Source organism: Parasteatoda tepidariorum, chromosome 9 (genome assembly GCF_982258835.1).
Source record: "Parasteatoda tepidariorum strain Cologne lab strain chromosome 9, Ptep-v5.0, whole genome shotgun sequence".
NCBI classification, from domain to species: domain Eukaryota; kingdom Metazoa; phylum Arthropoda; class Arachnida; order Araneae; family Theridiidae; genus Parasteatoda; species Parasteatoda tepidariorum.
In genome coordinates this window covers 5626376-5685842 of record NC_141763.1, presented here as the reverse complement: position 1 = coordinate 5685842, position 59467 = coordinate 5626376, and the positions used below count along the sequence as shown (strand labels likewise).

At 29.8% G+C, this 59467-nt stretch overlaps 1 protein-coding gene across 1 annotated transcript; it reads right to left on the bottom strand.

Annotated features, from left to right (window-relative positions):
• Positions 1–5042: 5042 nt before the first annotated feature.
• net (atonal bHLH transcription factor 8-like protein net) lies at positions 5043–45595 on the bottom strand. Its single transcript, XM_016062623.4, has 2 exons — positions 44124–45595; positions 5043–5356 (listed from the first exon to the last, which is right to left on the bottom strand). Exons 1-2 carry the CDS (start codon positions 45129–45131, stop codon positions 5351–5353), a joined length of 1014 nt encoding a protein of 337 aa, XP_015918109.2. The 5' UTR covers positions 45132–45595; the 3' UTR covers positions 5043–5350.
• Positions 45596–59467: the final 13872 nt, after the last annotated feature.

The window sequence follows — 59467 nt, the reverse complement described above, 5'->3', positions numbered from 1 at the left end:
AAAAGAAATGTGTTAAAAATATTAATCAAATAAAAACTTTGTTGGCGCAACAACTGTTCGATGTTGGAAGAACCGAAAATCGTGATCTGTACCTATAAAGAGCATAAGTAAATAGAGAAATGTTTTGTTTATGTGGGGTGACCTAGGATGATTGGGACAAACAGAAGCAACCCATAATATTTATTAGTTATTACTGGTAGATGAGTCACAAAAGAACCATTGCTAGAGACACCGTGGACTGGACAGCGATACAATCTTTCTCGTCCTCCTCTCAATCATTCATCTGCAAACTCAATGTTCATTCTGACGCCAATGACCGCGGGTCTGTGTCCTCCAAAGCTCTCGTCGTGATGGCTCAGGGGATAGAGCTGTCGCCTTCCAATCAGGTGGATCCCCCGCGAAGCCTGGTCGATACGTATTCTGCATCCGGTTTGCCCCAGTGCTGACGTTAAACATCCTCAATGGTTGACGGATCATGGTTAAGAGCCCCTTCGCCGTCCGGCTACCCGAAGGAGGGTTTCGTTGTTAAAGCACATGCGGGCGAGTTCCATCAAAAAGTCCTTCACGAAGGCAAATTTCTCCCAATACTCGATCCAGGAGTTCCCTTGTCTTCTGGATTGGGTTTAAAATGACAAGGCTACGGAGATGAATATTAGCAGTCGTAAACCCAAACATTTGGGTCGGCTGTTCAACGACGGTTATAAAATGCTGCTGTGAAGAACACAACCTAGCAGCGAACAAAAACGTCTATGATCATGGGTTGCTATGCAAATCCTTGTGATGTCCTCTACTTTGCCTTTAAGTTTGTCACAATAATCCTAGAACACCCCCGGTATATTCTACTCAATGCATCTATATTAAATACACCAATAAACGAAGCAATATTTTGTTGAATTGACAACAAGTATAATAAAACTTCTCAAATAAGCTCTGAAGTACTTTTATTTCTTTAACATTATTCTTCTTTATTTCATATAACTCTTAAAAACTTGGAATTCGAATTTAGAAGTACAGTGCACAATTATTTATGCATTTTCTAAAGTTATCAACAAAAAAAATGGCAGCATAAATCATCCGCCAAAACTTAAAAATAAATGAATTAGGTGATAAGTATAGTTACTAAGGACAGGGATCGCTTGAGTATTTGAATAAGTATTCTAAACATTTACCTTTATTCATCCGAAGCTTTTTTTATTTTATTCATAATGCTCTTTAAATTAAAAAATATTTTATAACTACCTAAAATGAATTCATTACCTACTTCTAATAAAAATCGCGTGTTGAAAAATAGAATAAAACTCTAGGGCAAAATTAGGACATTTTTTGCTACTACCCATTGATCAGTTCTAGCATTTTTAACAATGGCCATTCTTTAAAACACGTGACCCCTTTTACAAATATTAAACGATTACTTAATTTCACTCTTGATTATATGAAAGGCATTTGATTTTCTCAAAATATAATAAACATAACAAGTTCCAAAATGAAGAAAAATGCAAAGAACGAGTTGTGAAATTAAATAGTTTTCAGAAAATTCGTAATTATTCCGTGTTTATCAGGAGAAGAAAATAAATCGACGGTTATAATTTTGAAATAAAAACAATTTTATACAGAAGATCAGTTATAAATGGAAAATATTTAAATGTATGTAGTTTTATGGTTCATAAAAATTCATCTAAAATATTCATTACGTTGTTTCGTAATTTTTTTTATGTTGACAGCAATATTTATAACACTACATTCATTTCGAAGTACAGATCACACAATTACTATTTAAGCAGTACAAAATTGGATTACTTATTTTTTTCTTTCGGTGGTGTTAATGTAGTTGTGCCGAATATATATTATATTTGAATTAGATTACTTATTTTTTTCTTTCGGTGGTGTTAATGTAGTTGTGCCGAATATATATTATATTTGAATTAGATTACTTATTTTTTTCTTTTGGCGGTGTTATTGTAGTTGTGCCGAATATATATTATATTTGAAAAAATAATTTATAAAAACTGGCAAGAAAATTCATAAACAATTGCATATATTTAAACATATCACAAGTTATGCAACATAATATTTGATTAATCATAGATAACTAAACATTCGATCAATAGTTCACAGAGTAATTATCTTTACTCTCTGTCAATAAAATACCAATTTTTTAAAGCTTTCCCATTTCGCCCTTTTTTACTGCAAGGTTTTCAGGAAAAGGACAGAGAGTTGGAAATCTATATTTCCTAAAAATATCATTTCAAGTTAATAAAGGAAATTTCATGCGTAGTCTATGAGTTGAATGATTGGTTACAGCCCTTTATGAAGGGTTTATATAAAATTGAAGAAAAAAGTTAATTTGTTCAAAATAATAGTATAAAAACTGAATATTCCTTAAAAAACATATATTTCATCGATCTGAAAGCTTCCTTTCTAAATTGCTATAATCAAAATAGTTTAAAAAAAATTTATCTAACAAATAAATGACATTTTGAGTTATTTATAGAAATAATTAATAATTTTTTTGCAATAATATAGATAATGAAACATATACCACAGATAACAAGGGGTTCAGAACAAGATAGATTTTCCTAATGCATTAGCCATGATTTATTTAACTCTAGATAACAATAGTTATTCTGTAATGAATTATTCTTTTCGTAGATTACAAACGCGTTCATTTATAATATCTGCGTTATTAACGTAATAGAAATAAAAGCAACTTAATGAGCTTAAAATATATAGAGAATTGATGAAAATAAAACGCTGCAGTAACATCACAAAATTATCTTACATGACAGTTCATTTTGAACATTTCATAAACAATTGAAAGCTATTATTAGTAAACAATCCGCTATTTCATAATTGCTTATGATCCTATTATAAAAAAAATTTTGCTTACACAATTTTTATTTCATAAGATACAATTTAATATTCAAATACAAATGGACACATTTTTAAATATTTTAAGGGGCCATTCGAATATTACGGGGGTAAAATTTCAGAGTGCTTTCAGGGGGAATCTCTCTTAAAGATATTCAACAGATAAATTGTATAAAATCGCAACTCTTTTTTTATGCTAAAGTTGTCATTTGAATTTAATCTTAAAATTAGATAACTACAGTAAGGAAAAAAGACCATGACTATTGTTATGCAACATTGGATTTGTGATTTTCTTGTTTCTGATGACGACAAGTCCAAAATTGCCAAAATATGCTTACGCAATATTTGAACGGTCTCTTAACGCACAAATCTACAATAAAATTCTTAAAACAATTGTCATTTAAATACGTTTTTTTTTAAATTGTCTATCATCGAAAAAGTTTACATTCACTAAAATCACATTGTTAATGAAGAAAATATAGTTTACTGCTGAAGCTATGAAGATTTAAAACCATTTCAGAAAAATAGGCAAAAATATAGCGTTTCTTAATTACCGACCCTAAATATATATTTTGTTAAATATTCGTTTCTGTAAAATTCAATCAATTCAGTTTGTAAGAAATCTTCCATCTAATTCAGTGATTCTCAACCACGACACTTTTGTGTGCCGCCAAATATTAGAAATGATACAATAACAATCTTAAAATGAAATGGAAGCGTTTAAATTGCATATGACACACAATTTTAAAAAATGCTGTAAGAGCTAATCATTAAAGTAAGCTATGTAATTAATAAACAAATTAACAAAGGTTAACTAAAAAAACAAATGTATAAAAAACAAATTAACAAAGGATAACTATCAAAAATTAAGCTAACAATTAATAATTAGCAAAAAAACTAGTTAACAAGAAATCACAAAAAAATAACAGTTAATAATTATAGAAAGCAAGCTAACAATTAATAACTAGCAAAAAAATAAATAACTGTTACTAACTAATAAAAAATGGGTCGAAAGAAATAATTAATCCCTTAATAAATGTGCTTTTGTAGTACATATTATTTTATTTCGCATTCAAAATTATTGTCACAAACTATTTAACACAATGTATTATAGGTAATTAAACAACTTTTAATCGAATTTTTTTCATTGTGTGCCGTCAAATTTCTAAATCGTTAAAAGTGTGACGTCACAAAAAGGAGGTTGAGAATCACTGATCTAATTACTTGATACAAATATTTATTGTGAAGCAAAAAGTAATTAAATAAACATATCTGCGTTTTAAAATTGAAAATATATATATATATATATCTGTTATTCGATAATATAATATCTAATAAATAGTAAATTAGTAAATCTAGTAGCATGCGTAATTTAGATAGTAAATAGACAGTAAATCTTAAAGTATACGCATTTCATAATCATAAATTGGAAAACTTTTAACTTTATTTTATAACTTTTATTTAGTTATTATCAACTTTTATGTCAGTTCAAAAATATTAATCTTTTTTGCCATCACGAAATTTTTTAACAGTGCAAATATTTATAATCTAAAGTGAAGTTTCAAAAATATAACTTTAAGAAAAAATAAATGTAAGAAAAAAACTATAATGAAGTATATTTCGTACCCATCGGAAACAAAAAATATTGTAGACAATTTAAAGTTCAAAATTCATAGTTAAATTCATAGGGTAGCATAAATTTTGTATAATATTAATATATATTAATTATAAAATATCATTATCGTCATTATAAAAATGCTAAATAGCATTTTAGATGATACGTAATACTTTGCATGAAATTTCTTTTACTTTGCATAGTCAATAGTATTTTTTCTTCATTTTTGGTAGCTATGTTTTAAGTAGGCTTATGTTTAAATTTAACTCCACGTTGTTTGTAATTAGTGTACTTGTTAAAGCTAAAGGTACGTCAGATTTTGTTTCGGATCAATATGCCTATTCTTTTGACTTCATAGATTATGAACTCTTAAGGGTTTTTCATACGAAACACCAACAATAATGGAAACACCATTTCTGAAGATTTGGCGACGATTCTTCACATGGCGACGATTCTTCATTTGGCGACCTACAAGGTTAATTTTTCGATAAATAGAAAAGCTGCTGATTTATCGTAAATAGCAGATATATTTTGATGAATATGAATAAAAAAAGAAAAATTTAAATAATTTAACCACTTCCAAAAAGCTACAAGTTCACAGTTTAAAATAAATCTTTATCGAAATTTTTGTTTAACATTTAGCGGACGGTCCACCTTTAAAGAAGCCTATTTGTAAAATTCGATGTTTTACATATAATTATCTCACAAAAGCATTATTTTAAACATTCATTCTATGAAAGGAGGGAAAATACATTTTTGTACATTGGTTTGGTTACTTGGCATCTCTCTAAACAAAGTTTTATTGCTTCAAAAATAAACTGAGTTGGCACAACTGGAAGCACTAATTACAGCTGCCTTCGATACTTCTTAATCCTAAAACAGAGAAATTACAATTAGTACATCTAACACAAGCAATTTGTAATTTAATGTATATTACAATTAGTATTTAGACATCTAACACAAGCAATTTGTAATTTAATGTATATTATAATTACTACTTAGGCATCTAACACAAGCAATTCATAATTTAATGTATATTACAATTAGTACTTAGGCATCTAACACAAGCAATTTATAATTTAATGTATATTACAATTAGAGCTTAGGCATCGAACACAAGCAATTTGTAATTTAATGTATATTACAATTAATACTTAGGCATCTAACACAAGCAATTTGAAAATTTAATGTATATTAGGTAAACCTGTGAAGTTTCACAGGTCTGACACTCAAATCTGTGTTTTCTCTGTACATATTATACACATCATATTAACTGATTCGCTTACCAAGTTTCTTGAAGAAAAAAAAAAGGAAAAAAATCAACATATTTCTTTATTTCATTAATAAATATAAGGAACTAAAACAAAATATAATACACGAGCTCTAAGTTGATATAAATACAAATAGGAAGTATATAAAAAAATCTCCCGAATTAAAACCCATTACATGTATGTTTAAATATAAAAGTGTTGCCTATATACTCGAGCAAATCATGTCATTATTAAAACAACTAAATTGCGTCGAATAATTTGATCTAATTATTACAACATACTAATATAATGCTTTATATAAGAATATTCCATATTTATATAATATATCGTCTGATTTAACCAATTTTCGAATTTATATATTATATCGTCTCATTTAACCCATTGATACACGAACGTAAACAAGTGCAAACCGCGTAATAACAATAAAGCTGTATTAGAATCGCCTGATAATTAAGATTTTACACAAAATCTTAGAGTGCGTCTAATAATTTGATCTAATTATTATAATATACTAATATAATAACTGATATAATAAATATTCCATGTTTATATAATATATCGTCTAATGTAACCAATAGTCTAATTAATATTATACTATATCGTCTCATTTAACCCATTGATACACGAACGTAAACAAGTGCAAACCGCGTAATAACAATAAAGCTGTATTAGAATCGCCTGATAATTAAGATTTTACACAAAATCTTAGAGTGCGTCTAATAATTTGATCTAATTATTATAATATACTAATATAATAACTGATATAATAAATATTCCATGTTTATATAATATATCGTCTAATGTAACCAATAGTCTAATTAATATTATACTATATCGTCTCATTTAACCCATTGATACACGAACGTAAACAAGTGCAAACCGCGTAATAACAATAAAGCTGTATTAGAATCGCCTGATAATTAAGATTTTACACAAAATCTTAGAGTGCGTCTAATAATTTGATCTAATTATTATAATATACTAATATAATAACTGATATAATAAATATTCCATGTTTATATAATATATCGTCTAATGTAACCAATAGTCTAATTAATATTATACTATATCGTCTCATTTAACCCATTGATACACGAACGTAAACAAGTGCAAACCGCGTAATAACAATAAAGCTGTATTAGAATCGCCTGATAATTAAGATTTTACACAAAATCTTAGAGTGCGTCTAATAATTTGATCTAATTATTATAATATACTAATATAATAACTGATATAATAAATATTCCATGTTTATATAATATATCGTCTAATGTAACCAATAGTCTAATTAATATTATACTATATCGTCTCATTTAACCCATTGATACACGAACGTAAACAAGTGCAAACCGCGTAATAACAATAAAGCTGTATTAGAATCGCCTGATAATTAAGATTTTACACAAAATCTTAGAGTGCGTCTAATAATTTGATCTAATTATTATAATATACTAATATAATAACTGATATAATAAATATTCCATGTTTATATAATATATCGTCTAATGTAACCAATAGTCTAATTAATATTATACTATATCGTCTCATTTAACCCATTGATACACGAACGTAAACAAGTGCAAACCGCGTAATAACAATAAAGCTGTATTAGAATCGCCTGATAATTAAGATTTTACACAAAATCTTAGAGTGCGTCTAATAATTTGATCTAATTATTATAATATACTAATATAATAACTGATATAATAAATATTCCATGTTTATATAATATATCGTCTAATGTAACCAATAGTCTAATTAATATTATACTATATCGTCTCATTTAACCCATTGATACACGAACGTAAACAAGTGCAAACCGCGTAATAACAATAAAGCTGTATTAGAATCGCCTGATAATTAAGATTTTACACAAAATCTTAGAGTGCGTCTAATAATTTGATCTAATTATTATAATATACTAATATAATAACTGATATAATAAATATTCCATATTTATATAATATATCGTCTCATGTATCCAATAGTCTAATTAATATTATATATCGTCTCATTTAACCCATTGATACACGAACTTAAACAAGTGCAAACCGCGTAATAGCAATAAAACTGTATTAGAATCGCCTGATAATTAAGATTTTACACAAAATCTTAGAGTGCGTCTAATAATTTGATCTAATTATTATAATATACTAATATAATAACTGATATAATAAATATTCCATATTTATATAATATATCGTCTCATGTATCCAATAGTCTAATTAATATTATATATCGTCTCATTTAACCCATTGATACACGAACTTAAACAAGTGCAAACCGCGTAATAGCAATAAAGCTGTATTAGAATCGCCTGATAATTAAGATTTTACACAAAATCTTAGAGTGCGTCTAATAATTTGATCTAATTATTATAATATACTAATATAATATACTAATATAATAACTGATATAATAAATATTCCATATTTATATAATATATCGTCTCATGTATCCAATAGTCTAATTAATATTATATATCGTCTCATTTAACCCATTGATACACGAACGTAAACAAGTGCAAACCGCGTAATAGCAATAAAGCTGTATTAGAATCACCTGATAATTAAGATTTTACACAGAATCTTAGAGTGCGTCTAATAATTTGATCTAATTATTATAATATACTAATATAATAACTGATATAATAAATATTCCATATTTATATAATATATCGTCTCATGTATCCAATAGTCTAATTAATATTATATATCGTCTCATTTAACCCATTGATACACGAACGTAAACAAGTGCAAACCGCGTAATAGCAATAAAGCTGTATTAGAATCACCTGATAATTAAGATTTTACACAGAATCTTAGAGTGCGTCTAATAATTTGATCTAATTATTATAATATACTAATATAATAACTGATATAATAAATATTCCATATTTATATAATATATCGTCTCATGTATCCAATAGTCTAATTAATATTATATATCGTCTCATTTAACCCATTGATACACGAACGTAAACAAGTGCAAACCGCGTAATAGCAATAAAGCTGTATTAGAATCACCTGATAATTAAGATTTTACACAGAATCTTAGAGTGCGTCTAATAATTTGATCTAATTATTATAATATACTAATATAATAACTGATATAATAAATATTCCATATTTATATAATATATCGTCTCATGTATCCAATAGTCTAATTAATATTATATATCGTCTCATTTAACCCATTGATACACGAACGTAAACAAGTGCAAACCGCGTAATAGCAATAAAACTGTATTAGAATCGCCTGATAATTAAGATTTTACACAAAATCTTAGAGTGCGTCTAACAATTTATAATCACTGTATAATTAATTCTGAATTGGGTTGTGTTGAGTGTTACCCGGCGCTGGATACCCGGCAAAATGAGGCCGGATTCCCGGAAACATCTTAGAAGAAATTACAATCACAGATTTAAGTGTTTACAGCCGCTTTCAACGCCGGCGGTCCTTTTGAAAGGAAAGCATTTATTCCATTTGTTTTCATTGCTTGATGTCTGTTTTAAAAGAGTTTGCCAGATGGTGAACACCCCCCTCCCTCCCTCTTAAGAACGTGTCACTTAACAGACATCACCTGCTCTCTTCTGCAATCTCTCTGGATGGATTTTGTTAGAACTTATTTTGCTCCCGATGTTCTATTTTAACAATCTATACCAGAAATAGAATGCTTTATTTTTCTCCCTAGTATACGCAGAGGGTGGTAAATATATTTTGACTCCTAGGTTTATAATATACAGTCGGACCTCTATTTAACGAATTCGCTAAATTATATGAAAAATTCGTTAAAATAGAAAATCACCTTTTTGAAATACTTATACAACACAAAACAGGTTTTAAATTCATGAACCCAAGATGTAATTAAAATAGCAATTCATATACCTTTATCTTGTTAACTAATATCTACTATTTATTTTTATGAATCCTAACCCTAAAAGAAATCTGCATGAAAAGCAAGAATAGAGCAAAACATTATCCAGTGTTACACTATCATGCTACATACATAACAACCATAACAAAAACTAAATTTATATATAATATTATAGTTGCGTTTATTATAAAAGCAATTTTACCACGTGCGTTCTTAAGTTTAATAAACTAGCGGCAAAATCCGTAAATTTTTTCGTTTGAAATGCAAACAAAAAGGGAAAGGGATTTTACTGCTTTCTCTAAAAGTTGCTTCGAAAATCAATTTCCCCGTAACATGCGTTAACAAGTTTGAAATGATCCGAAATATTTTTGGGAAATAGAGAAAGTGGATCTGAAAGAAAAGTTCGTTAAATAGAAAATTAACTTCGCTATTCGGAAGTTTTTTTAATTCCAAAATGTTCTTGGTTCCCCGAGAAAAAAAAATCGCAAAATAGAGAAATTCGCAAAATGGATGTTCGTTGAATAGAAGTCCCAGTGTACTTTGAGATTTAAAACAGTAAGGATATTATAGAATTTTTGGAGACATAAATAAGTAGGGTTAGTTCGGACCTTAAAGACATTTTTAACAAGGCAAGTCAATTGCCTGGTATTTGCATAAATCCTGTTATTTTAAAGACTAAGGTTATCTTTGTATCTTGCAATTATAACATATTTTCATGTTGTTTGAATTTCATTAGATTATTTTAACAGTTCTTTATATACAGTCCCTGGCCAAATTATTAGACACACTATAAGATTCCATGTAAAATATTAATCATCAGGTATTAGAATATATTAGACATACAGGTATTAGAATATAATTAAGTTTTGCTACACTCATTTCCATAAAATATTGTAAAATTAATTATTCTCAACAGATTCAGTTCATTTAACTTTTTTTAATACCAATTGTTGCCTTTTAGTTTTTGTTCATTTAATAATGACATATTAAATAGCTTTAAAGTTAATACCATTATTTAATCCATCCACGTTGAAATTTTAAATTGTTTAAAAAAATAATTTTTTTTCTTCCGAAAAAGATTTTTTTTTTCTGTTCCTTCACTTGGGATAAAAGAAACCAATTTCTTAGAGAGTTTTTTTTCCCTCCGATGTAGAAACTTGCAGTCATAATCAGCATAAATAAAGAATACGAAATATGTTTGTCGAAAATATTTCCTGCTCTGTTATATTTGAGCATAAAATGATTACAGAGCCCTAATATATATGTAACGAAATTGTAATTTAAATAATAGAAGTTTATAATCAATCATATTTTAAAAAGATAAATAAAAGTATCATTTTATTTTTGAACTCATCTCCGAAATAAAATAAAAAAAGCACATTTTACTGTTTAAAAAACAAAACTATTGTTGGAATTTTCAATGAAATAAAATTTTAAAAACATTTATCTAAAATTATAAATTCTCATAAAACTTCATAAGATTAACAATTTGCTGAATCAGAGGGTAAAAGTTTCTTTCCTGTAGAATGACCGCTAAGAATGTAAAGCAAACATTTCAGGGGCAAAACTTTCCCTTTCATAAAATGTATCAGCCTTAGGCTTAGTGCTGCCATCTGGTGACGATTTTATAATTTATTCTATTATTTTGAATACTACTTTGAGAATAGTAAGAGTTTTTCAACTCATTCCAAGAACGATGAGGTATACTTTTGATTCATTAAAAGTAAAATACGCTAAGCCACAAGCAATCTTATTCCTTTTCTATTTGCAGAATTTTAAATTCAGAGTTTAACACGTTTTTTTGACCTAAATAAAACTTTACTTTTTGATAATATGACTAAAAAAGTATTTAAAACATACCAAAATATTCAAAATATGCAGAATCTTATTCTTTTTCTAATTACAGAATTTTAAACTTAGTGTTTAAAGCATTTTTTTTGACCTAAATAAAATTTCACTTCTTGATAATATGACTAAAAAAAAGTATTCAAAATATAGCAAAATATTCAAAATTATTATTAGTCACATCCAAACAAAAAAGGAATGCTAAAACGGAGTTACTACATATTATTAATTCTGAATTTAACTTTCAGTATACATTCAGTATCAATATTTAATAAATATATTTCGTTTCACACAAATTATTAATGAAACAATTTTAAAGTAATCTTCCAACTTTGCTTTTAAGCTCAAAAGACAAAATAGTAGACTATATAACTGTAACAAAATTTTCCTAACATTTCTTAAATCTTATAACATTTTTAGAAGAATAAAGTAAATTTACAGATCAAATTTTCAACGGTAAATTGTATTTCGCCTGCTTAGAGAATTCAGATTCATGAAGTTTCAACATTCTAACAATTCATCGCACTCCACTGAGTTCCATAATTTTTTATTCTGCTTTAAATATTTAAGTAACAACCTACATTGATAATTCTTAAAATTCACAATAATTCTGGGACTATGTTACCGTGAATGACCAAGAGAATGTCGACTTTCACCGGTGAATGTCAACAATCACATAGTCGCTTTGGTGAATGTCCGATATATTTGTTATATTCGATTTGATATTAATTTACTCGTTGATATTATTATATTTATTCGATATTTTAATTTCTGCTGAGGATAGATTAGGAGCAGTGGCGGATCCAGCGGGGGGGGGGGGTCATAGGGGTCATGCCCCCCCCCTGAAATGAAAAAAAAAAAATTGAAGAAAAAAAATGAAAATAATAATTTTTTTAATAGTTTACGAAAGAAATAAAATATTTAAAAAATTATTTAAGGGGGCATATATATCTAGGTAGGTCGGAAAAATCGATTTTCGAAATCGAATCGAAAAATCTATTGTTCATTATGAGAAAATTAAATAAGAAGACTAGCATTAAATCCCCCCTTTTTTTCAAAAAAATTTTTAAAAAAGATTTTTTTTTATTAAAAAAAAGTTTATTGTGGTGGGGGGGATTCGAATCTATGACCCCCCCCCCAGGAAAAATTTCTGGATCCGCTCCTGATTAGGAGAAACATCAGTGTTCGGAGTAATGGTTAAATGCATACTGCGCAGTGGCACTGAACCTTAAAAAAACGTTGATGTAGGGCATACCGGGCAACAGGCACTGAACCTTAAAAAAACGTTGATGTAGGGCATACCGGTCAGTGGCACTTAACTAGACCTAGTTTATATTTCGGACATTTACCAAAGCGACTATGTGATTGTCAACAACCACCCGTTTCGATCAATAACATACGCATCACTAAACTGTCATCATTAGTGAATTCACTTTTTAGAAAAAGCTAGTACTGACCTCATCGAATTTATAGTTATGTGACAAAGGATTGGGAGAATTGAGATAAAATGAAATAAGAATTGGAAGAATTGAGATAAAATGAAAAAAGAATTGGAAGAATTGAGAAAAAAATGAAATAAGAATTGGAAGAAATGAGAAAAAAATGAAATAAGAATTGGAAGAATTGAGAAAGAATGAAATAAGAATTGGAAGAATTGAGATAAAATGAAATAAGAAATGGAAGAATTGAGATAAAATGAAATAAGAATTGGAAGGACTGAGATAAGTCATATTTTCGAATTGTACAGGAAAAAAATATTTCGGAACAAAAACATCCCATTTTCCATGTAGACATTAGGATGTTTCTGAGCATATTCATATTATCTATAGGAAATTACGGGTAATCGTTAATTATCCAAATGGAAACAATTCTAAGGAGCAGTTTGATAAAAATGTCACCTCTAGAAAAAATTACATCGCTTATGATTATGTTGCACAAAAACCAATTAAAATTCTTATCAAGAATGAGAAATCTTAGAATGGATTTAAATAAAAGTGTTACTAACATTTCTAATTTATGAAGATAATTTTCTCTCGCAAAAAAAATTACCTATTTCTCTCTTGCTAAAATTATAGCACTTGTTATGTAATTTTTATTTTAATTTATTAATGTTAAATAAACCTGATGTAAAAATAATCCCCTTCTAGAAAAAGATATATACTACTTAGGGCCTTATATCTTTTCGTAAATACGGATGTCAAAGCCTTGAAACCTGCCGTTTTCACTTTTTTTTGTTTGTTAACCCGTTTTTCTCTCTCTTTTGTTCATGCTTCAGACAAAGCTGCTAGTACCATTTTACTTCGTTAGTTTAAGTTTGTACCAAAGTCTTCATTTAATTTTTAAATTTGGCGCAGAGTAACAGCACCCTGTTCTTGTGGCATTAAACTGCGCAATTAACCAGATCCATCTTTTTTATGTGTTTCTAAAAAATTCCCGTACGCTTACAATAATAAAAACTGCCGATCGGCCTGTGTAGGGGGCAGGGAACTGTCCTTGCATCAGAAAGGTTCTGGGTTCGAATCCCGGGCAAGGCATGGATGTTTTTTCCTTCTCTGTACTATCTATCCTAACTGTGGGAGCGACGTCGGCCCACCTAATAGGGTGCCCCTGAAAGAGAGGCCAACAAAATCGCCCTGTATATGCCTGAATTGACGGATGTTAACACCTGTGGGCATTGGAAAAAAAAAACAATAATGGAAACCTAAATGTTTTTTGGGTACGTTGTTTGGTTTTCATTGATAAATCTAATAGAAGAATCTCTAAATACTGGTACAAGCACTGATAACCACTAATTATTAATTAATTTAAAGAAAAATTATCCCCTTTTTAAAAAAAGTTTCACAACTTATTAAGCATTGTGGTTTGAAAAATAAAATAATAAGAATATTAGAAATAAAATAAATAATTTTTAGAATAAGAAAACTTAATCATTCGCTTTTTATCTTTAAAAAAAATTTTTGAAGAAAAGAAGAAAAATAATGGAGAAAAATGAGGAAGAAGCAGTGTTATCTATTAACTGCACCTTATCTATAAACTATTCGTTATACTATGTACTTATCTATAAACTATATGCAGTGTTATCTTATACTGCACCTTAAACTATTATAGAGAGCTCTTCAAATTTATATATAATGCAAATTATTACGCGCATCCATAAATATTTACTTGCGAAGCAAGAAATATAAGTTTTCAATCAAAACTTTTTATTTTATTAATATAAGAACTTTTGGGAAGAAGCTGTTTTTTCTTTCAATTAAAACTATTAACTTCAGATTTTTTTTACGCGAGATGTTAAATTTTCAACTTAACTCGCATAAAAACTACATTTAAAAAAAAAAAAAAAAAAAAACTACATTTTTTACGTGAGTGGCTAATTTTTGCCCTTATTTTGATAGAAAGAAAAATTCAAGAAAAGCTGCCCGTTTTTTAAACTAGATACAAAATGTCCCCCTTATTTTCGGGGAAAAAAATAAGTTTTTACAATTGAAACTTTTTATTCCAAGTGAGAAGTTAAGCTTTGTATTTATCTAAGAAAAAATTTGCTTTTTTTCGTACAAAAAAAATTATACCCGAAATTTTAACGTTTTTTTCTCCAATAAACACAGCATTGTTTTTAACGGGAAATATTAAGTTTAATATTTACCTCGTCGAAAAAGAAAAACGAAATTGTCTCATCATTTCACTTATAAATCAAACTGAAAACTATTATTTTTACAATATATTTATGTTCATTGCAGAAAAGTAATTATATATTTAATTATTTATCGTAAATTATATTAATTTTACTATGATTTAAAACATTGAGTTTACTTTACAGCTTTTACGATTTTCCTTTCAGCACATGCTATTTTGTTTAAACAAAAATCTTTATTAGTTTTAAAATACAAAATTAATAAAACTATTCAGCCTCTTTTTGCCACTGAAATGATTATCTACTGGTTTAATCAAAGAAATGAAACTAATTTACAAATTCAGAAAAAGACAAAATAAGTAAGAGAACATTTAAAACAATAAATCAAAATAGAAAAGCGCTTAAAGGCAGCTAAATCCAAATTTGTTTTATTTCAATTTATAAAGTCAGAAATACAATTCCAGCAAAAAACGACGAAAATTTTAAGATATGTTTGTTGGCATGAAGGCACTTCATCAGGGGACACACTGGAGCCTTTCTGTTGTCAGTGGTGAAACCAAAAACTGACAGCTCTTGGTTTCACCACTGACAACAGAAAGGCTCCAGTGTGTCCCCTGAAGAAGTGCTGTCCTGCCAACAAACATATCTTAAAATTTTCGTCGTTTTTTGCTGGAATTGTATTATCTACTGGTAGTCATGAAAGTGTACACGAAAAGTTGTGCTTCTTGATTATATGTTAGGGAAAATCTTGCATAGTAAATCCGTAAAATGTTTCAATTTAGGGAAAGAGGGACATCTTAGTAATTGTAATTGATTTATCAAATAGGTTGAGTGTTTCCCACGGAGAGCAAAGAGAAAAATGTCCTGCTTTCGATTAAATGCATGCTTGAGCCAAAAATTGATTTAAGAACAGAATGTGGCTTTTAAAAGTGTGAGAAAAATATTTCGATTAGAATAATTAATTAGGATAACATAAAAAGATTATTAGAAGCTTTTTATGTTACATCCCCCCCCGCCAAAAATGTTTAATTACAATCCAAAAATTTTAACAAATATTTTCGATTTGCAAAAGTTTCCCTATGATAGAAGCTCAGTCGAAATGAGCTGAATCAAATTTGTAATGATAACAATATATAAAAGTATAAAGTTATGACTTATTAAAAAAAATACACATTTTATACGTGTTAAAAATAATAACATAATTAAACTGTTCGAGGAATAAAAGAATTGTAGTAGCGCTACCAGCGAACTTTAAAGTTTGATATTTTAATAGTTTTCGTGACTTCAGTTTTTTGCAGTTCCAAGTCTTTTGCTTAAAGATCACAACAAATTTAAGTATTTCGATTAGAATAATTAATTAGGATAACATATAAAGATTAATATAAGCTTTTTATGTTATATATCAAAATAGTTGAAACCAAAAAAGAAAAAAAAATTAATGAAATTATAAGATTTAAAAATATAAAAAAACGCAATCAAAGTTTTAGAGTTCAATTTTCAAAATCCACATCCAATCATCATCCTAGCAAAATCCCTTTTGAAGGAGGGGAGCATCCCGAAAGAGAGGAGGATGGAGAGAAAAGGAACGCCAAGAGCAGCAGGCAGAGGAAAGTCCCGGATCGATCATCGGTGTCCCTGCCATCTGCATCTCTCCCGGCACTCCACCCTCCCACTTCGCACCTTCCCTTCACATTACTGACAGGGGATGGGGAGGAAGAATACCATCCCCCACGCATCACTTCCCCTGAACACGTGGCCAGGCACAAGACAGAAAGAATCGGGGAGTTCTCCCGCTCCACCCGCTCTCTCCACCCACCACCCCACCCCTGATTCTCTCCTAGAAGAAAAGGGTGGCAAAGGACGGAGTTGTCCTTTATTATTACCCTCGTAATGGAATGGTTAATGGTTCAGATGGACCGACTGTCTGGTTGGTCAGCAAAAATTTAATGGAACTGCCGCTCTCCAAAAAAGCATGGTCACCATTTGCGACTTTTTTTTTTTTTATCTGACTATTCAATGGGGGAAGAAAACGAGACTATTCTCTAGGTCTTTTGAGGCCTCCCAAATAGCAAAATAAGGCTCATTTTCACTCAACAGAAACCTTTCAAAAGGTTTTTGTACGGTTTACGTGTAAACCTTCTAACCTTAAAACCTGTGACAATCTGCTCTATTCACTTTACCCTAATCCAGTGTTTCCCAAAGTGTGGTACGCGTACCCCCAGGGGTACGGGAACAATTTAATGGGGGTACACGTTCCTATGCGAAATATTTTGCAACAAACGAAATTTGCAAAATCTTTTTATTTTAAAACTAAGCTAGCCATGAAAATTTACGATTACGTATTGCTCTGTTGGCTATCTTTTGCAGAGTTAACAGTTAATAATGAGTGGTGTCAACAGCCAGTTGTGATTTTTGACTTTTGTGCAATTTTTTTACAGTAAAAAATACAGTTATTATTATATTAATGGTACAGAGTGTTACGAAAAATTTAGAAAAAGGTACACAAAAGTCATAAGTTTGGGAAACACTGCGCCCTAATGCAATACCTTGGAAAACAACTTTCTATATAAAAAACCTTAAATAGAGGTTGTCTTAGGATGAAACTAATCTTAAATCTAGGTAATTACAAAGTTTCTTTTCGCAAAGTCTCAGCTAAAATCCACCTTGTCAAGAAATTTTAATGGACAATGCAATTTGATCCCATCGATAGTGTGACATTAGCTAAAACGTCATTATGGATCTAAGTGACCATTTCTTTTTTTAAAAAAAAAAAGCTTTAAAAGAAATTTTTTTTAATCCTTTTAGGATGAAAGGTTTGAAAGAGCAATATTTTTGCTTTATTGAAAAAAGGTTTTTAGTACAAACATTTTCGTGACAATAAGATGAAAATTCCGACGACAAGGTTGCCTTTAAGGTTACATGCTTTCTGGGCTTTGAGTTTTAAAATATAAATTGGAAATGATATGGACTAAAAAAAGAGGAGACTCCATGTTTAAAAAAATATTTGCTTTCATGTTTAAAGTTTTTTCAAATAAAGATAATTAAAAAATTTAAACAAAAAACATCAAATAAATATTAATTCACATTTAAATAAAGATTAATTTATATTCAATCTAAATATTAATCAAATAAATATTAATAAGGCTCTGCGTGAAATGATATTCATTAAATTAATAAATAAAAGCATAATAAATAAAATACATAAAAACATAATAAATAAAAACATAAGTATGTACCTAATCTTTTTGATAATGAGGAATGTATTGCAAATGTCTTATCTTCTCGAATAATATTCTCGATACATGTTTCCCAAGTTTGCTTTTAAAATTATGAATGCGCATATAAATTAAAAATCTTGCAATAAAAGAAACTTTTTCTTTTCTCTTAATTTTTCAAAAATCATAAATTTGTATCAAAGAATATTCTGTCTCTCGGGGGTGGCTTCTTTCCGAAAACTTCGAAAGAAAAGGGGGAAAGAATAAATATAAAAAAAAAGAATTCTTGTGAAGGGAATGGGGTGAGTCAGCGGAATGGTCAATTCATTATAGCGTCAGCTGGTAGCGATGAACCGGGGAGCTGATCGAAGAAAGGGGGTTGTTAAATGGAACTGGTAGTTGAGAAGAATGAACTAAGTCCTCAAATGTATATTTAGATTATTTTGTTGCTTGCACTCATATCATTGAATGACTGAAAATAGTTTTTATACATTAAAATGTTTCATAGTTTGTTGTTGAACTGAACTTTTATGAATGAAATTGTCAGAAACATTACTCATTCATTTCAATTTTCTATAAGTTTGTTGTTGAGCTGAACATTGGCTAATTAAATGAACAGAAATATGGCTCTTTTATTTCTATCTTCTATGGTTTGTTTGCTGAACTAGAAACTTATAGATACTGATCAGAAATATTCCATAGTTTGTTCTATAGAATTATTCCATGGTATAATTTTCCGTAGTTTGTTGCGAAACAGAGCTGAAAAGTGAATTTTGGAATTTCGGAAAGCTTTTAGGACCAAAAAGTTGCCTATTAAGAATAAAAACAGCATCAAAATTTTTTCAAAATAGGTTAATATCTTTCATTTGCGCATCGTATTTAAAATTAATGAAAACTTAAAAAATACGCACTTTTTAATTTTTTTTTTAGACGTTGGCTAAATAATTTGAAACAAACACGCTGTAGTTGTTTTTATGCTTTTCTGATAGTTTGAATAATTAATAAATCAAATTCTGATAAATGATTGAATTTTCTACGTTCTCACAACGTTTTAGAAAAAACACACGAAGACACTTTCATTTATGTTAGATAAGAACAATCCAGAAATCACAACATGAAGATGGTTGCACATCGAATCACACTCCACCCAATCAACCATACAATTCCTACAATTAGTTCCCCCTATATACATCTTGTTCAAATTTTCAGTCGTTCATAAAATACTTTCTATTCATCCATATGCAATTTTAGAAACTTGTAATAGATGACATTTGACGTTAATACAGTTTTTCTCAGTTATTAATTTATTCATTAAATAGAGAAGAGCGAAAAATGAAATGGAATTTCCTGCTGGGTTAAGCGTTAGTCATTGTTTTAAGTTTTACTATGAGCGATTCAGTTTTTCACATATTTTAAAAACAACATCAGTGATCCTTTTTAACTTATGTGAACAAAAAAAAATAGTTTATTGGGCACTTTTCAATATCTAATTATTTTATACTCTCTGTGGCAAATCTGTTCAATAAAGAACACGACACCACGTCACCAAATTTACACTTTTATAGTGGTCTCATACCGTGCGCCTTTTTTTTTTCTTCCCCAATTCCTATTATTAGTTTCGCACTTTCCCTATATACAGGGTGATTCTAAAAAGATGGGAAAAATTTTAGGAAGTGATAGTACACACCCAGACAAACAATTTTTATCAAAGAATGCATGGTCGAAAACAAAACGCAAAGGTGCTGGCGCATTTGGAAAGTTTTTTCATGCAAACGAGAAAGCTCCATTCCTATTGCGAGTTACTGCGCTTTTCTTTTCTTTTCTCTTTTCTTTTCTCCAAGCTTTGGACATGTACCTAGGTTATTATAGACCCTTTACCATATAGCCCAAAGCTTGGCTACTGGTCCGGCTCCACTCCAGCCTAGGAACGAGCCCAGTCAGCAAGAATTTATTAAGAATTTAGATCAGTACAAAGTCACAATCGAGTTACTGCGCTACGTTATTTGTCGCCAAGCTTTCGGCCGCAGCAGGGAAAGTTCGCCTATCTTTTCTTCGCCGTTGTACCAGCATAGCCGCTGCCGGCCACGGTTTTGAACACTTATTGTAATCATGCTAAATTTGCTTTTATAACTAAACTTCATCGTTCTTTGTGTGTTTTTGCCTCATATAAGAACATAAACTTGGACGCCCTCTAGCGGTTTTGGGTTTTGTTTTCGACCATGCATTCTTTGATAAAAATTGTTTGTCTGGGTGTGCACTATCACTTCCTAAAATTTTTCCCATCTTTTTAGAATCACCCTGAATATTTATGTAACTTGTTCAAAATTACGATCGTTAAATAAAATACTTTTTATTCCTTCACTCAAGTTCAAATATATATTTTTTAAACTTGTAGTGGATGATGTTAATACAGTTTTTTTCAAATATTAATTCATTCATTAAATTTAATGAATTAATTTTAGTTTTATATGAGAAAATTTAATTTTAATTGTTTAATAAAAAGTAGCTAAAATAAAAATTTTCTTTGATGATCTAAGTAGGAATCGACTTTAAAATTTTTTTTTAATATTTCTTGTCTATGTGATTTTTACATCCTATTTACGTACAAATATTTTCAATGGAGCAGGATTCTTCAGTTTACTACATATATATATATAAACAGGGTTATCATTCATAACTGTAGAAAAAAAAAATTCCCCGTGTTTTCCCTGCACATATTATGCACACTATATTAAGAGAAAGCACTGTGCTCTTGTGTGCTATACAAGCGATGCTAGTTTTAGTTGCCGGGAAAACGTGGAGAAATAAGGACAACATGAAAGACATAATGCTATAATAAATTTAATATAGCTTAACTGTCATCTTTATATATCCCATTAGATTATTATGCTTTGATAGGTCTGCATTTTTTAAAAGACAAAAATTCCCTGTTTCTTTTTTCCCCCTGTTTCTGAAGAAAACCTCAAAATTCCCTGCATTTTCCCTGCTATTTCAGATGTAAATTCCCTGTATTTTCCAGGTTTTCCGTGTGGTGTGACAACCCTGATAAGACTCTCTTTTTATATATGTTACTAATTTAAAATCTAGTTACCAGGAATCGTTAAAAACTACTTTTTTTTTAAATCACTATACTACTTCTTAAAAAAAGTGGCACACTACACTGCAAACTACGAAAAACAAGTAGCGACTACAGTAGTCTGACTACTTTTAGTGTGCTACTTCTGCACTTGTCCTTAGGATTCCTATATTATTTAAATTAACAATTTTATGTAAAAAAAAAAAAAAAAAAAAAAAAAATAGTGCGTAGAGTCCCTCCGCGCGGAAGAAGTTAAACTTCGTAACCTGCGGACGTTAATTGTAGAAGATTCAGCAGTCGTAGAAGGATCACTAGTTCTATTCAACGACTCTTTTTCCTGCTCCGCTCGCTTCCGTGCGCCGTAATCACGGTAATATTGTGCATTTTTCCCTCGTGGACCTCTTGAACCAGTGGAAGTGCTTGTGGTTGCCTCATCGTCGCGCCATGGAAAATGTATTTGTATTAATAATGTATGTGAATGCGTCATAGTGTAATTTCAAAAGAGAAAACCTAACAATCAATTGATATTCTGAAGAGACGTACCTTGACATATCCTTAAATCCGTCGCATTGTCCGTGGGATTGTTTTCACTCATTTTTTACAATTGTTATCCACTAAATTTAAAAATAAAAAATACTATCCTATTAAATTATATGTGCATCTAATCAAACTAAAAAAATATTTACGGAAAAACAATACTTTTATGCTAGTGAGAACCAAAACAATATGGAAATGAATGAGGGAAAACTGGATCCTACCACGTGATTTCCCGGCCAATAAAAATGTAGCGTTAAACGTTTAACGCAACCTTGTTGGAAGTCGCATAAGAAGTATCACTTCAAAAATAAACAGCTGCAAAATTATGGCGAATGAAAATTAACATTTAGGGGCCTTCAACCTAGTTGCACCCAGTATACGTTATTAGCATAATGAAACATTTCATTTTATCAGGTGTTTTAGAAACAAATAACAAGAGTCATTCATTTATACTATTTCAGATCTAATTAAGAATTGAAGCAAAATGCTTATCAAACAAACTAATCTCTGTAATTAACTTTGTAATGTGTAAACATTTTTTACCAAATGAAATAAAAAACAAATAATGATCCTCCAAATAAAAACCATTCGTTTTCGCAAGTTTAATGAGATTTGAATCAAATCTTTTATCAAATAGAACAGTTTTTATTTATTATTTAACAAATCACTTTTTATGTAAACATTCAATTTTTTAATGCTTTTTAGAAACTAATAGTGATCATGCAGCTGATATTATTTTAGATTTAATAAGAACTTCTATTAAATAAAACAGTTTCCATTTATTATTTAATAAATCCTCTTTTTTTCATATAAACATTCATTTTTTTAATGTTTTTCAGAAACTAATAGTGATTACGCAGCTGATATTATTTTAGATTAAATAAGAACTTTTATCAAATAAAATAGTTTCCATTATCCATTATTCCATTAATTTTTTTTTTATATAAAGCAATCATTTTTTTAATGTTTTTCAGAAACTAATAGTGATCAATGCAGCTGATATTATTTTAGATTTATTAAGAACTTTTATCAAATAAAACAGTTTCCATTATCCATTGTTCCATTTATTTTTCTTATATAAAGCAATCTTCTTTTTTTTAAATGTTTTTTAGAAACTAATAGTGATTATGCTGCTGATATTATTTTATATTTAATAAAAACTTTTATCAAATAAAACAGTTTCCATTTTTATCAAAGCGATAAAATGTTTTAATCGCATTCGTAACATGATAAAAGATTGAAAGCTAGTTATGATATGGCATTCAAATAGAAGGAAGCTGCATCGAAAGGCCCCACATCGATATTAAAATCGATTCCTTGTTGCCTTGTACCGTTAGTGCGCGCAGGAGAAGCTGTAGCTGCAGGGGCTGAAGAACGGAAAGGTTCCCAGATGTTTTCAGAATTAGGAGAAGGGTGTGCGGGAGTGTGTTAGCGTGGGTGGATAGGGGGGAGAGGGGGGATGAAATTCTTTGGCAGGGAGTGTTCTTTCTCCCCCGTCAGATTTGGAGGCTATTTGCCAGTTTTCATGGCGTTCTTTTGTCAAAATCTCACCATTTTAGCAACGCATTTTTTTCTTTCTTTCTTTTTTCTTCACTGGAGAGAGAGAGAGAAACAACCTGTTTTATAAATTTTGATGAAAGAGTATTATTCTGGGCTAGAACACTTTTAGTGGGTGGGTTTTGTGTTTAGAATGTCTGTGTGTGACAAATGAAAGCACCCAGGGTTTTCGTAAGCTGGAATGCAATCTGTGAAAATTTTGATGAGAAATAGGAAATACATCCCGTTAAGGAATAACTGAAAAAAGAAATCGCCTGGAAAAAAAAGAATCCATTTAACAGTTGCATAAATTATATATATATATATATATATATATATATATATATATATATATATATATATATATATATATATATATATATATATATATATATATATATGGATTTTCTCAGACCCTCGAAAAGAAACAGTCTCATCGTCATCATAGTTGGCCAGACAGCCCAATGTGGGCCAATGCCTTCCTGTGAAGATTTCTCTATAATGACTTCCGATTTATCTTTGATCTCCAATTCTTTTCATTATTTACAAGAAAATCAGACTCCACCGAATCAACTCATCTAAACCACGGCCTTTACAGTTTTTTTGTTCCAGTGGGTCTAAAAACGAATTATCTTTATTATTGTAGCGTCATCACTCATTCGAACCACGTGGGCCATCCAATTCATTCGATTTATTTTTATGCATTTAATAATATCAGGTTGTTCGTAAATCTTGTACAGTGGAAAGTTAAATCTCCTTCTCCAGTTATTGTTTTCATTTATACCACCAAGTATACTCCGCAATATCTTTCTCTCATATATTGCGATACGATTTTCCTCCTGTTTAGTCAGTATACACTTTAACATCGCTGAAATACAGTCTAAACTACCTATAATGAACCATGGATATAGTTAACTTTATCTTCATTCTCTTATCGGCAGTTCGTTTGTAGAAAATTCAAATTTCTTTTTTGCAGGTACTTTAGAATCTTTTTTTTTTTTTTGCAGAATGTTTAGTCCATGCGATAAGCTTAAAAGTATACTTCTAAAATTAAAAAGGATATTCTAAAGATGTGTTTCAAAACAGCTGGAATGAAATAACACTAAAAGAGCGGAAATTCCACCCTTCTTCAAAAATGGTAGAAATCAAAACGTTTGTAACATTCCAAAACAGGTGACGAAAATTGTAAAGATAAAAAAAATGGTAGAAATCGAAACGTTAGTAACATTCCAAAAGGTGACGAAAATTGTAAAGTTAAAAAAGTCTGAAAAATGTTGTTATGGGGAGAAAATCACTTCGTTATAAGGAACATACTTTAAGGCTTTGATTAAAAATATCGTTATAAGGAGAAGTTCATTGTAAGAAAATTTCTTTTTGGGAGACTCTATTAATTTAGTTAGTTAATAGGGTTGGTTTGCTGAATTTTATGCCCACAAGATCCAAAAATGACGCTATTGCGCTCGGTTCAAAAGCTGAAAAATAATTTGGTTCAAAATTTTTAAATATTTCAGCAACCTTTCGCAATCGCTATTTCCAACAATACTATAGTAACACATTAAGCCGGGATGGCTCAGGGGATAGAGCGTTTACCTTGCAATGAGGTGAACCGGGTTCGAATCCCAGTCGATACAAATTCCGCATCCGGCTTGCATCGACCACAGTGCTGACGTGAAATATCCTCAGTGGTAGACGGATCATGGGTTAGAGTCCTTTTGCCGTCAGGCTAACCGTGGGAGGTTCTCGTGATCTTCCTCTCCATGTAACGCAAATGCGGGTTAGCTCCATCAAAAAGTCCTCCACTAAGGCAAATTTCTCTCAATACTCGATCCAGGAGTTCCCTTGTCTTCTGGATCGGGTTCAAAATGACAAGGCTACGGAGTTGAACATCAGTAGTCGTAAACACATGAAATTGGGTCGACTGTTCAACGACGGTTATAAAATAAAATAAAATATAGCAACACGTTAGGTCGGGATAGCCTGATTGATAGGGCACTGGGCCCATGTTCAAGAGTTCGTGGGTTCGATCCCCATCGGCCGAAGACTCCCAGTGTAGTAAATGGTGACTGGTGCACTGTTAAATCCATCGAGTCGCAAAGTCCTCCATGTTCCCATATCAGGTCTGTGGGTACTTATTCAGGAGATTCCTTGTCTTCTGAATTGAATTCAAAATGACAAGAGTACGGCGTTGAACATTAATAGTCGTAAATCCATAATACTGGGTTGGCTGTTCAACAACGGATATAAAATAAAATAAAATATAGTAACACATTAGAAAATATTTTTTCTTCTTCAAAGAATTAGGAATGGATTGGTCTTACTGAAGCGGGGTATCTTCTCCTAAGATAGAAATTAAAGATGGAAAAAATAAAAACACCAGCTTAAAAATCCTGATAGAAGGTTAAAACGTCACATCTGGAGGGCTTTATACTCAACAAGAAGAACAATCCGTCTGTGGTTGAGGGCGTAAAGAAAACAAACTATTTCTGTTCCGACTTCTCTCTGTAAAACAGCTGGTGCCAATATTGAATCAAACAACTCTTCATATGAATGCTAATAATTCTGACACAGTTTATCTTGACTTTTATGAATACGCAACCGGACTCATTTAATTTTCTCTTTAATAGTTACCTTTCTGCTTGGTGTATGTTAAGATCGATTTTATGGATTACCTTCAGCCTGATTATTAAACGCTCTCTTAAGATTCTACGTAAAATTATAATTATTATTCGATACTCTATACAGCTTTGTTGTTTTTACGCTACTGTATAAATTGGGGTTAACATTGTAATGCAATACGTTAAAAATAAATACAAATGGGAAGTATATAAAAAAATCTCCTGAATAAAAACCCATTACATGTATGTTTAAACATAAAAGTATTGCCTATAAACTCGTGCAAATCATGTCATTATCAAAAAAGTAGGGGAGAGTGGGGTCAATTGTAACATTTTTTACTTAACTATTTTTAACTAACAAAAAATCCGATATATTATTAGTATTAATTGACAGACGAGTAAAGTAGACTATCCTCTACTAGAAAAAAAATAAATACCTTATTTTAAATGTTATTATATTAGTTATTAACAATTTTTGACAGTCGTGCACTTGTTACAATTGTCCCCACTTACGGGGTCAATTGTAACAGTTCATAAATTCAACTAAAACATAGTTAATTATACATATTATCATAGTTGTGATATATTTTTTTATTGATCGAAATAGTAGTGATATTTTAGGAGTAAAAATAATAATGAGCAGAAACCTAAAGGGTTAAACTTTTAACTTTAAGGGGTTAAAAATTTTAATTTATGCTGTGAAAGGTGACAAATAAAAATAATGCACATGCAACATAATATAAATGATATAGGAAACTATTGGTGGTTCTTAAAGAGTTAAGTAATGGTTTGTAAACATAAGATTATTTATTTTCAGCTGTTACAATCGTCCCTTTACTTATTGTTACAATTGTCCCCAAGACGCCATTTCAGCTTCATTTGTTAAAAACAATGCTAGTTAATTAGCAAAACTAATCTTTTTTTATTGAAATGTTAATTAAAGTGTCCACTTACATATTCGGTTACTAATTTTTATTTGCTTAAACAAAATTACTTTGTTACAATATAATATTCTAATACCAAAAAAAGTACTTGCGTGGCGTGAAAATATCTTTTGTGATGTAACTCTTTCAAAAGTACATAAAAATGGTTGCAATCAGGGGTGTACATGTAGATTTATTAAATACACCCTGTGCGCCACCTAGGAACCAAATCTAGAACCCGACACTCGAAATTTTAGCTCTGTTACAATCGTACCCTGTTACAATTGACCCCACTCACCCCTACAGTGCGTCTAAAAATTTGGTGGAATTATTATAATATACTAATATATAATGCTTGATATAATAAATATTCCATATTTATATAATATATCGTCTAATTTAATCATTCAATCGTCTAATTTATATTCTATATCGTCTCATTTAACCCATGGATACACTAACGTAAACAGGTGCAAACAGGTTTCTTCAGTCTCGTAAAAACAATAAAGTTGTAGAGTAGTATCACACACAGAATCTTGTAGTGCAGTGTTCCCCAACCTTTTTATCACCGCAGACCTCTCACCGCTTGATAATTTTACGGCGGCCATCTGGGGGGGGGGACGTTTATTGTTTACATTTTAGATTATTTTGATTAATTAATTTTAATTTAATTGTATTTAGACGTGCCTTCAAAATAAAATACCGTTACACCAAAAAATAAATATAAAGTGATTTAGCATTTTAACTTACTAGAACGTTAAATCAATGAAAACCCTGAGCTTGTTTCTTTGCAATGAGACGATTTCATCTGGGGGTAATCGGAGACAATGATACATTACAAACATTAAAAAATGTATGTCCGTACCTTCTGGGGTCCCTTTTTATTAAATAAATAAAATTTTAATGGAACACGGATATTTTTAATTTGGGGTATTTAAATTTAGTTTTAATGAAATGGGTGGCCAGGTACTATTTGATTCACGGACCGGGGGTTGAGGAGCACTGTTGAAGTGCGTTTAATAATTTCGCCAGGGACTATAGTTTTCCCTTACGAAGAAAGGGTACCTAGAATAAAATAACAGTGACGCTTTGAGAAAGAATGCGATGTCGTTAATCCGATGTCATTCATCACTGCTGTGGATATGTGGAATCCGAAATAGACACATTTGCAAGAAAGAAAACGAACACCCTGATCAATTTTTCCCTAAAAAGAATACGCCACCCATTCGAATGGAAAATAAGATTCATTAAAAGCCAAGAAGGCTTACCTTGAACTTTTTATTTGCCTGAGGAGCCGGTATGATATGATGCTTCTATTCCTAGACCTGACTCAAAAATCATCTCAAAATTAGTTACGAAACTTGCCATTCTCAGCCGAAAACTAGTTTTAAGTTACTTCTTTCTGTTTAAGAGGGGGGAAACAAAACTTTTCATTGCTTAACTCAGTGATTCTCAACCACTGTGCCGCCAAATATTAGAAATGATACAATAAAAATTATAAAGCTTTTTTTATTACGAGTAAAGTTTAAATGAAAGAAAAGTGTGTGTGTGTATATATATATATATATATATATATATATATATATATATATATATATATATATATATATATATATATATATATATATATATATATATATATATATATATATATATATAATATTACATATATATATACTTCTTATAATTTTTCCACGCTTTAACCGCGTGAACATCTTCGTCTGTGATTATCCTGTCTATGACAATCTTAAAATAACTTAAAATAAAATGGAAGTGTTCAAATTGTCCTTGACACACAATTTTAAAAAATGTTGAAATAAGTAGGAAATTTAATGACTATTAAAATTACAAATTAACGAAGGAAAGCAAGCAAAATATTAACTTTCAAACGGAAATAAAAAGCTAACCATTAAAGTAAGCTATGCAATTAATAAACAAATTAATAAAATATGACTAAAAAAACAAATATATATGAAAAACAGATTAGCAAAGGAAAACTAACAACAACAAAATAAGCTAACAATCAATAATTAGCAACAAAAAAAACTAGTTAACAAGAAATCACAAAAAAAATAACAGTTAATAATTATAGAAAGCAAACTAACAATTAATAACTAGCAAAAAAATAAATAACTGTTACTAACTAATAAAAAATAGCCGAAAGAAATAATTAATCCCGTAATAAACTTGTTTTTGTAGTACATATAATTTAATTTCACATTCAAAATTATTATCTCAAACTATTTAACACAGTGTATAATAGGCAAGTAAACAACTAATCGAATTTTTTTCATCGATACACGAACGTAAAGAAGTACAAACCGGTTTCAGTTGCATAAAAACAATAAAGCTGTATAGTATCACCTGATAGTTAAGATTTTATATAGAATCTTACAGTGCGCCTAATAATTTGGACAGGGATTTTAGAAAGTTTAATTTGAAGTTGAATGAAAAGAACTTTTAATACTTCATTAATTTTCAACGCAATTAAATGGTATCAGTATAATTTATCTATCAATAAAATCAATTAGCAATAATCTCTCAGAGTCCTTATCTTTTGATAAGTTAAAAATATTAACAAAAATGATAAAGTATTTCAATTCATTACAATTAGAAAAAAATAACTAGCTGAAAAGAAGTCTTATTTGCAACAAAATAATATTATATCACAATACAATAATTGTAATGATTGAATTTTAGAACTGCAGAATTATAAAATTAATAGCACGCATTATTAGTATGATATGGGGAAAGAGTTTTTTATTTAAACCAATCCTTTGTACAATATTTACATTTAGCATACCATAACTGGTCAAATGACCGTTTAAGAACTTTTGCATCGAAACTGCGCTTATCATCTTATCGTTTTTGCACATTTGACTTCATGACTTTTTCCAACAATTATATACAGTTAATAATCTATTATTATTTGTATATGGTTTGTTTCGTTTTTAGTATTTCTACCACAACCGGTCATTTGACCGGGAGAACAATTTATTGCTTTATAAGGTTTTCGAAACGGAAATGACGATGCAATGTGTGTTCTACGTATTGCAGTCGATGAGTTGCACATTTCTGCAGAGACTGTTGCGTCGTGAGTTCAATCAGAATAACTGCTAATTCAAATTTCAAGTACCTAACATTTTAGATTAGTACTCATTTTTGTGTCAGAAAAAGTGACAATATAACTAAACGTTTTGGCAAGTAGCTTATATTTTATGTTGGTAGTTTTACTTCATTTCTAACTAACTGTTAGTTTTTACCCAGAAAAATGTCGAAACAATCAAGACAGTACAAGTTCTTGGAAGAAATAATATTAATTATGAGAATAATTCTAATTCTTATAATTGTTAGAATAGTTATAAGAATTATAGAAATAATGATAATTAGAAGAAATATGCTTGCGGAAAATGTACAATGGAAACTCTCTGTATATGTAAAAAATGCGTTGAGTAATGAATTAAAAATTCTTATTCTTTGTGTTTGTAATACTTAAAAATTGGCAAAATGCAATTTTGTTTAATTATGATTTAAAGTTTTTTTTAGTTTACTTCTTTCCTAACATCCATATTTCATACATTCAATCAAGAAGCATAAAGTTCGGTTATTTGACCGGCTATGGCAGAAATAGGTATAGATTAAGTGTTGGTATGTTTAGTGTTAATTTCGTTCGATTTAAAAAAAAAACTGTCTAATTTCGTTTGATTAATATAGAATTACATTAAATTGTTCCATGGGTTGTTAAATTCATAGAAATATATATTTTTTCTCATCCACCAATTGTTTCACACACTTTCAAAAACAGACGGTTTATATTAAGTGTTGGTATGTTTAGTGTTAACTTCGTTCGATTTAAAAAAAAAATATCTAATTTCATTTGATTAATATTGAATTACATTAAATTGTTCCATCGGTTGTTAAATTCATAGAAACATGTATTTTTTCTCATCCACCAATTGTTTCACATACTTTCAAAAACAGACGGTTTATATTAAGTGTTGGTATGTTTAGTGTTAACTTCGTTCGATTTAAAAAAAAAATATCTAATTTCATTTGATTAATATTGAATTACATTAAATTGTTCCATCGGTTGTTAAATTCATAGAAACATGTATTTTTTCTCATCCACCAATTGTTTCACATACTTTCAAAAACAGACGGTTTATATTAAGTGTTGGTATGTTTAGTGTTAACTTCGTTCGATTTAAAAAAAAAATATCTAATTTCATTTGATTAATATTGAATTACATTAAATTGTTCCATCGGTTGTTAAATTCATAGAAACATGTATTTTTTCTCATCCACCATTGTTTCACATACTTTCAAAAACAGGCGGTTTTAAGTGTTGGTATGTTTAGTGTTAACTTCGTTCGATTTAAAAAAAAAAATATATCTAATTTCATTTGATTAATATTGAATTACATTAAATTGTTCCATGGGTTGTTAAATTCATAGAAATATATATTTTTTCTCATCCACCAATTGTTTCACATACTTTCAAAAACAGACGGTTTATATTAAGTGTTGGTATGTTTAGTGTTAACTTCGTTCGATTTAAAAAAAAAATATCTAATTTCATTTGATTAATATTGAATTACATTAAATTGTTCCATCGGTTGTTAAATTCATAGAAACATGTATTTTTTCTCATCCACCAATTGTTTCACATACTTTCAAAAACAGACGGTTTATATTAAGTGTTGGTATGTTTAGTGTTAACTTCGTTCGATTTAAAAAAAAAATATCTAATTTCATTTGATTAATATTGAATTACATTAAATTGTTCCATCGGTTGTTAAATTCATAGAAACATGTATTTTTTCTCATCCACCATTGTTTCACATACTTTCAAAAACAGGCGGTTTTAAGTGTTGGTATGTTTAGTGTTAACTTCGTTCGATTTAAAAAAAAAAATATATCTAATTTCATTTGATTAATATTGAATTACATTAAATTGTTCCATCGGTTGTTAAATTCATAGAAATATGTATTTTTTCTCATCCACCATTGTTTCACATACTTTCAAAAACAGACGGTTTATATTAAGTGTTGGTATGTTTAGTGTTAACTTCGTTCGATTTAAAAAAAATTATCTAATTTCATTTGATTAATATTGAATTACATTAAATTGTTCCATCGGCTGTTAAATTCATAGAAATATTTTCTTTTACATCCGCCATTGTTTCACATACTTTCAAAAACAGACGATCCTTCTCTTACAGAAAGAAAAAAAAAAACGTTCTAAAGATGAAAGAGCGGATTTTGTGTTATGAAGTGTGCGCATCTGGTTCGTTAGTCATGAGAGACATTAAAAAGAGTTGAGATTGATGTCTTGACGCATTCCGAGATCGGGCGTAAGAAGACCAACCAGATGGCCCCCTTTCTTCGTGAGAACGTTCACAGGTGTCTCCATTTTATTTATTTATTTATTTTTCGTTGTAAAAAGGCCACCCGCGTTTTCTTGCTTAGTGACGACCTCCTAGAGGTCGCTCTCGTCTTTTAAAGGGAAAAATAGTCGAAAATTCCCGTTAGGGGAAATTCATATATGACGTAGGCAACTAACATAGGGAGGTGAGGGGGCGTGTCATTTGCTTGGTTTTGATGACAGGGGGGGGGGAAACAGTGCCGGATTACCCATTAGACCAGACTAGGCAGAATGGCCTGGGGGCCCCCCAATGATTAAGGGTCCCCTTATAATGGATTTTTTGAAAATAAATTTTAAAAAATTAAGAAAAACAACGATTTTTCAAAAAAAAAAATAATTAAAAAATCTATTTCGGGTGTATATTAATAAAATAAGATAATTTTTTTAAATAATGTTAATTATATTTATTTATTACTAATTTTAGTTGTTATTTATAAGTATTCCCAAATACCAGTTTTATAGTAGCGTTGATTTTGTAAAGTGTTAATAAATTTCGAATTTTTTCAAAATGTTATGATTATTTTTTAGTTCTAATTCCACAAAATAAAGTAAAATTTAATTTATTATTATTTATTTTTATTCTAAATATGCTACCTTAAATGAAAAGATATATAAATACTTTCATATTTGAAAAAATAAAAAATCTACGAGAAAAAAAATTTTAATCTTAGGGCCCCCAAAATTTGAATGGTCTAGGGCCCCGCATACACTTGATCCGGCACTGGGTATAAGAAACGCTTTACGGAAGACTTTGAAATCACAACATTTTTAAAATGTAAAAACTGAAGAAGAAAAAATGTCACAAAAAATGTGAAAATATTTTAGTTTGAGAAATATCTCAAGATTGAAATAAAAGTTTGAGGTAAGAAAATGTTGGAAAAAAATTTTTTTTTTTTTCTTTTCTCTAGGGGTTTCAGAGGTAAGAGTACTATAACATGTTAACATAAAAAAATTTTCAACTCACATTTATTTCTTTAGGCGAAAATGAAATGAAATTTTGATTAAAATGAAAGTCAAATAAAAATTTTCCCTATTATTAAATACGATTAAATTTTTCTCAGTGGAAAATTTTGGAAAAACTAAAACTTATATGCATTGTAATTAATTTTTCTCTATTAAAAAAAAATTGTAGAATACTTATGGAATTTCATTATTTAATATCAATTCTCAAATGAGTCCTTACAAAATTCTTTTAATTAATATGATTCTTTTAATTAATCTTTAATTATTAATTAATTTTAATAATTCTTTAATAATTTTAATAATTATTTTAATTAATCTCATAATTAATATGATCCAAGAACCAGATGATGCTTTTTTAATATTGATTTGTCAAACTTCATTATAGGAAAAAAAAAAAAAAAGAAACATAATTCTAATTAACTAATATTTTTTTTCGCCAAATAAACATTAAAATTTCCCTATTTGTTTTGAAACAATATTTTAATAATTGAAATATAATTTAGTTTTTTATGATTGATTAATATTCATGTGGCAAAGCGTCGTATCTAGTGGGGAGGGGGGGGGGGAACGATTCACGGAAAACAAAACACTGAAGAAAAAAGCACGTGAAAAAAAATTTTCTGTAATAATAATAATAATTAAAAATCCAAATGAAAAATAATATTTTTAAAAACCACGTTTTTGTAGTGGAGAATAATAATTAAAAAATAAAAATTTGAAAAACGAAAAACGTGGAGTGCGTGAAATACATAACAGTAATGTTATATTAGTGTGTGTATGTGTGCTCATGAAAATGTGTATGTAAATCTGTAATTGTATCTGAATATGGTTGTGTATGTGGAATATGTTTGTGTATATGCACGTGTATGTGGATGTATATATGTATGTGGCTGTGCATGTGTATGAGTAAGAAAATGTGTATATGTACTGTTATGTATTTCATGGTCTCCACGTTTTTCGTTTCTCAAATTTTTATTTTTTAATTATTATTCTCCACTACAAAAACGTGGTTTTTAAAAATATTATTCTTTATTTAGATTTTTTTCTTTTCTTTGTACTCTTTACCAAAATCTCAATTTTTTCACTCACTGTACACAAAACTTTTCAACTGATATGTGACACTCATTTGAAATAATCGAATCGACAACAAAAGACAATCGCGAAAATATAAAATTTTTCTTTAATTTTATTTTACTTTGTTATGTCTTTTTTTTCTCTCTTCATCTTCATGCATTGTCATCCAATTCTGAACTATGTGCCAAAGTCTGTATCTAGTCGGGAAGTTAGTTTAAAGTCGATTACAAAATTCCACCCGGACAGACATACACGAAGGGCAAGTTAATATAAACGTGGTAAAAATAACAGAATTTTTAAGTTTTGATCTGAAGAATTTAAAATATTTTACGACTGTTTCAATAACATATAAATTTAATGACCGATATTAACGGTAATGGCACGACCTTACTATATACGAATAACTTCAGATTTTTGATTGAAGTAAAATGCGCACAAGTAATAAAATTGTTTTCATCTGACTGAAACCGGTTTGCACTCGTTTACGTTAGTGTGTCCACTGGTTAAATGAGACGATATATCACATAAATTTGACGATAAAATACACTAGACGATATGTTATATAAATATAGAATATTTATTATATCAGGTATTATTATATTAGTATATTACAATAATGAGATCAAATGATCAGACGCGCTGTAGTGTTTTAATAATGACATGTTTTGCACGAGTTTATAGGCAATACTTTTATAGTTAAACATACATGTAATGGGATTTTTATTCAGGAGATTTTTCATATACTACTTCCTATTTGAATTTATTTTTAACGTATTGTATTACAATGTTAACCAATGGAAACACGAACATAAACAAATTCAAACCGGTTTCATCCGTGTGAAAACAATGAAACTGTATAGTATCAACAGATAATTAGGAATTTACATCGAATCTTAGAGTGGGTCTAATAATGTGGACTGTAAATTGTTCTAAATATTTGGTGACTGTCGGAATTTTTCACACCTGTTCTCCAAACTGATTCTTAATCCTTCCGTTTTCTCTGCATCCGGTAAAGAGAAAAACGGTAAATTTTTAAAAGGAAAAGGAGGAGCTGATAAACTTAAGTTAGAAAGGTTGGTAAACAAGGTGCAGACTTTTTGAGGGGGGAGGGTGCTAAAAACTTCCCCCATCAATGGAGGGAGTAAATAAAACAGGAAGTAGTAGATGGTTGGAATTCTCGAATTTTCTTTTAGCTATCGTCAGAAATGAATAACGAAAGGTTATTTGTTCTGTTAATATTTCATTGACGGGGTTGGAATGAAACTATAATATAGCTATATAGGTCTTTTTCAAAAACCAAAATAATAGATTTAACATTTTTTTAAAAAATATTTAATTGAAATTAACAAAACCATTCAAATATACCTCTTAGAGCATTCCATGTTTTTTAATATCAAATATATCATCTTTTGTTCTTTAAATATGCTAACATAATAAAATTTAAAAAAAAAACTGAAAACTTTATTTATACATTTTATTTTAATGTAAGTGAAGGAGTAATTTTCCCCCTTCATGTCTGTAATATAAAAATGTCAAATTTCAACAGTAGGGAAAACATGGAAAAAAAATTACAGAACAATGAAAAAAGAGACGAAGAAAATTATTAAAAATATATATATATTTAATTAAAATCTGGTGAAGAAAAAAAAATCTCATCAGCTCACACGATTATATCCGCAAAAAGGAGTGCTTTCTAATATTGTATCAATATAGCCAAGACAAAATATATCAATACAACAGTGTGAGGAGCACTCAAAAAAAAAAAAAATTAATAATTTGTTTTTGAAACAAAATAGAATAGAACACACTAAGTATATCTTTTTAGGATTATACTTAAAATAAGTACCTTTGAGCACTTATTAAAAATGCTACGCACCGTGTACCCCAGCATTTCCCAAACTCATGACTTTTGCGTACCCTTTCTAAATTTTTGTAACGCTGTGTACCATCATCATCATATCTGGCTAGACAGCCCAGGGTGGGCCAGTGCCTTCCTTTGAATTCGAATCCACTTCTCTCTACTTTTGACACTTGTTCGCCAGTTTTTCTCCTTTAGAGTAAGGAAATCAGTCTCAACTAAATCCAGCCATCTCAGCCTGGGTCTACCTCTTTTCCTGTTTGTTAGGGGTTTGTGTAATAGGATTTTCTTTAAATTTGAGTCATCATTCCTTCTGAAAATGAGAGCTGCCCAGTTCATTCAATTTATTTTTATGAATTTCACAACATCTGGCTCTCTGTAGATTTTATACAGTTCAGTATTATATCGTCTTCTCCAGGAATTATTTATTTTTATCCCACCAAGGATGGCCCTCAAAACTTTTCTCTCAAAAATGGCAATTTTATTTTCACCAGCTTGAGTTAGATTTACGCTGTGTACCACTAATAAAAAAAAACGAATGCATTTTTTAGTATAAAAAAATTGCACAAAAGTTAAAAATCACAACTGGCTGTTGACACCACACATTATTAATTGTTAACTCTGCAAAAAAATAACCAATAGAAAAATACGTCATCTTAAATTTTCATGACTAGCTTTGTTTTTAAATAAAATTTTTCGAAATTTTCGTTTGTTCCAAGGTTTTTCGCATAAGAACGCGTACCCTCGCTAAACTGTTCCCGTACCCCTGGGGGTACGCGTACCACACTTTGGGAAGCACTGGTGTACCCAATAAGTAATAGAAAATTCAAATTAAATTTTAAGTCCAGTTATCTTTTTTTTTTTTTTTTTTATTAAGATTGAAATTTTGATTCTTTAAAACTCAAAACTTTGATAACCCTTCCATAGTTTAAACGAAACAAACAAACAAAAAAAAAAACGCATGAGAAAAAACTATTTTGGAGTCATTTAATTTTTCATTTAATTCCTTGCGGTTGAACATCAAATAGAATTTATTAAAGAACATATTTGTGAGAGTCGTTCTTCACAATAACAGTCAGGAGCAGGTCGACAGAGAAGAGGCGAGCACAAGAACAAGATCCCAGCGGGAATTTGGCGCCGCTTTGACATTTGAGCGCCGCGCCTTCATTTTACCCTCTCCTCTCCCCCCTCCATTTATTACTCATAAGCAAGAAACCAAACACTTGTCCCGTTATTATTGAAACACCCTCTCATGATTTGAAACAGCTAAGAAATGGTATGAATTTCTTCGATCGGATTCACGAACCTATCATTAAACTTATGCCCACCGCCACAAATTTTAGATTTTTACTCAATCTATATAGAGCAGTGATTCTCAACCACTGTGCCGCGCCAAATTCTTAAAATATACCGCCAAATATTGGAAATGATGCAATCAAAATTATAATGCTTTTCTTATTACGAGTAAAGTTTAAATTAAAAAAAGTGTGTGTGTGTATATATTCTATCTATATATAGGTTCAAAAGGAAGATAAAACAAAGGAAAATTATAGACATATGAAAAAGGGGGGGGGGTAATAATAATAAGAAAAATAACAAACAACTGATTTAAAAAAAAAAAAAGAAGGATGTAATATAAAGAAAAAAAACAGAATAAAACAGAATCTATAAAGCGAATTGGGTATAATATGAAAAAAGCACAACTACTTCCACTTACTAGGAATAACATTTACCTTTTAGTTTAATTAATAAACTGAGTCTTAAATATGCTTACTAAATTCATAAACTTCGGTAAAACAACAGTATAAATTATTTCCGAAGGAACTAGACTAATACAATTCCAACCTGGAGAGTAGCGACTTATAACAAGACACTTCGTTTGATGCTTTTACTTGTTGCTAGAAATCAGGTTCGCAGAAAATGCTGTTTACTAGTTAAATTTAGAAGGAATAGCACGATCTGTGACGTAGGCTATAATATACCCATTTCAAATGAACTTAGATGAACGGGAAATTTTTCAAGAATGATTTAAAACGTTTTCGTAACAAGATTGCCAGATTGCAAAACATGAAAATAAAAGCGCAAATTGAGCGTAACTAGAGGAGTTTTGTTTTAAAGTGCGTTCTTACTGCATTACTGAAGTGCGCCTGATTTGTTAGTTACCAAGGATGGGCCCGAAAATGGATGTGAGCAAGATAATATATCACTATTGTAACCGCAGCCTATTTTTAGCCTGCTAGGATCGAAATGGAAAACAAAAAAAAAGATTTGGTTAAAAGTGGTTTGATTTTTTTAATATTTAAAATCAGAGCCTATAAAATTTTTAAAAAAATAGATAAAAAAAGTCTCAGCACATACGAGAGTTTTTTTTTTCTTTTAAATTTTTTTTCTTCAAAAAAAGTTTAATGATTATTGAAGTTATTTAGATATTTGCCCACCATAAAAACCAGATAATTCTCTACAACAAGAAGGTATTTTAATATAAAGCTTTGCTTATTGGAAGGCATATAAAAGGTTTTTGTTCTTGTATTTTCATTGACAATAAAGATTCTGAACACTCTCCGTTATTTTCAAACGATCAAAAGCTGTTGTTTTAAAACAGTCGATCACGTTTAGAATTCCTTATTTTTACGCGAATTATAAATTTATTTTAAATATGAGCAAAGTAAATTATTTCCCTTTTTTTTTTTTTTTTTTGAGTCATCGTTATTTAGTTCTTATTTAACCTCATCCTTAGATAATTATTACAAATTAATCCAAAAAATCGCAATATTTAAGGAATCTTTCGTATTTATGAAGCCTAAAAACTGAGAAACTGGTGGTGGCGGAGGAGGGGGGGGGGCAGAGGAAATTGTAATAACAAGCTTTCAACTCATGCTTGCAGCGTGTTTGAAATGCCATAAAGAATAAATTAATGTCATACTTTCCGCAGGGGAAGAAAAAAAAAAGACCTCAAGGCAACAGGTTCTTCTTTCAGAAAAGAATAAAAATAAAAATAAAAAAAATGAGGAAAAAAAACTGCTAAACGCGCTTCTGGATTATAATATGACACTTTTTCATGGGGATAAAATGGGGCTCTGTGGGGAAAAAACAGAGAAATTAGACAGAAACCAGCGAGAGTTTTTTTTTTCTTTCTTTCCCCCCCCCCCCCGTTTAACAAGAAAATAAATAAGTCACAGATTAAGTACTTTTAACTGCTTTAACTCGGTTCAAAACTTTAGTTTCAAACTATATAATTTACTATCGAACTGAAAAGAGTTTGAAAAAATTGATAAGTTACGAAATTTTTTTCTCGGATTTTACATCTGGATGAGGGAATTAATATTTTTCTTCTTTTTTCTTTTACATATGTGTATGTTGCATACAGTCCTGGGCCAAAGTTTCAGTCACGTAAAAACATTAATGCTGTATAGAATATCACCTGATAATTAAGATTTCACATAGAATCTTATAGTGCGTCTATTAATTTGGCCAGGAGGCACTGTATACAATGCAGTAGTGGAGAAACTTTTAAATTATTAAAAAAAAAAAAAATAGCACATTCAAGACTTGTGAAAAAAAAGGAAATATATTTATTTATAAACTGATTGACACAATTGAATCACAAGAGCCAATGATTCATTAGAAAGAGTGTATTTTCATAGATAATTGTTATTCACAGGAGAATCAAACTTACCACAATTTTCTTAGTTATAAAAAAATAAATAAATAAATTTAAAAAAAAAATGCTATTATCATAATTTATACGATTGTGTTTGATGAAATGTTTTAGATTATGACGGCTTAAACTAAAAGCACATTAAGAATGTTCACACATTGTTTAAGTTTATTTTAAAATGCATCACGTGATTGATAGAAACTTAAATGTTTTCGCAACCGCGAATGATGTTTATCAGTGACTGTAGTAATGTATTCAAGTTTATGAATTTGCTGTTGGTCAAGAATAATAGAATCAATTTATAATAAGTTTTTGGAAATATATGGCTACTTACTTAAGGAAATAGAATTAAAGTTCAAAATGGAAATAGAATTATTGTTAATGAATAGAGTTAATAGAATAAATAGAATGAATGTTAATGAAGATTTAATGTTTCCAAGTGTATGTTCAATGATAATAAAACACATATTTATTCCTTTTTTGGAAATGCTTTGTTGCAAATTTAGGAGATATGTTTAAAACATAGGATGCATGTTTAGGAGTCACAATACATATTAATTAGTTTAGTTTAATTTCTGGAATGAATTAATTTTTTGTGGAGCCATTTCTTCGAAAGCCGCAACGAGCGTGTCGCCGGCGAATCATGCACTGTTGTCGTTCGTAATGTTACACCTGTTTGGAACAATGGCGGACGCACCTACTTCATGAAACGAATCACGTTCCTTAATAACAGGTGACAGAGTATTAAGTAAGGCGAAGGGGGCAAATTTCAATTAAATGGCGTTACACCTTTAATAAATAGTGCACGGTTCTACGGTGAAAACTTTAGTTTAATTAATGAACTGCGAAGAAATAATCTCATTTAGGCTATCAACGTTTGCTAAATTATTACTAAGGGAACGATTTTCAGAGTAGCAGAGTTATAATTACTATTTTTCATGTTTTTAAGATGCGCAGATGCAAAAAATAAAAAATTCTTTTTTTTTTTAATTTTTCGAATTTTTAAGACATGCCTTTATTAGCATTATGACACTTCCTTTTTAAAAAAAAAAAAAAAAAAATTATGTTAAACGAAATCGTTTGAAATTTTCCCGTTTGAAATTATCGTTTGAAAAAAAAAAAAAAACCAAACCAAACGCAGAGATTTCTATAGGAATTTACTCCTTCTTTTTAAGATATACAAGAGTAATAAGGATTACACTTGCTTTTATTAACTTTGCGACGCTTTTTAAAAAAAAAAATTACGTTTTACGATATCGTTTGGAATTGCTTTAACCGAATCGCTGCTTTTAGAAAATATGCTAGTACTATTCACGTTTATTTTACATAATTTTATACATCTTATTTTTAAGACATATACGATCCATAATATTTGTACTAACCTTCATTAGCATTGCGGTACTTTTAAAAACAATTTGTTTAAAAATTATTCCATATCGTTTGAAATTGCCATTATTTCAAACGATGATTATTCAAGGCACCTTTATTCAAACGTGAGATTTATGCAAATAATTGCCATTATTGCATAAATCTCACGATCCGATTCCATAGGTATTTACTCTAAGTATTCGTAATTTTATACACATCTTATTGGTAAGATTTAGAAATTCCTTTACTAAGAAAAATTATGTTTCATGATTGCTTGAAGTTGCTTTAACATTGATTTTAAGAAACATCGCACTTTCTTTTCACATGAGAAAAAACATTTTAAATATATTCCTCGACACATAATACTCTTATAAAGAACGAACGTCACGAGTTTTAAGTGAAAATTAATTAAGAATTTTTATAGATTAACATTTGGCACAAAATTTTTATTCTATAGAATACATTCTACAGAATTTTTATTACACACGCCACATAAACTGCGTTACATTACATTAAACAAGTGTTAATGATTTTAGAATAAAGTTTTCGGCTTTAATAATTTATTCTTTTTATCCAGTCCTTTTTTTTTTACTTCGCATATAGTTTATTTAATGCAGCGTTGCTAAATATAAGCCATTATTTCATAATACTCTAAGTAGAAAGCCGATTATTCTTACTACTCAGCAACAAGCATTCATTTTAAAAACATTAAAAAATAAAGATAGTTAAATAATCAATTTTTTTCTTATTGCGAAAGTGATACTCAAATAGGTACCCCTTGAACTGTAGCTCCACTTGGGTACCTACACTACACTAATGCACAATAAAAAGAGATTGGGTACTCAATTAAAAACAAATTATTGGAGTATTAGTGCGAGTAAAAAATAATTAAAAAATGAAGAATGATTTAAATAATTAGTTAACTTCTTCAGCGTTGTTTTCTAAAATCAGATATTAGTTGCAATTAAACCAGAAAATTGAAAATACAAAGGTTTTTGCTTTAGTACAACCACAATGAAATTCTATTTTAAGGGTTTTCGTTATGGCACTTTTGCCAATGGGTTGATATTGGTAAAACATTTTTATTGGTAAAATTTTAATGGCTATTAAATGAGGTTGAATAAATTTCAAATGTCGATGTAATAACTAAATGACTCACTTTATACTGATAAACAAAGTTCAATTTCCTTGTAAGCAATTTGGGGGGGGGGGAAAAAACTGGATTTTTCCCTTTAATCAGGTTTTTTTTCTTCTTGTTGTTTTTATTTTGTTAAATTTTAATAAAATCGCCTAACTATGCCTATCATTTTTTATTTTTGTACACACGTTAATACAATAAGTATCTATTCCTTCCCCATTGAAACATTTCATAACCCAAATAAATTTTTAATCGATTTGCCTGGAATAAAATTTGACCCCCTATACGGGACCTTTATAATTAATTTTGCGTTAAAATTTTCTTTTAATACCAATTAGTACTGAATGGTAAAATGAAACAGGAAGTTTATTAATCTAAAGGATTTGATTGCCTTTTTGAACTTTGGATTTGATTTTAATAAAATAAGATGGAAATAATCTTATTGCGATGTATATTGTTAAAACTATGCATGCAAAAAAAAAAAAAAATCTTTTGAGTAAAGATATATAAAGCGACATCAAAAAGGGGGGGAAAACGATTATATAACTTAAAATAATATATATAAAAAAAAAAAAAAAACATCGACAAAAACATTTTTCACCATGACTTAAATTATATCTTGCAATTCGAGTGCTTTTGGATTTTTAAAAGAAGCAATAATTACGGAACATTTTAGTTTTTATGAGATTGAAAAATAAGGTATTTTGGATTCAGCTTTTTTTTAATCAGGAACCATACTAATTTTAAACTTTTTTTTTCCCATTTCGTTATAATTTTTTATTTTATTGTCAAAATCGCTTAATATAAAAAAGGAATTTTTCTTTTTTTAAAACGTGTTTTGCTTTTGCACATTTTGGAAAGACATCATACAGAACTAATTCTTCAGCTTAGAATAAATCTTGAATTATTTTTTGCATAAAAAAAAAAAGATGTTATTTTGCCAACATATAGCCACGATGTGCATCAAAATGCTACAAGTAGTACTTTCATTTGCAACAACATATAAGTTAACTCAATCAACGTATATTAAAAGTAAAACATTGCCGGAACAATCAGTCGACGGCAAAGAAGGTTGTTATTGTTAATCACGCTAAAATAGAAATAGTCAGGTTCCACAATCAACTGCGTGAGGGTGGTGATGTGATTGTGATCGGTATTGCGCACCAGCCACCATTACTTCGTCGACAGTCTAGTGACAACTGAGCTACACGGCTCATATATATATATATATATATATATATATATATATATATATATATATATATATATATATATATATATATATATATATATATATATATATATATATATATATATATATATATATATATATATATATAATCCAAGAAGTGTTTATTTAAAAATTGAGAAGAAAAAAAAGAAGAAAAATAATGGAATACGGCCTAAAGAGACTGTATAGTTCAGAAAATTTTAGTTTTAATTGCTTCTTTATTAAGTTGTAAAATAATATTTTACTATTAATAAAGCAAAATAGTATATCTAAATACAGCACATCCAAATTGTTACTATCAAAAAAAATATTAACAATTACTCAATGTATCAATTTTTGCATTGAGTTATTGCTTTAAGAAAACCTTCCTCACTTAACTTATATCAAAATGGAACTTACTTTTGTGGATCGACGTCTTGATCTGCCCTCGGCTTGAATGGTCCTAGTACACTGCTCAACGCAGTCGGACAGCGAGGGTGGTCCAGACTGATCCTGACTATAATCCTGGTCGTTGAGACAGGCCAGTGCCAGTATATAGGCACTGGCTATCCTCAGGATGGCCAATTTAGAGAGTTTCTGATTATGAGCGTATGCCGGCACAGCTCGCCTCAGATTCTCGAAAGCAGCACTGATCGTATGCACCCGGGTTCGTTCCCGCGCATTGGCTTCGATCCTCCGCTGCCTGCTCATGCTCTTGTAGTTCCTGGGTCTGCCCACGGGTCTACCATGAGTCCTGCCGTCTTCTTCTTCTTCTTCTTGACCATTGACTAGTTCGAGGGCGAATTCGTGGTTGGAAAACTCGGGGTTCGTTGATTCTGCGACCATCCCTCCGGAATATCCCGGGAGGGAATGTTCGTTCGTTGTTTCTTGTTGGCGACTGGAAACGGCTGATAGATCGTGCTTTCGTATCACAGACTGTCTGAAGGGCTCCTTTTTAATGTCCGGTGGATTTTTCACAGTCTTTGGTTTCCTCCACTGCTTCTTTCTCTTCTCGCTCTCTTTTGGCACAGTTGTTTTCTTGGTGGACAGGTTCAGGATTTCTCCCGCTTTCTTGGTGGTCAGATCCAGAGAGGTGGATGGAGCCATCTGGCAACCGCTGTCCCCGCTGCTGGGTCTCTCTCTCTCGAAGACGTCGTCCACGTCCTCGTCTTCCTTGTCCAAATCGTTGTCCTCGTCGTCCGTGTCCCACCGGAACCTCTTCATCTGCAGGACATCTTTTCTCTTTTTGGGCTCTGAGGACTTCCTCTTGTTGCGCCTGCTGCTGGACTCCACCAACAAATCTCGAGAGAACTTGAGCAGTCTTTCTTGGGGTTTGACGTCGACGCCGCTATCGTCGCTGAAAGCATCCGTTTCGTGAGCCATGGACGTCGATGGGCTAGCGGACGAACACCCCGGCGAGCAAGCCATCGCGTGTACGATTAAGTTTATTTGTAAATTATCCCCAAAGCATCATTTTATCATCGTGCCTCACTCAGAAATCACTTCACATTACTCCTACAGAAACTAAATGTGCAGCACCACAAAAAATGTACATTTAATTTCTCGGCGTTTTTCTTTTTAATAAGCATCGTTAGAAAAAAAAACTTAACTTGAAAAAAGTAAATCCATAGAATCGTTGTATCCGAAGAATCTTTTAATACCGGTATATCTCTATAAACGAGTTCTGAAGCAAGCAGCAGGTCAACTTCGTTGTTGAGAAGGAAGAAAGATCATCCCGTTTTGAATCCACACACGGCAAAATTCTACACCATCATGGTGGAGGGGGTTACCACAACAAGTGGTGTGATGGTTTTCGCCAAGTATCGGTTCCCGCCTATCGCCAATTTGTTCTTATCATTGGAGAGGTCGTCAGCGCAGAATCTCACTTATTCGAATGGAGTCGGATTAAACTACGTTATTTATTGTAATTTACAGGGCGGGATTATTCATAAGGACATGGACTGGGGCCCCCAATGATTAAAGGCCCCCCCCCCCTAAAATGGATTTTTTGAAAACTAATTTCAAAAAATTAAAAAAAATAATGATTTAAAAAAAGAAAAAAGTCAATTTCAAATTTATATTAATAAAATGCGATAATTTTTTTACACAAAGCATTACATTATTATAACATTGCGTTTTACATATTTTTTTTTATATATTTGCATAAATTTCTTCAAATTTAATCTTTTAGTTCTAATTTATTTATTTTATTAATTTTTTTTTAAATTTTATTTTATTTTATTTTATTTTTATCTTAAATATGTTTTCTTAAATGAAAAGATATATAGATACTTTTATATTTGAATTAAATAAAAAATATACAAGAAAAAAAGAAATTTAATCTAAGGGCCCCAAAAAATTGAATGGCTTAGGGCCCCTTAAATAAATTTTTTTGAAAATAAATTTTAAAAAATTAAAAAAAACAATGATTTTTTTTTAAAAAAAAAAGTCAATTTCAATTATATATTAATAAAATGAGATCATTTTTTTACATAATGTATTACATAATTATAACATTATGTTTTACATATCTTTTTTACATATTTACATAAATTTTTTTCAAAATGTTACGATTATTTTTCAGTTTTAATTTAGCAAGATAAAGTAAAATTTAATTTATTATTATTTATTTTTTAGTTTTTAGTCTTGTACCTTTAGTGATGTTCCGCATCAAAAGTATGTTAAAAATACGAAAAACAACTTCTTACCAGTGAGAGAACAGGTATGTTCCTTTACTGGGCATAGATTTCTCAGTGAATGAACATATGTTGACACTTTAATTTTCAATTCATGATTACAAAAAAAAGTTAACATTTTCCAAGTATTTATATGTTATAATTTCAAGAATAGGCTTTGTTTTTAAATATTTGTATGGCTTAAAAATTCATAAAGAGCATTTAAAAATTAAGTGTTCCTTTACTGGGTGTTCCTTCACTGGTAAGAGCTGTTCCTTCACTTGGTCTTCTTACTACTTGTTATTTGAACCTCCAAAACTTTAAAACAATATTATGTAAGTTCTCTACAATTTTTTTACATAATTTGCAATTAGTGACAAATATGTTGACACTGTCATTTAACTAAAATTACGAATTTTGAAAATAATATGATATTTTAAAAGGCAAGCGAAGCTTAAGTGTTCCTTCACTGGTTAGTTTACCCTAAAATCTTAATTATCAGGTGAACAGCTTTATTGTTTTTACGTAACTGCTTGCACTTGTTTACGTTTGTGTAACAATGGGTTAACATTGTAATGCAATACGTTAAAAATAAATACAAATAGGAGGTATACATGAAAAATCTCCCGAATAAAAACTCATTACATGTATGTTTAAAATATAAGAATTGTATATAAACTCGTGCAAAACATGTCATTATTGAAAAACTACAGCGCGTCTATTAATTTGGTCTAATTATTATAATACAATACCTGATGTAATAAATATTCTATATTTATATAATATACATTGTCTAATTTATCCAATCATCGAATTTATATTATGTATCGTCTGATTTCATCAATGGATACACGAACTTAAACTAGTGCATTGAAAACACTAAAGCTGTATAGATTATCACCTCATAATTAAGATTTTAGATAGAATCTTATTTGAGAAATTATTAAGTGCTTGCAATTTTTAAATTGCTTAATGCTTTTAATTCCTCTTAAGAGATTAAGTGCGTCGAAAATACATTCCCTTCCTTTGAAATAACATCAATGTTTCACGAGTGTGCACGTGAAAGTGTGACCAAAACTGATTCATTATTATTTTTGATTAATTATACGTAATATTTTGATTAATAATAATGATTAATTATACGTAATGGCCCTTCTCATGGACGTGGCTAAGGGGAGGGATTCAACACCCCTATCGTAAATGGCAATTTTTAATATTTTTTCTCAATTTACTCATTTCTCAAAAAAATTATTTCCAAAATAATTTCAGCTTCCTTTAGTTTTCATTTGGCAAAAAAAAAAATTTAAAAAAATAAATAAATTAAAAAACACCATCTTAAAATTCATCTTATCACATGGGGAAACTCAGTGCCTTGTCATTCACTTAAAAGGTTAGCCGATAGTCCCTTTTACCATGGGAAAATCTCCACAGCTTCAAATTTATCTATCCATATCTTGACTATCTGTAGGTTGTAAGAGAAGATAACTTGTCTGTTTGAATTGGGAATATTTCCTAGAGAATATTTCCTAGAATTTTGGGGGAGCATTTCTGTGACCACTGGATGGAGGACGAAACAGGAAGTGGTCATACATGACTTATTATAGGGGGTGTCTTTCAAATCACTTCTTCCCCACATTCGGTCAGGAAACTTTTACTGAGATGCGCTGAAATTTTGGCCGTTATCTATTTAAAATCTTAATTATCAGGTGATCAGGTTTTTACGCGGATGAAACCGGTTTGCACTTGCTTACTCTCCTTTTCAAAAATGGGTTAACATTGTAATGCAATATCTTAAAAATAAATACAAATAGGAAGTATATAAAAAATCTCCCATTACATAGATGCTTAAATACAAAAGTATTGCCTATAAACGCGCGCAAAACATGTCATTATTAAAAAAACTACAGCGCGTCTATTAATTTAGTCTAATTATTATAATATACTAATATATTGCTTGATATAATAAATATTCTATATTTATATAATATATCGTCTAATTTATCCTATCGTCGAATTTTTATTAATAATTTCCATACCCACTACATTTAAATCGATAAACTTATTTGTGAAAATGATTCATTTATTCATTTTAATTGGAGATCATTTCAAAAACACCCTCATAGAATTTTATTTATTTGAATATTAGTTTATAACTTAATAAGTGATGTATGCAAATGCTATAATTTGCATACATCATATTATATAATTTGCATAAATGCTATAATCAAACGCCAATTTATGTCATAAATTAGTTCTCTCCGTGGTTTTTATCAGGGCTAAAGAAAATAGAAGGGCTGGTTCACTCCTTTGAAGTATCTCTCGCCGCGCCGATCCTCCGACGTCACTCTAGTGACGTCACTTTGGCGCAAAGCTCGCACTTTTACTTCAAGAACGGAGCGTTTGGCCTTACTAGCTCTAACTAATATTGGATCATTTCTTTCTGCTAGATATTCTAAGACATTTGTTATTTTCTATAATGACTTTCCTCACTTTTTGCAGTGAATTTACAAGAATTTAAAAGTATTATCGAAATACCAGTTTGCTCGATTGCAACTTGCAAAAATTCTGATACAAAAACAAAAGGAAAAAGTATAATTTTTCGCGTGTTCCCTGAAGTAAATGAACAACTATGTAAAGAATGGATTCCGAAATGACACAGTTAATATAAAACAGCAATACGTTTATTGTGTCGTAAAGAACTTTTATAAAAATTCATTATCTAAATAGAAACCGCCTCGTTACTCCAAAAGGAAAGGCAGTTGAAAAAAATAAAAAAAATAGATGAAGTCAAAGAAAATTAAAATGTAAATAAAAAGTATAAAGAAAATATATAGTATATAGTTGAAATTCTCCTAATTTCATAACATATTTTTTAATGTAGTTATTCTAAATATTTATGATTTTTTTTAAAAATGATAATTTAAAAAAATAATTTTTTTTTTATTCTATAAATTATATCATCGTAAATTTAAATGTCTATAAACAATTGTAAAATTCCTAATGTCATTATGAACCTAAATTATTATTTTGTTTAATTAGCGTTTAAGGTTGATGTTTCCTAATGATTAAGTATGAACAAATTGCTATTAACGACATATTTTAAAATCAGGGATTCTAAATTTAACTCAACTTATCGTTATAAAAGAATATGTAGATAAAAAAAGTGTCGATATATGTCTTCATTTTTCTTAATAGTTAAAGTTAAAACTGAACTTTTTAAAATAAAGTATTTATCGTGTAGCAAACTAGCAAAACATTTTTATAAGTTTAAAATGGTTTTTTTTTTAATATTATAACCACGAAAGTTTTTTTTAACTATGTTTATGAACGGAAATAATGTGTTAATTACGTAAAGTTTGAAGGCTAATAACCAGAAAAAGTCTAACTTATTTTTACAAAGAGAAAGATTCAAAGTTATCATATCTTTGCTTGCGATCTTCGAGATTTGTGGACACAGTGACGTCATGAGGAGGGAAATCGTAGCTTCAGCTCTAAGAGCGGAGTGAACTAGCCCTTCTATTCTCTTTAGCCCTGGGTTTTTATAATCGTTACATTGTAATATTTATTATTAAAATAACTATTATTAAAGAAAAAGACTCTTAATTTTACAAAAACAGTAATTCTAAACACATCATTAAGAAATCGGTTAACAAACTAATAAATATACAACAATTAAACAGAGTTGCAAGTTGACAATTGAAACTCTGCTCCGATTTAAATACTTTTACATAAAATATATGAAATTAAACATTTGAGTTATTTAAAAAAAAAAGAAGAAGGTAAAAGGGCCGGGATAGCCTGGTTGCTAGGGAGCTGAGCCCATGTCCGAGAGTTCGTGGGTTCGAACCCCGCCGGCTGAAGACTCCCCGTGTAGTAAAGTGACTGATGCACGTTAAATCTGTCGAGTCGCAAAAGTCCTCCATGTTCCCATAACAAATCAATACCTCTGGGGCTACTGGATTGGAGATCAATCATTCTCTGATTCAGGTCAAAATTACGATCTGTGGATGAATGAATGGATGTATGAATGGGTCCGCCCTATAAACGGGTGTGACGTATAATGTGGCATAAGTCGAATTCTTGGCCATAGATGGCGCCACTGGAAAACAAGAAAAATCACACCCCCTCTGCCTAAACAGGCATACGTCAACCACAACAAAAAAGTAAAAATGAAGTTATTAAATAAAGTTAATAATTAAAGTCAGCGAAATTGAAATCATTTTATTTCACCGACATGCCGACCCAATTTTTGGGTTTACGACTACTGATGTTCAACTCCGTAGCCTTGTCATTTTGAACCAATCCAGAAGACAAGGAAACTCCTGGATCAGTACCCCCAGAGGTATTGATTAGTTATGGGAACATGGAGGACTTTGCGCCTCCACAGATTTAACGTGCATCAGTCAGGACAGCGGGGATCGAACCCACGAACTCCTTGACATGGGCCCAATGCCTTACCTGCCAGGATATCCCGGCCAAAAAGGTCATTAAAATTGGGTCGTAATTAGAGGATAAAGTTTAAAAGTAAAGTTTTTTTAAATATGAATGCGGCCCTACATTGCAATCTTTTGAATTTGAACTTCCTTTTCGGACTTTGATTTGAAGATTGATTGTAAGGAAGGATATAATGAGTCGCAAGTGATTTTTTTCTTCTTCTTCATATTTCTAATAAGATAGTAGTCATATTAAGAAAAATAGAGGAAAGAAAGAAAGAAAAAAATCAGAGATAAAAGATACAGAAAAACAGTGTTCGAAATAAACAACTTTTATGAAACATCTATTCTTAATTTAAAAGGAGTTAAAAACCAAGTCCCGTGTTAAAATAATAGAGAAACCAAGCAAAAGAAAAAGAAAAAAACTAAATGTTACTCGGGCTCGTGAGACCCGTGATCTATCTGAAAAAGGTAAACCCTACGATGGACAAAAGTAGTTCAATAGATGGCGTTTGCAATAACGTCAAAAAAATGTTCTTTTAGCAATGCTTTACCCTTAGCGTTTGTTGTTTTCCTAATGCAATAATTTAATTCTCGACAGTTGTTTTTATATTTCGCACAACTTTAATTTGGTAATTATAACTGCTAACAAAATCAAAAAAGCATTTTACATACAAATTTTCATTATAAGTGTTAGCTATTATACAAAGTTTTTTTTTTTTCACTTTCACACATATTTTAAATAATACTCTTTTATTATTATTCATATAGCTTGAAAATCAATATGCCTTACCTTATTGTAAAGTCATCAAGCGAATTAGAAAGATAGGCGATACATTAGAACAATTGTTTTTTATCTCAAATTCTTGCAGTGCGCAACTTTCGACCACTGGGAGCGTGCATAACTCTCTGCATGCGTTTTCATGATTCATTTTTTTTTTAGCATTCCAATCACGTTTTTATTAAATATCATTTTTGAGTCTCTGAAAAAAATAGGCAGAAAAAAGGTCCAAAAAAAAGGAACCTCATCAATAGAATGCAGATTTCGTCCGTGTGTCTCCCTTACATATAATTCCAGAGCAGTTTGTTCTATTATCCTGAAATTTGGGCAGCGGCTATTCCTAAAATTCGTTCAAAATTTTAAATTAGTTTATTCGGAAGAGCCGTTCAAAAAAAATTTCATGCTGTGAACTCGCCATTGATAAAATTGAGATTGCAGAGGATTGAGATTACAGACGATAAAATTGAGATTGCAGCCGATAAAATTGAGATTGCAGACGATAAAATTGAGATTGCAGCCGATTCTCTTTCTGTCAAATATTTTAACGGCTACACCAGTAATATTTGCTAACTTATAGCTCTTACAAAAAAAAAAAAGGAAAAAAAGGAAAAAAGAATTTTCTGCACTTTTTTAAATCCTTAATTATTTTTTATTCTTTACGAGAAATAACCTCATCGATCAGCATAAACGTGATTGATTTGTTGCATCAGTTAAGACCAAATTAATATTTCTGAAGTCATTTGTTTACAACGTATTTATTTTGTTTGTAATTATGCTTTTCAAATGCTAATCTATAAAACTAAATAATTTAAAATCAGCAGTAATTGAAACAATAAGTTTTATATTGAAAAGCAAAATGAATGGGGAATATCCGAATGGGATAAAAGTAAAAAAATCACAATCTCAATAAGATTAGTTAATTTTGGTAATATGTATAGCGCGTCAAAAAATTTAACCACTCTAATTAATTTTTGATCTAAGAAAATCGTACATTCAAATTTTAAAAAGGTCGTGTATTCAAAATTCGATTTCTCAGAAACTATTCAATCGATTTTGCTCAAATTTTGTATTTTCACTTATAAAATCACATACTTTAATGTAAAAAAAGTCATAAATGTAAAAAATTTTATGATGTAAAAAATATCATGTAAAAAATTTCATATTTTGCAATTTAAACCTTTCCGACTATTATTAAAAATAATAAATATTAGCTGAAATTTGTTTTTTTGGTTGGCATTATCTTACGATAAACGAATTTTACAACCATGTGCAAATTTATGGGGTATGGGAGGTTTTCTTCTTGAAGTACAAGTACCCAATGAACTGTAATAGTCTGCGTTCCTTGATTTTTCGATTTATTCAGCGATTAGCTGAATCATGTATTTGTTGAAATTTTTCCCATGTTCTATAGCACGCATTTATTTATATGCATTTTTTTATAATTCGCATTTATTTATTATATGCATTTTAAATTTATTCATTATAGTGCGTTGACACAGCGACGTGAAATTATATTATGCTTTTAAATTTAAAAAAACTCAAAGTTCCGCTTGAAACAAGCTAATGTAAAAATTTAAATTTTTTTTAGGGGAAAAAACAAATAATCGTTATATTTGCGAAAATATCAACTGACTCGTGGTATTACATAATGTTGTACAAAATCACCTCTTGGATAATAAATATATGTTTTTCATAAACATAAACTAATTAAGTATATCAATTATTAATAAAACTAAGGCAATGGTTTTTAAAAGATAATTTGTAATGAAAACTTTCATTAAAATAAAACTTAGAATTTACAAAATGCAGTAAGTAAGTTTAAAACTAATAAGGAAAATATATTACAAATGAAATTCATAAAGAAAATAAAAAGTATGCACAAACGGTTTTCAGCAACAAAATAATATTTGTTAAATATTTACAGTTCATGGTTGACGTAAGAAGTTTTCTTTAAGTAGTTTTCATTGAGCAAACCATAACTGGTCTAATGACCGTTTAAGAACTAAAGCATCGAAAATCCGCTTATCATCTTATCGTTTTTTGCACAATTGACTTCATGACTTTTTCTAACAATAATATAAAGTTAATATTCTGCTATTATTTTTATACATACTTTGCTTGTTTCGAATAATACTTGTCGAATACCTATTTCTAACACAACCGGTCATTTGAGCGGGAGAACAATTTATTGCTTTATAAGGTTATCGGATCTGAAATGATGCGTGTTCTACGTATTGCATTCGATGAATTGCACATTTCTGCAAAGACTGTTGCGTCGTGAGTTCAATCAGAATAACTGTTAATTCAAATTTCAAGTACCTAACATTTTAGATTAGTACTCATTTTTGTGTCAGAAAAAGTGACAATATAACTAAACGTTTTGGCAAGTAGCTTATATTTTATGTTGATAGTTTTACTTCATTTCTAACTAACTGTTAGTTTTTACCCAGAAAAATGTCGAAACGATCAAGAGAGCCAGCACAAACTCTTTGAAGAAATAATATTAATTATAAGTATAATTATAATTCTTATAATTGTAAGAATAATTAAAAGAATTATCGAAATAATGATAATTAGAAGATATATGTTCGCGGAAAATGTACAATGGAAACTTTCCGTGTATGTAAAAAATGCGTTGAGCAATGTACTAAAAATTTTTATTCTTTGTGTTTGTAATACATAAAAATGTGCAATACAATTTTGTTTAATTATAATAAAGTTTTCTTTAGTTTATTTCCTTCCCAACATCTATATGTCATACATTCAATTAAGAAATGTAAAGTCCTGTCATTTGACAGGCTATGTTAGAAATAGGCATGCGTTAAGTGTTGGTATGTTTAGTGTTAATAACTAATGCAAGAAGGGTTGAAAGCACCTTTAATACTAGATTTGCATTAAATCCACCTGCGTTCTTCACATCACCTGCACAATCCCCCCCCCTCCCCTTCCCTCTACTCTTATCCTTATTTCAATAACATAACTGATGGCTTTCAGAGGTATACTTAAAGAAAATAATCAATTTATTATTATTTGTGGGCTTGTTTGTTTACAATTCTGTTTACCTCGGATCATTAGTTTGATTCTTGTGTTTAAGTTAAAGCTGATTAAACAGAGCATTCCTAAAAAAGTAAAAGCTCGAACTAAGTTCTCAATGACTACAAATTCTCAAGTCCCCCTCAGTATTCTAATATTGAAATAACAGTATACTCTCGATATCTCGAACTTCGATAACTCGAAAACATTTTTATGTCAAAAAAATATTTTTCCTCTTAGCATTATATACAGTCGTTGGCCAAATTATTAATCGCACTATAAGATTCTATGTAAAATCTTAATTATCAGGTGATATTCTATACAGCTTTATTGTTTTTAAGCAACCTTGCACTTGTTTACGTTAGTGTATCAATGGGTGAAATGAGACGATATAGAATATAAATTTCACGATTGGATAAATTAGATGATATGTTATCTATATATATATATTTCTCTTACACGGCACCAAAAAAAAGCCTCATTACAACTCCCCGAATGGCAACGCTATAAAATCGACCCATGATTGCAGCTAAAAATGTCACATGCTAAATCTAGCTCAGGTGGCTCAACATATAGCACTTTTAAAATCGGAAACTGAAATAACCAGGGAGAGCATAGGCTAGGCAGAAGTGAGTAGTCGTTGTCGATAGATCTCTATTTTAGTATTTTGTCAAAAGCGTTTTTTTTTTCCCCCACGAATTTATATATTACGAATTTATTTGACGATTTTTGATTTATATCACGAATTTATTTGTTTTACTAAAATTTATTTGTTTATGCAGGTTTTTCCATTGCAATTCACTTATTTCAATTTTTAATAAATTTAATTGGGTATACTATAGCCTACGTCACAGGTTGTGTTATTCCTACTGAATTTAACCCATGAACGGCATTTTCTGCGAGCCCAACTTCAAGCCACAAATAAACAAACGAAGTGTTTGATCGTTTAAATAGCTGCTCGCCAGATTTTATTGCATTATAAAGAAAAGTAATTGATATTCGATTTTTGATTAATAATTGATTTATGTGGATAGTGGCATGGAATTTAGCATTGCGTCATGGTAAATGTTATTCCTACTAAGTGGAAGTAGTTGTGTTTTTTTTTATATTATACCCAATTATAGCCAAAATTTTAACCTTTTTAAAGAGATATCAGTTTTAGAAATTTTATCTTAAGATTTTATACTATAGCATATTTCTACTAGGTTTAACGAATTACATGTCATTTATTTAAATAAAAATTTATTTTAATGACTTAGTATTTACCAAAAAAGGTTGTAACATGGATTTGAATGATTGTTTTGAAATCTTAGAATTTTGTGCAGTTGCAATGTACCTAAGTTAGTAGCGAGCGAAGCAAACTATATAGGATTACGTAGCAATTTTCGGGGGTTGGCGAGCAGGGGGCGCAGCTCACTAGTATAAATATAAAATATTTATTATATCTGGTATTATATTACTATATATTATAACAATCAGACCAAATTATTAATCGCACTCTAAGATTCTGTGTAAAATCTTAATTATCAGGTGATGCTCTATACAGCTTTATTGTTTTGACGCGGTTTACACTTGTTTACGTTAGTGTATCAATGGATTAAATTCGACGATATATAATATAAATTTGGAGATTAGATAAATGAGACGACAGGTTATATAAATATAGACTATTTATTATATCAAGCATTATATTGTAATAATTAGATCAAATTATTAGACGCACCGTAGTTTTTTAATAATGACATGTTTTGCACTAGGTTATAGGCAATACTTTTATAGTTAAACATACATGTAGTAATGAGTTTTTATTCAGGAGATTTTTTATCTGCTTCCTATTTGTATTTATTTTTTACGTATTGCATTACAATATTAACCCACTGATAACTTATGCTCTCCCTGGTTATTTCAGTTTCCGATTTTAAAAGTGCTATATGTTGAGCCACCTGAGCTAGATTTAGCATGTGACATTTTTAGCTGCAATCATGGGTCGATTTTATAGCGTTGCCAATTCGGGGAGTTGTAATGAGGCTTTTTTTGGGTGCCGTGTAAGAGAAATATATATATAGATAGCATATCATCTAATTTATCCAATCGTGAAATTTATATTATATATCGTCTCATTTCACCCATTGATACACTAACGTAAACAAGTGCAAGGTTGCATAAAAACAATAAAGCTGTATAGAGTATCACCTGATAATTAAGATTTTACATTGAATCTTATAGTTCATTTAATAATTTGTCCAGGGACTCTATGAAAGAGTTTCTTCTCAAAAACTTGCTATGTCAAATTATTTTTCGAAACCAATGTAAGTATACCAATTCTTTTCTATTTATTCCTTTCTAAGTATTTCCGATTTTATCATTAAATCCGAGTTCTCGTTAAATCCGAGTTTATAAGCGATTGAAATTTATAAACGAGTTCGACTGTATTTATTGTTTTTGGCATTATAAACGTTTTTAAATGCTCTTATAAAGTATAATAATACTGTAAAAAATGTGTTGAAATTTTCCCAAATTATTAAAACTGCTATTTTTGTTAATTTAGGAGTTTAAAGAAATCTTATGTAAACAAATGAGTTTTGAAACTTCCGAGTTCGATCCATAGTAATTTGATAATCATCAAGCTTTGAAAAAAAAATAAGGGGTCCGAAATGTATTTCATACAGCTTTTTCAAAACGATCGCAAGTTGGAGGGAAAAAAAATTTAAAAATACTCTTAAAATCTTAAATTTGATAACTAAGTGTTATCGAACACATTTCAATGCATGAAATTAAGTCGAAAAAAAAAATAGTCAAATATAAGTTTCTAGTTATTGCGTTTTTATAATTCTCCGTAGGGCACACTTAAAATCTTCAAAATTTTGGGAGTCTTTATTTAGGGGTTTTTATGTGCTGGTAAATTGAATTCATAGTTGACATTTTGAAATACACTAAAAATATCCCCCCCCCCCAAAAAAAAATGGCGGCTTAAAAAGGGCGACCAAAAAAAAAAAAAAAAAAAAAACAATATAGTACGTTTAAATAATTAAATATAGCAATAGAAATATAATAATTTTCGTAATTTTATGTTAAAAATGAAAAGCAAATTATATTTCCGAAGTAATATTACAAAATAATGCGAATTAATTACAAAAAAAACGCGAAAACATGAAGAAAAAAAACATAATTTTTTTTTGTTGGTACATTTAGTCCACCTTTGCAATACGGGCAAAATGGGGCAGGTTTTTTTCGAAAGAAGAAACATAAAAAAAGACAAAAAAAAAAAAAAAAAGTTTAGCCAATTACCTCGTGGAACTAAGTTTCGAACGTCAAATGATAAGATATAAACTATAAGTGTGTCAAGAGTATTAACTAATCCAACACATTGAAAAATTGTACTATCATTTCAGACTAATTACTCTGATAAAAATGTAACAGTAAGGTGAAATTCCTATATATATTTTTGAAATAAAAATCTAAAAGTTACATTAAAAAAAAATTTTTTTAGCATATTTACATAAAATTTTTTTAGCATATTATATTACATTGTACTCTTGTCGGTCCAAAAAGTAAATCATAATGTTTGGAATGATTATGAATAGTTAATTTGGGCTATATTAAAACTGTCTACACATGTTTTAGTTGAAAATTTAATTTTTGATTTTTGACCAAAGATCATGGTTTTCTGGCCCACAGTGTGGGTGGGAAACGAAATAAAAATGTTTTTCTGCCCCTTCTGATTGATTAAAATCGCGGACTCAATGTGGAGCGATAGATAGCCAAATGTGGCGACCATCACCAAAACCGATCCTCTTCTCTCTGGATGCAGGTTGCTATGGTAACGGACAGAAGGGGCGCGCTCCGACCAGATGTGCAAGCCGACCAGCTGACGGGAGAGAGAGAAAGCTTCCTTCTTTTTAACTCCTACTACGAGGGAGGAAAAATGGGAGAGGCAGCAGGAAAACCGGAGAGAGACAGGGAATTGTTTGCTTTAATGGCTACGTAGAAGGGCTGAACACTTGTTTCGCGTACTTCAATATTAAGAGCAGGATGGAAAATGGAATTTTCTGGGGTACTTTTTTTTTTTGTCGGTATTGCATTTTATTCTTTATCGTGCTTAGAATTTTTATGCTTCCTTTATTAAGCAGGCTTTAGGAAACAATTTTTTTCTTTCTTTTTGAAGTAGAAAATGAGAAAAATTCAGGAAGGCCCGTATTTATTTTGTTCTTGACTTAAAAGTACTTTAAGGGAGTTTATTGTACTCTAAGTCAGATTTTCTAAAAACCGTTGAGCAGTTATATCATTTCGTTTTGTGAAAGAAAGCAAAAAGTCCTGGGTTATGAAAAATATTATTCCGGATCTATGCACACGTTAAACCACCTTTCATTAAAAATAGACTGCCTACGCCTGAAATGGATTTTTAATTAATTGAGGAGACTATAGCGTTTTTCCCAACAATATTTTTGATTTTTTTTCCTTGGAAACAAAAAAAAACTAGTCCTGTATAAGACCTATATAAGACCTGTTTCATTCTGAGCAATTTAACACAGAGTATATAAGACAATACTTGAAAAGAAATTTCCGAAGCTTCAGTAAAAGTACTGAAACCCATTCTCTGAATACAAAAAAAAAAAAAATAAAGCAATTGGTACTTGACCTATAACGTCTACGCTAGCTGTTCGATTATAAGCAAAATGGCGTGTTAAAGTTGAGCTAAGTTTCTCCGGCTAACTTAGAATGCTAACGAACGTGAAATTATTTATATACATCTCTTTATTGCACATCGAATTTATTGAATGTAATTCTTCCTCGTCTAAATCTTTTACTCTCAACTTTGAATTACTACCTGTTTGTGTATTT

Bases quoted from the DNA above. Each gene is read 5' to 3' on its own strand.
- net (XM_016062623.4), bottom strand. From the start codon at position 45,131: ATGGCTTGCTCGCCGGGGTGTTCGTCCGCTAGCCCATCGACGTCCATG.